At 40.8% G+C, this 66,283-nt stretch overlaps 1 protein-coding gene across 1 annotated transcript; it reads right to left on the bottom strand.

The window, feature by feature from the left end:
* Positions 1-5,613: 5,613 nt before the first annotated feature.
* On the bottom strand, positions 5,614-42,897 carry pag1 (phosphoprotein membrane anchor with glycosphingolipid microdomains 1). Its single transcript, XM_007896785.2, has 6 exons — positions 42,782-42,897; positions 22,202-22,403; positions 19,045-19,096; positions 18,061-18,157; positions 16,213-16,793; positions 5,614-6,177 (listed from the first exon to the last, which is right to left on the bottom strand). Exons 2-6 carry the CDS (start codon positions 22,339-22,341, stop codon positions 5,797-5,799), a joined length of 1,251 nt encoding a protein of 416 aa, XP_007894976.1. The 5' UTR covers positions 22,342-22,403; positions 42,782-42,897; the 3' UTR covers positions 5,614-5,796.
* Between the last annotated feature and the right edge of the window lie 23,386 nt (positions 42,898-66,283).

The following is a 66,283-nucleotide window of genomic DNA, read 5'->3' as shown; positions in this document are numbered from 1 at the left end:
CGTTCCAGGATTCAATTATGGTTCCACAAAAAGAATGAGCATTTACATTAAAGGTTTAATATTTAGGAAATACACGTTCTGACTCAGGTACAGATTATTCAAGCATTCATTTGGATAAATATTTTACAAACAAATTGTGGTGAGGTCAAAAAACTGTCAATTTCCTATCAGAAGTCAAAGTCCTTAAACACTGTTGATAATTTACACATTGAAAATAAAATACATTTGTAAGGAACTTCTGCACTGGTTGATGGATAAATTCATCAACTGGTAGCTGTACAGAACAGGAAGATCACAGATGTATTTCCTAGTCTGTCCTCCTCTCAGCTAGCGATGGTTGTATGAGGCATTGCAACCAACTCCATTGTCGCTTGACTAGGGAGTGGGAGAAAAAGGAATATTTATTGGCCAGATATCCTGCTCCTGAATAATATCGAGGGCCTTTACAAGACAATGCACATCTGTGGTGATCTCATGAAGACAGAATACGAGCTTGGGTGAGATGTTCACATGTTCAAAGCCCTGCCTGTACTCATTATCCAAACCATTGGATGAGCTACAGAGAGTGGCTGGTGTGATTGGATCTGTAAAACACTACAGGTTGGCATCTAACATGTCTACAGTAGAATATTGGAGAACATGAATTACAGGGAAAAGGAAGATCGAGATTTCTGATGCTACTTAGATCTCATTTTAAAATGTCTTCACAGTATAGGACGCTGTTTGGTTGGTTCTGCACATCTTAAAATATATCTACGTTGACCTGTTGTGATCCAAACTATTCTTCTGATGCCAGCTAAAATAGGCTAATGCAAAAATGGGCTATATCCTTCAGCCATGGATGCTATAGACATTTTCAAAAGGTTCAAAACTTCAACCCAGTTGTTTGCAAATAAGGATTTGGCAAAATAATAATAATAATAATAATCCTTGCATTTGATATAGCTCTTTTCACGTCGGGAGGACGTCCCAAAGCGCTTCACAGAATAGACTGTAAAGTGAATTGACTGTATATTTGTGGGCGAACGCGGCAGCCAATTGCGCACAGCAATGTCCCACAAACAGTCGTAGATTGAAAATGACCAATTTATTATTGTTTTGGATTTTGGAGGGATTATTATTAGGCGTGTGGAGTAAGGAAACTTGCCCAAGGTTTCGCCCTGTCTGGAATTGAACTCAGGTCTCTCGCTTGCAAAGCGAGTGCTCTAACCACTGAGCTACAGGACTCCATATGAGTAAGGGGCTTGCAGTAAATAGTCCAGGCTAGATTCATCTCTGCCAACAGTCACCGGCTTATAAGTTGCTTCTTTTTCTTTATTTTGAATGTTACAAATAAGAGTTTTATTAAGCATACTGTACTTCACTATATCTGTGTCCTTTATTATACACATGGTGACAGTTTACAAAACCATAATTAGTGAAAAATAGCAGTTTCAAAAAAAATCAAATAAGATGATAAAAAAACTCAATTGCATACAATGGAAAGAAAATCAATCTTGCACAGTTTACCATCTCAATTTATCAGTGTTGCCAAGGCTCCATGACATTTGCAGACAGTCTATCAATTCCAGCACACAACTGCTTACTTTGATTTAGAGTCCTAGCAAACAGTCTCTTGACAAGAGTTACCTACACCCTGTAGGTCAGACTCATCATAACAGAATTGAACCAAAGCTGTACACATTTGACTAGGTTGCATGTGAGGACACATGTGCATCTATATGAATATATTCTCCAATGAGTTTAATAGGGACTTCTTCACGCAGAGGGTGGTGAGCGTGTGGAACTCACTGCCAGAAGCTGTGGTTGGAGGAGAAAGCATCAATGTAAGAGAACAGCTGATGCATACACAGGGGAGAAGGGAATAGAGGGGTATGGATGTGGGGAATTGGAGGGGTGGGAACTTGTGTGGAGTATAAATACTGTAATAAACTAGTTGGGCTGAACAGCCCATTTCCGGAAATATATATATGTGTGTGTGTCTTTACAGTATATTTGTGTGTATTGGTAGCAGAAGGGATGAGAAAGATGCATAACTGTACAAGAAACATTGCTATCCCTTGCTAAGAAACTGGACAAAGTTGATTGTAAATCTACTGAGGATAGATACAAACTTCCAAAGATGAAGAGCAACTGTCATAAGAATTGCTGAGACTGTGAGCTTCTCAGTGCCTCTTTGGAACAATGGTCGACATTCAAAGGACATTGCCAAACACTGTTGTCTGCAAATGCCTTGTGAGATAGTTTGCAGTACAAGGGTGTGGGTGTACTGCAACTGCTGAATTCCTCAGTCAACCTGAGATATTCAGGACAAACACTGAACTAATGTGGCATTGTCATTACCAAAAAAACAGTTTTGTTGAATTTACAAGCACAGAGTCAGATACTATTAATTGTGTAGAAACACGTCAATACATCACTTCCACTCAACGTCATTTGTAATGAAAATCAGAGTGACCCACATCTCCACACCTCCCTCCCTCCCCCACCAATAGACCATTTGCCAAATCATTTTGTCAAGAAAAACATTCTGCTTTTGGTACACACATCTGGTGAACGTGTTAAAACATTTAAAATTAAATACAATGCAAGAACACAGCTTACTTTTTAGTGGGGGGAATGAATTAATCACAAGTACTATAGAAATTTCTATTATATCGCAAGTATGTACAAATATTAATATCTTATGATTTCAAAAAAACTACAAAAAACTTTTTTAAAGTTTGAATTAAAAATATTAGTCATTGAACTTTATGTATGTAATAAGTACCACATTTCCTTAAGTTGTATTATTAAAATTAACAGCAGTTATACAGATCATGTGGCATAACTGGTTGGCATAGTTGGTAAGTAAGTGGAATGTGGATAGTTGGTACCATTTCAGTACCAAAGCACAGTCTGTCGGAGTCCCCTTCTACAGTCATTCCTAAATACTGACGTGTCAAATGCACATCTTCCAAAGATTTTAGAATAATCACTCTTACTGGTTCCCAACAAATTTCCAAAGTGTTTTCCATTTGCTGCTCTGCAAGAAAATGGAACACCCCTCACCAGTATTGAAAGGATTCCGTTTAAAGCATCGATAAACATAGCCGTTGTCTGGGCACTTCACTAAAAGATCCAGAGGCACATTCAACAGTTAGAATGCTCAGTTAATAACAGGTGAGCCTTTTTGCCTTTTAGAGAGAAAGAGAATTGAAAATTGGCACAGAACATTTTATAATGGGCAAGAGTTTGGGGGTGTTGGCAAAGACAGACACATTAAAGCAGTTTAAAATTGTATTTATGGCACCAACATAGAGACTTGTATTCTTTTTCTGTGGGCCCATTTGTGCATTTTAGCCAGAGTCAAACGATTCATAGCAGGAAGTTTTCTTCGTTTATCTCCTGAATCTGTAAAACTGATGCTATGGAAGCTGGCTGTTGATAGTACTCTCTTTTTGGAAATTATTTGGTTAGGATGTTGGTTCAGACCTCTACTGGAAGATAGAGTTATTTCAGGGTCTTATGCTAGAGGAGCCTTTAAATAAATAGCTGTGCCACAACCTTCAGCTCTTTGTGGCTCGGTGGATTGGTACTGCTGAAGCAATAATCAGTCACTAGCCATCTGGAACTCTTTTCTGAAATCCCTCTGCCTCGACCCCCCTCAATTCTCCACTTTCAAAAACAATATATAGACCCATCTCTCTGACCGCACCTTCAGTCACATTCCCCTAACTCCTTATCCCATTCCTAGCTCAGGCTCCCACTTAATCGTTATGAAACCAAACTGAAAGGTGCTACATAAACATAAATAAATTGTTGTTGTAACCAAACTGGTAGGCCTCTTCCCATTAATCATTCAAGAGGCATTTTCCATGCCCACACCCAACCTATAACATAACGTGTGCTCCCTGTCCACAAGTAAAACATCAATAATGGATTTCTCAATAAGGTATGATCATACAGGAATCCAACAGAGAAGAGTAATGATCTCATCCTCTGGCAAATATTGTATTGACCGTAATGTTGCTACTTTGACATGATGCAAAGTGAGTAGAAACCCACTGCAGGACTCGAATGATTAAAAGGGAAGCCGCTTTAAAAATCAGCATAACCTTCCAGTGTATATTTGTCAAATGTTGACAAATCTACATGATTTTTTTAACCCATTAAAAAAAGATTAAGTGCTGTGATGGGAGGATGGCAGAGTGGGTGTTTTGGAAAGATATTTTTGAGATACTATATATAAATATGTCAAAGGATACATATATATATTATATATATATATTCATCCAAGCTTATCTTTTATAATCTTGTGTTTACTCTCCAGGGGATATAACTAGTATTATATCACAACATTGCAGGTGGGCAATTTAAGATGTAATCCTTAGGTTTAAACACCAATGGGTCAAAGAATACATCTTCTCTGGAAAATAAGACCTAAACGATGTTTACTGAAGGAAGGAATAATGCTCTATTTGGCTAGTTAGGGGTTAGAAAGCTGTTTGAGGCTGCACTGTGAGGTAGCTTCAATTTCAATAGAGTTTTCTGCTTTTTGGCACTTTTACAGAAATGTATTTCTTCCATAGATTCATTAACTATTCTCATTTCTAAGCAATGTATATAGCTATTGTTTCGTCATAAATGAAACAATTGCTTAGGGTTACACGAATGTTGAATATAATAACTGATACTGATGACTGAGACTTTAGCATTAAAAACATGCTCTCCACATCTGAGGAATGCTGTAACAGTCAAAAATTTGTGACACTGCAATGTTTTCGGAGAGATTGAACTTCAAGATCTTAGTCAAGTTTGAGTAGCGTGAGGTAAGGATGGTGCAGAAAGCAAGAGCTGCAGTCACAAACCAGAAGACACCCTGCACACAGAACAGAAAGTATGAAAGAAGGTACCATATTTCTAATAGCAGCAACAGGGAGGCACTGGTACATGCAAGCGGAAGAAAAGGTATATGCAAGAGGAAGAAAAGGAGCTTGTGCTTCTCTTACAGCACAGTAACAGGGGAACATCATACGACTTTCATTAGGCTAAGCAGAGACGTCGGGTTAGATGAGTTCGCTCCAGTATAAAAGATAGCACCCGTTTAGGCTCAATGGGCAGAAAGATGTTCTTCTATGCTGTTGTTTCTATGATTCTACAATTCATACAACCCCTCAAAAACTGCTGCAACAGGATAGAAAATCCCTGCGCAGCAATGTAGATAGGCAGAATTAAAAGCTCTTCTGAAATATGAATCAGCTTGCCTCACTTGGTAGCACTCTAGTCTCTGAGTGTCAGAGACACTCTAGTCTCTGAGTCAGGAGGTTGTGGCTGGAACTTTGAACTTGCAAAGTCTAGGCTGACACTCCAGTGCAGTACTGGGGATGCGTGGCATTGTTGGAAGCGCCATCTTTTGGATGAGACATTAAACCGAGGTCTTGTCTGGCGCTTCAAGTGGATGTTAAAGATCCTATGGCCCCTATCAAAAAGAAAAGAGTTTCTCACTTCCCCAGATAAAATTGATCATTCACTTCACAGCTGTGCACAAATTGGCTGCTGGGTTGTGTGTAAAAAATAGTCACTGCACTTTACAGTATATCCTGTGAAGAGCTTCGAAACATCCCCCCAATGTGAAAGACCAATATCAAACATAAGGACTATTAAGGATTATTCTCATTATTATATGCTTACACTCTGTCCTATTTGCATGATACCAAGTACAAGAACCTTTTCCTCTGAAATGCCAAGTGTGTGATTTACAAAACAAATGCTGACAATTCCTGTCCCGGGATTACTAAACGTTTTACTAAACAATTAATCTTCAGATTTATCTGATTTATCTGCATTTTGTCTTTGTTGCAATTCACTGATACTTTCGTAATCATTCTCTCCCTGTACACGCCCTGTGGATTGCTCTTCAGCAGGTTTGTCCTGCTCTGGCATATCAGCCTTCAGTTTGCCAACTGCTTCATATCCGGGATCAGTCTCCTCCTTCATCACATCTACAGCTTCATTCCGATCTGCAGCACCGGATTCTCTCTCAAAATCAGCCACAGACGCATAGAGGTCACTTGACGTCGACGTAGGTCTTCGAGATCTCATCTCATCAATGCTGGCATAGCCACCTTCTTGATCCCCGTCAGCCTGGTTCCATGACTGCACTGGCTTACTCACCGTGGAGTACATGGCTGCAATCTAAGAGGAATATAAATAATCATGGTAAGACTTCCAGCTGGATTGTATTACTGTCACAAACATACACTGAGAAAATGCTAATGTTAACTGTAACCAATGAATGTATATTGTAGGAGAAAATTAATTATGTCGCTTTACAAAAGTAGAATTATAAATTGGTTTTCCTTCTTCAGTTCAGGTGCCAGGAAGTACATAGATGTTCATCCCGATTTGCTTCTTTCCTAATCATCAGAGGGCAAAAATGTCATATTGATGTCCCTCTCGCTGATCAGGCAAATATAAAAGTTCATCAAAGCTTCAGAATACACATTACCACATGGTATGCATGGAGACATTAAAATATTTGTGTATCATGACAGCACAGAAATATCAGACATCATACTAAAGGTCCATGTAGCCTTAGCCTGTTTTGCCTTAAAATTTGAGATCACACAGAATTATAAAAAATTCTTAAATTGAATTTTAATTGGGAAACGTTTTTTCTGCAGTTCTCCACCTTAAGACTTTCAACTCTCCATCTAAGATGATACTCCACTGCAGTGCGAGGGTGTGTTTCATTGTTGGAGGCGCTGTACTTTGGATGTGATGTTAAACCGAGGCTCCCATCTCCATTTTCAGATGGATGTTAAAGATCCCATGGCACTATTTGAAAAGAGAATGGAGTTTCTCCCAGTATCCTGGCTAACAACCCCTCAAAATAAAGTTGATTATTCCCTTCATGGCTGTCTGTGGGACACTGTTGTACATAAATTGCTGTACATAAATTTTCAGGCGTTCGCCTAAAAAGTAGTCTCTACACTTTACAGTTTACCGTGTAAAACACTGTGATATGTTCTCCAACAAGAAAGGCACAATATCATTGTAAGGATTATAATTATTACTTCCCTAAGTAACATTTTTCCAGAGGGATTCAATTGAATATCTAGAATTTGAAAATCTAGTGTTCATAGAATCAGTACTCGAAAGCTCAAAGGAGTTTGATAATAATAATCCTTGCATTTGATATAGCACCTTTTCATGTCTTCTAGACATCTCAAAGCACTTCACAGAATATACTGTGAAAGTGAATTGACTGTTTATATTTTGTGGGCAAAATGCGGCAGCCTATTGCGCACAGCAGTGTCCCACAAACAATCCTGGATTGAAGTGACCAATTCATTTTTTTTTGAAGGAATTATGCCTAATAAGCTGGAAAGTACAGTTGGTACAGTTATGTCATAAGCAGTTAACTTCTGGCACATCTATCTCTCTGTACAACACTGATGGGGAGAAATCCCACCTGGGTCCAGATTTACTCAATTTATGCAGCATTTCAAATCATCTCGAATTTGGAAAATTGTTGAATTCAGTCTCAACTCTGGAGCTGGTTATCTGCAGTTCTTGAACGAATCTTACAGTGAACCGGCTTCCAAAATTCAGGCTATATTTGAGAAATTGCCAAATTCCTAACGACCTGAAATGTATCACAAATGGAAGAAGCGCAGACCTGGGAGGAATTTCTATCCTTGTGTATATCTACCTTTTCTCCATATATCCAATAACACAAATACAAATACAATTTACACTTATACAATGCCTTTCCTGTCAGCAGGATGTCCCAAAGTGCTTGACAATACTTCCCTTTTAAAATCTCCCACCGAGTCTAGATTGACAACCCTTTGAGGGAGTGAATTCCACAATCCCACAACACTGTTGCAATCTATTATTAATTTTTTGGCTTTATGGAGCACATAGTTTAAGATGTGAGCAGAATGCCGACTTGTACACCACGTGACGCATGATAGAATTCAGGGAGCCAAAAAAAAGTACAAGATCCAGAAATAATCCCAGACAAACAAATATTCAGTCTACAAGTGCAATAGATTTTGAAACGCACCAATGTTTCCAGTATATGTACGCACATTTCCTCCCGCCTTGACGACTGTTGAGATGAAATCAGACACCTGGGTCTTCAGCAGTATTTGCATATACTTTACTCCTCACCTCATCCCCAGTGGGCCTGAAAACTACAGTGAGGTGTTGATTGCAGTCTGCAAGCGTGAACAAAGTGATGACTCTGTATTGGTTTTCTGGGCTTATTCGCACAATACTGCCCCAATTCAGGCTGAGTTAGGCCAGGATGCCCTGAATAAGACTGGAAAGATTGGCTTTCCTGTGCTCGAAAATAATCACCCCTATTCAGAATTCCAACCTAGAGGCAGGCAGGCTCCCATAGCTGATCAGCTGGTTTGGGCACTGTCATTATTCAGATGCCAGGAAGGGAGGCAGGGAGGGAGGGTGGTATTTCAAAGCCACAATCCTTAAATGAGGAATGGATTGTGTTTAGGAATAGTTTTGATCCCTTAGAATGTCACAGCAAAAACAAAAGCCAGTCACCCCAATAAGTTTACGCTGCTGTTTTTCTTCCACACGAATTCCACTCTCTTGCTCAAGATCCATATAATAATAACACTTGCATTTGATATAGCGCTTTTTACGTCGGGAGGATGTCCCAAAGCGCTTCACAGAACACACTGTGAAACGAATTGACTGTATATTTGTGGGCAAACGCGGCAGCCAATTGCGTACAGCAACGTCCCACAAACAGTCATGGATTGAAAATGACCAATTTATTATTGTTTTTGGTTTTTGGAGGGATTATTATTAGGCTCTGTGTGGAGTAAGGAAACTTGCCCAAGGTTTGGGCCCTGCCTGGAATTGAACTCGGGTCTCTCACTTGCAAAGCGAGTGCTCTAACCACTGAGCTACAGGACTCCACAATATCCCTCAATATTCTTTAGTATCTATCTAATTCCCTCTTAAAAGACTTGATGGACTCAACTCAACAAAGGCTCGCTCTGCTTCAATAATAATAATCGTTGCATTTGATATAGAGCCTAATCATGTCTTTGAGACATCTTAAAACGCTTCACAGAATATACTGTAAAGTTGATTGACTGTGTACTTTTGTGGGCGATACTCGGCAGCCAGTTGCGCTCAGCCGTGTCCCACAAACAGTCGTGGATTGAAAACTTAACCTGATCTGAACAGGCTGTACAAGTTAACAACCTATTGTACTGTATATTACATGGAGAATAACTCCATAATCCAATGGAAGTAAAAAGCAAAACCTTCTAACACAACAACAACTTGTATTCATATAGTGCCCCTCACACAGGGTGGCATCCAGAACATCTGACAGCGGTGGAGCATGACGCCGAGCCGGTGGGGGAGGTGACCCGTCAAAGAGTTAGGTCTCGAGGTGAATTTAGGCACAAGGCGGAGGGATAGAGGAAGAGTGTTCCAGAGTTTCGGGGCGTAGTGGCTGAAATCGCAGCCACCGATGGTGGAACAGAGGGCACAAGAGACATGCAGGAGGTTGAAGCCAGTCGAGTGGAGGCAGTGGGTTGGGGAGTAAGCAGATCAGAGAGATAAGGAGGTGCCAGGGCATGAACGGATTTGAAAATGAGTGTGAGGATCTTGAAATTGATCAGTTCGGCGATAGGAAGCAAGTGGAGTCTGGCTAGAATTGGTTTGATGGGGGCATGGAGTTTGTTACAGGATAGCCTTCTGACATTCAGAAAAGCTGTAATCTTCAGCAATATTACAACGAGAAGCAATGTCGTTCTGAGAACCTGCAAATATCTTCTCCTCATGATACATTTTAGCAACACGTTTCAAGTTGCATTAAAATAGTTTATATTATAGGTTAATTACAAGGACAGTCATATAACCCATTCTGAGTTCTCAAGCTTGTCATACAGTTAAAGCATCATTTGCTCCCCTTGTTGAATTGTGGCTTTATAACTCACTTTCAGTTATCTGTTATTCCACAATTCCTGTATAATCTGATTCCTTATGCAGTATTATATTTCATAACCATTTTCAAAAGATAACAAAATCTACACTCACCCCTAAGTGCAGACAAAAAGGTTATTTTGCTGCCATTAAATACATTTAAACAGCAAATCTGTAATTAATTCCCTTTTAAACTCAAGACTCACCGAATCAGTGCGCAACCTAAGCGTCTGGTTCATAACATAACATAACATGTAGGAGCAGGAGTAGGCCATTCGGCCCTTCGAGCCTGCCCCGCCATTCAATCATGGCTGATCTTCTAATCTAACTCCAGCTAATAACCTAACCCTGCCTTATCCTCTATCCCTTAATCCCTTTTGTAATAAGAAATCTATCTATCTCAGTCTTGAATATGTTCAAGGACTGAGCGTCAACAGCCCTTTGGGGTAGTGAGTTCCATACATTCACCACCCTTTGAGTGAAGAAGTTCTTCCTCAACTCAATGCGAAAGGGCTGGCCTCTGATTTTAAGGTTGTGACCCCTGGTTTTAGTTTCTCCAACCAGGGGAATCAATCTCTCACTATCTACTCTGTGGAGTCCTGTAGCTCAGTGGTTAGAGCACTCGCTTTGCAAGTGAGAGACCTGAGTTCAATTCCAGGCAGAGGGCGAAACCTTGGGCAAGTTTCCTTACTCCACACGCCTAATAATAATCCCTCCAAAACCAAAAACAATAATAAATTGGTCATTTTCAATCTACGACTGTTTGTGGGACATTGCTGTGCGCAATTGGCTGCCGCGTTCGCCCACAAATATACAGTCAATTCACTTTACAGTGTGTTCTGTGAAGCGCTTTGGGACGTCCTCCTGACATGAAAAGCGCTATATCAAATGCAAGGTTTATTATTATTATTATTATTATGCCCCAAAACTCTGGAGCACTCTCCCTCAATCCCCTCACATTGCCCCCTCTCTCCCCTCTTCCAAGTTCCACATGAAAACTTTCCTCTTTAACCGTGCTTGCGGCTACCTCCCCACTCCCCCCGGCTTGGAGTCAGGCTCCACCACGGTTAAGCGCTCTGAAACGCTATCTTGTGTGGAGGGCGCTATTTAAGTGCAAGATGTTGTTTTAAAAGAATTGATGACCTTGCGTGTGTATCGTATGCATTGGAGGATTGTGGTTTGATCAAGAAGAAACGGGCTGGTTTGTGTTCTTGTGAGGAATGTACGGGACAAGTTGTGGCTTTGTGTGAGATCACAGAATGTCGCAAGACTAAGGGTAAACCCACCCACATTGAGTTCAATGACTTCTGCAAGGTTTTTGACCTCATGCCTCATGAAGCCCTCATGATGAAACGAGAAGCAGCAAATGCAATGCATAGATGAAGAGAAGACTTGATTGCATTGATTAGAAAATACAAGGGGCATCAACCCTATTGTTGATTCTGAGTATCTGACGGTTGTGGTGGACACAAACGTTTGCTTGGACACTGTCCTGAATACCACGCAGAGAAGGCGCAAGGGGCACTCTGGTCAAGCTTGTCTCAGTTCAAGGACAGCAAGGTCCCTGTGCAGGTCAAGCTTATGGCATACAAGTGTGCAAATAGTTCTTTTTTGGATACGAGCTTCTGGGGATGCAGCAAAGCCCATTTACAAAGTCCAGGATCAAGCAGTGACATTGACCTGCGGCAAACATGGGAAGTGGCTACAGGGAGGGAGGGCTCCAGCCTACTCTGATCTGTTGCTGAGCACCAGGGAGGTAGAATCAGCTTCACAGTGGGTTGTCTATTTGCCAGCTCCTGAGCCTGTGCAACTCATTCCTCTGCAGCCTCATGTGTGAAAAACAGGAAGCTTTTGGATTCCAAACAAACTTAGGTGCTGATGCAAGCGAGTGTGAGTGTGATGACAGATTTGATAACAGATTTTGCTGGATCTACGGGTGTTAGTTGACTCGTTGGTCGCAATGTGAAAATAGTATGAGGCAGCAATAAACAAGGCAAACAGGATGCTGGGCTATATTGCTAAATCAGTTGAGTTTAGATTAACAAATGTCAGCTGTATAGAGCTCTTACATACAGTTCTGGTCACTGTGACATAAGGGAGCTGCTCAGGCCCTTACAGGCAGTGGCAATGTAGAGGAGAATAATGAGGATGAACTCCAGTGTGAGAGGAATGAGCTATAAGCAAAGCTGGGGCTCTTCAGTGTTGAGAGAAGATGACTCAGAGGAGACATCATGTATAATTTGTTTATTGGGATTGAAAGCGTAAATTCAGATGATTACTTTAAGATGCACCAAAACAGTAGAACAAGAGGACAGGGAGTTGCAAAGACCAATTTCAGGACAGACACCAGGAAGTTTTCTTTACTCAGAAGATAATTAATGACTGGAACAGGTTGCCAGGAAAGGTGTTTGAGTTCAGGACACTGGACTCATTTAAAAAATGGATTGATGCTGTGATTGGAGGTGCGTGTTCTGGAAGCATGAAATCAGATGGACTAAAGGGCCTTCTTCATTCAAACTAATATTGTGATCTTGTGAGAACAAAACGCATTCATAGGGAGTTTGTGTGAAGCTGCAAAACTGTATTAAGGTCACGTGGCCAATATTAATAATTCACCTACTTAGAGCTTGAACCAAGGTTTGTGAAAAAGTATCACAACATGTCTCAGGGGAAAAGATGAAACAAAATCTTGGCTGCATCAGGCAAATTATAACAAAAGAAGCGCTCATCACAGGGAACAGCAAGTTTGGAAAAATGGATTTCTATTTTTTTCCGCATAGATTAATCAACTACAATTTAGTCTTCAGACTCAAGCCAGCATTGTGCCCAAAGAGACCCTTATGTGCAAGTCTTCTTTCACGCTATTATGTGCCTTTGCCCCCATTCCTTTGCTTTCTTTTTTTTGGAACGTCCTCCCGATGTGAAAGGTGCTATACAAATGTAATCTTGTTGTTGTTCTTGAAAGTTTCTCCATGGGCCAGTGAAGGGAATAACCTACTTTCTCCTTTGAACAGTAAGCAGGAAAAACCTGAGAATAACTAACACATATTTTAGTCACCATTCAGTTACCAGACAAAGCTCAACCATTCGGATCTGGAGCCCAAGATTTCTCATAATCTTTGGGTTAGAAATTGAAGATGGTGTGAAATTTTCCAGAACAGTCTTAAATAAATTCAGTCTTTATGTGCCAACTGGTTTTTCCGCAGTATTGAAAAAGTACTGACTTCCTTCTTAAACTTAAAATGAATTTAAGATTGCTTCCAGAAATTCCACATAACCTTAAGTTTTAATATGACAGTCTTAAGCCTACAAACATGATAAGTTTCAGCCATTGACTGCCTTCCCTGGGGATAGTTGAAACATCAGAATGATAGGAATATCAGAATGATTGGATTCCTGTGTAATTAAAGAACGCTCCTCTCCTCCTCCATTAATCATTAACGGGCAAGTATTCAGGCACTGATTCAGGAAAGCTTGACAGCATCTCAGTAACTACACCATTAAAATTGTTCAACAGCACTCTCACATTCAGAAATGCATCAATCACAGTGTTTGCAGTGCAAGTGGAAAGCTGGTGCTTTGAATAAGAAAGCGGGCAGGTATTCTCATCAAATTTTAAAAGCTTTCCACTCCATAGCAACCACGATTCCACTCACAGTCAACAACAATTCAGCAAGCCATTCATTGCTCATACCTGCATTGTGTCAACAGGTTGTTCATCAGAACGATCATAAAATCTCATTACTGTGTAAACAACAACAACAAAATTACATTTGTATAGCGCCTTTCACATCGGGAGGACATCCCAAGGCGCTGGACAATCAGTGTTTCAGACCTGAGGTGATGGTTGGGATCGGGGAGGAGGGTAGAGGGCAGGGGGTGAAGGAGGTTGACCGAAGGCACGGTTGAAGAGGAGGGTCTTGAAATGGGCCTTGAAGGAGGTAAGGGAGGGGGCGGGACTGCGGGATGGAGTTCCAGAAGGTGGGGGCAGAGTAGCTGAAGGCCCGCCTGTCAATGGTGGGGCAAGCGAGATGGGGGACATGAAGCAGGGAGCCTGCTGAGTGGAGGGAGCCAGCAATTTGGTAGGGGGTTAGGAGGTCGCAGAAGTAGGGGGGAAGCAAGGCCAAGGAGGGCTTTGAAGGTGAGGTCCAGGATCTTGAACTGGATCCTTTGTGTGATGGGAAGCCAGTGGAATTGGGCGAGGATGGGGGTGATAGGGTCATGGAGCCTGGTGAGGGAGAGCACACGGGCTGCAGAGTTCTGGATGATCTGCAGCTTATGGAAGGAAGAGCCGGTAAGGCCGACAAACAGGGAGTTTGCATAGTCAAGCCTGGATATTATGAATGTGTGTATGAGGGTTTTGGCGGCCTGCAGTGTGAGACAGTGGCGGAGCGGGTGATGTTACGGAGGTGGAGGAAAGCAGGGCGGGTCATGCCACAGATGTGGGGTAGAAAGGATAGTTGAGGGTCAAACAAGACTCCAAGGTTCTGGACTGGCTCAGTGAGGTGGAGTGTGCAACCATGGCTGGTGATGCTGTCAGTGCCTGAAGTGAGGAGGTGCTGACGGGAGCCAATCAGGAGGGCCTCGGACTTGTTGACGTTCAACTGGAGAAAGTTAGCTCTCATCCAGGACTTGATGTCTGACAGACATTCTGTCAGTACAGCAGTGGTCCTAGAGTCGAGGGTGGAGACAGATAGGTAGAGTTGGGTGTCATACACGTGGAAGTTGACCTCATGTCTGTGGATGATGCCATCAAGAGGGAGCATATAGATATTGAAGAGGAGGGGACCAAGGACAGAGCCCTGAGGAACGTCGCACAAGATGGTGCAGGGGCTAGAAGTGAGACCATTTGTGGAGATGACGTGCAGACGGTGTGAGAGGTGAAGGTGTAAAATCAGAATGCTAAATTACATGAGTAATAAAATAAATTAATCCAAATTATTTTGTGCTTTCAGCTGTAAACACAATATTTGACAGGGATATGCATAACTTTCAACACATAGAGAAACCAAGACTCAATCACTAATATGATTATTGCAAAGCAGGACAGGAATCAAAGCACATTTGAACATGCTTCAATCCTTCTTAAGTAGTTAAAATAAACTGAAATAAAGGGTATTGTTGCATTTATTTGTTCATCCATTTTTCCCATTGCAAGAGCAAAGGTGTTTGACTGTTCCTGACATAACAGTAGCAGCCAGTTCTCGCATGGTTATGTGAACAAAGAAACACCATTTTACAACGCATCTGACTGTACTTTCTTTAATGTTCACTGTAATGTCTTATGTTGACCATTGCGGGGCTGCTTTTACTCTTCCTGTTTGGCATAAATATGCATGGAAACACAAATACACGCGCACACACAGATAAGCATGTTCATAGCTCGGTTTGCACCCTGCAAACTTCGCTTGTTTTCTGAACTTGAACAACCATTCAAAGATTGGAGTCCTTTGTTCATTGAACTATTCAAATCGATGGAGAAAAAAGAGGGTGAACATCAGCACCAACGTTAAACAATACCCACATTAATTTCGCTCACACCAAATTGAACTTCATAGAGTCAATGAATCAATGTCTTTTCGAACGTCTTTGTTCTCTCAGTTTTCTATTATGTAGGTATATAGTTGCTAAGACAATGTTTTACATTATTACCTCTCCCCCTGCCCCCAATAATGGCCTCTTTATCCAGGATCTGGCAGCTTGGAACCGGACCCCAGGAAGATTCAAGGTCTTTAGTAAAGAGGAGGAGGGAGAAAACTGGCAAATGTCTTTTTTTGGTATTTGGGTTTAAAGCAATTCAGAATGTAATTAAAGGTTAAGTGATCTAAGCATTCATCAGAATTCTATGCACATCAATACGAAGAGATACAACAAAGAGCAGCCATTTAATATTGACAACCTGAGCTACCCTGATCCCATTCAAACATACAAAATAAACCTCTGAAAACATTCAGGAATAGATAAACAGGTTTAAAAATATATTTTTTTTAAAAAACAAGATAAATTTTCTGTTATTGCAGGAATCTTTGGCAAGAAATGTTAGCATATGATTTGTTAACTCAAGTCACTGATGAGAAAATGAAGAAGGGATTCCTAAGGACCTTGTGGAACTTGAAAACGGCACAAATTACGTGGTACTGTTAAGACGAGTAAGACAAGGAGGACTGTTTGCTACACTCTCCATTACCTCGTGTTGGAAAGTTGGTACATTGAATAAGAGCTTCAAAAATATATAGACCAAAAGGAATTTATAGCTACCTCTGCATCAGCTCTCTCCTGATCATTATTCGTGCAGTCATTCTCACCCAAATCCTTTGTTGGAAGTGGGGGAGGGTCCTCTTCAGCCTGTTGTTGCGAGTTCAACACCCGCTCCGCTGAACTGCTCTGACGATTCTTGTTCTGCTTGTCCACTGTCGCGTATTCCACCGTCTGTGTACCATCAGCAAGTTCAGCGTTTTGATCTTGTGTTAAGACAACTGCACTTGCATTTGCTGACTGACTGTTAATTTCGGGGGCCACGCATGCGGACTCTTCTACAGTGCCGCGTTCCCCTTTTAGCTCCTTGACAGTTTCGTAGAGAGAGTCTTCGATGATGTTGTCTTGCGAGGTACTGTCCTTTAGAACTTCGTAGGTCTCGCACGCGCCCCGAGTCGTCTCACCTTTGGGTGTTTGTGTGGATTCAGTGTTCTGTACTGAACCATTCCCAGGAATCTGAGGCAGCTCTCTGGTCTGAGGGCACTTTGAGGACCGAGAAGATGCATCTTGTTGATTTGCTACATCAGGAGGCAGTTCATCGCCTGAAGGCTGAACATCAGTAGTTGCACTGTCACCTGAAAGAACTACAAATCAAAATGTATTACCAATAGTTTACTTTAAAAATCTATATTTCTATGTGGCTACTTCAGATTCTTTAATAGTAGGACTCCAACTTTGCCCTGATTTAACAAGGACACACCACAAAAAAGCAATAATGGCTTAGGAGGGTCAATGAGGTCAAATCAAAACTACTTAAATACATTTAATGAATAGAAAATGAGCAGAGAATGAAACTATGGCGATGACTGAAGAATCAAAATGGAAGCCAAGCTCCAAAAGTCTATGTGTACCATTGGGCAACCCAGCTGATTCTGTGAAGTGCTTTGGGATGCCATACTGACATGAAAGGTGCTATACAAATGTAAAATTATTGTTGTAGTAACGTGATGCACCTTCATCTCAGCACCTGATGAACTCTCACAAATACATATACACAGATGTATATTTACATATTTTAAAGACAAAATTCTGAATGCACCCATTGTACAAAAACTATTGTTACTGCTGTATTTTAACAATATGAAAAGATTTGATAATATAGATGTTGCTGGTCTCGTTCCACTCATCAGTGAGTCCAAAACCAGAGGCCATAAATATAAGTTGAGTGAGAATGTGGGAATCATCTACCCGAAGCTGTGGTTGAAGCAAATAGCATCACTATATTTAAAGGAAAACAATGCATACATGAGGCCGAAGGGAAAAGAGGTATATGGGAGAGGGGAATAGGATGGGTGAGGAGTATAAACTTCATCACCCACTAGTTGGGGTGAATGGCCCATTTCTGTGCTGAGTAATTCTATGTAAATCTTACGATGACGGTGCCTCTTGTTGGGGTTTGCTTCCATGACCACCCTCTGCTAAATGTCTTTTTTCATTGAGTGTCAGAAGGCTGCAACACCATGATGGATGTCACAGCTCAGTGCACTTTCCACTAGGAATTCCTGGATAGTAATTAACATCTGTCCTCTTTAGCACTTCCTACTGAGGTCAAGGTCTCCGAGAAGCCCCACCTGCGTGAAGGATACTATATAAATGCAAGTTGTTGTTGTTGTTGGGGTCAATTCTCAGTCTGGGCTGCGATCAGCTAACTCAATACAAACCAAAAGTAGAACATTATGAATTTGTTTCATTAAAAAAATGGTTTTACAAATCCAAGCTGTGCCCAATGCCTGAGTATATAATGAGTGTGAAAGGTTGCTTAACAGGTTCTTTTAGAAAAAGAGATAACTTTTGTAGAATTTATCTTTAAAAATTTACCAGATGATTAACCGCTATATATTGCTGGCTTACCATCTCCATTTGTGAGGGTCCCATTTTGACAACTATTTGCCGGTAGATCAGTCCCAAAACTTGTAACTGAATAACTTTGGGTTTCCTTCTCGGAGGGCTGAAAAGTACAATTGTACATCAGTTATGTAGCAGCAAAAAAAGTTAATTTGAAACTTAATAGTCTTTGATTATACACACTCATTAAGAAATCTGTTAAGAAATATTGCAAATTAGACCTCCAATTCTGCTTCAATGTGAAACTGAGCCTTACAGATCCAGAAGCCCAAGGTTTGGATCTGGTCTTTTCACTGTTAAATAAATAATTAAATACTCCTTGAATTTGATACAGCCCCTTTTGTATCAAGGGGATGTCTCAAAGTGCTTCACAGGATTTTATTTGCTACCTATGTAAAACTTTGTATATTGCGTGCTTGCAAAAACTCTTAATGCAGTAACTTGACTGCCTGATTTGCAGAAGGTCAACACTGTCATACTCTTGCAATAATGTTGACCAGCTACCCAGCATTTACTATAGAAATGTTCCATTGAAGTGAAGAATGTCCCGGCTGCACACCTCCACGCTGAAGTATGCCAAACAATGAAAACAACCCAAACTCCATATTTTCTGCACATATTCACAAACAGTGCCATCCACCCTTAGATTTGATCCTCTGTGGATCCTGGGGAGGACTGGTGTGATGGGGATACGGAGTTTAGTGTGAATGAGAATGCGGGCAGCAGAGTTCTGAATCATTTGTAGTTTGTGAGTAGTGGAGCTGGGGAGCCCGGTGAGGAGGGCATTGGACTAGTCGAGGTGTAAAATCACAAAAGCGCAGACGAAGGTTTTGGGTTTATTGGGTGTGAGGTATGGTCGGACCTTGAAAGGGGTTGCAAAGATTACAGAGCGCAATATTTATCTCAGTGGTTAATTTATTGGAACACACCCTTTGATCTTTGGCACATACAGTGGATTGTCATTGAATGTCAAGATTGTAGAACACGTACCACACTCATCAGGTTCTCGTCATCCCCATTCTGTTCTGGAGACTTCATTTGTCTAGCAACAAAATAAATATATAATTGTTAGATAGCTAAATAGCCCCTTTGTGCACACTTGTTGTACATTCAAGCATGACAGTAGGTTTTTGGTAGTACTTCACCTTATAAAGGTAACCCGCAGGAGAAGCATTTTATGTATGGTAATACAACGCTCTAGTGTGTTGTGTTCCATAAATGAAAGACAAATGTCCTAGTTAAATGTCCTGTGGAGTCCTGTAGCTCAGTGGTTAGAGCACTCGCCTTGCAAGCGAGAGACCTGGGAGAAACCTTGGGCAAGTTTCCTTTCGCCACACGCCTAATAATAATCCCTCCAAAAAAAACAATAATAAATTGGTCATTTTCAATCCACGACTGTTTGTGGGACACTGCTGTGCACAATTAGCTGCCGCGTTTCACCCATAAATATACAGTCAATTCACTTTACAGCATATTCTGTGAAGCGCTTTGAGATGTCTAGAAGATGTGAAAAGCGCTATATCAAATGCAAGGATTATTATTATTATATGATTAAACCAACAATCCCCATAATAGGCTCTGAGTAACCACAATACCAGCGCCACCCCCCCCACCTTGGAGTCAGGCTCTGGCACTGTTAAGCGCTCTGAGACACTACTCTGCATGGAGGGAGCTATATAGGTGCAAGTTGTTATTTTCACAATCCTGTGTTGACAATCTGGAAATGAATATGGCCAAACCAAAATGCTACATCAATGGTGGATGTGTCTCGCTGCCCATTTCAAATAAAAAACACAACCCGAGAATGAAGGAAAAATTATTGTAGAATTACTGGAAGCAGACTTCTCCAGGTAAAGCCTGTAATCCAGTAAATACCTTACTCTCAAGAGGAGGAGGCTGCAATATAGGTCATGTAAAACCTACCGTAATGGGCACTTTTAGGGGTTAATTATCATTTAGATTGCCCAGGACTCTTATTTTTTTTTGCTGTACAGAGAGTGCAATAACTGTCAGGAAGTGTTCCATTTTGTTCTATGAATTAATTTTGAGTGCATTACTGAAATATTCCTCGTGTCATTCAAAAAGTTACACTTCAGCGCTAAACAGGCTCTTTTATATCAAATGACAGTCAAAGATTGGAACACAATAGCAAATCAATTTGGTGGGAAAAGGTTAAATTGATAGTCAGCCTAAACTCACTGGATCCAAATTGTAGTTGTTACAAATGAACTGTTGCTAAATGACAACACAAATCCAGCTGTAATGTCTTGACTATCAAGAAACTGTCAAACGTTGAGGGAATTTTTTTGTGCATGAGGGGAGGGAAAAAGCAATTTAATGCCATTGTTGCACTAGTTTAATTCAGGGTGAAAACTCTAGAGTTAACAGCTGAAGACTTGACACCATTTTCCCAGGAAAACCACCCAGGTGGTTTGATGGTGGAGCTACTGGGATCAGTGTAACAGCTGGAATGGGCACAGCAGCCCATATACATTAAAAACGCTCTATCTTCAGATGGTGGATTTGTGCAAGTAACATAGTTTTTTTTGATGAAGTTGGATTCACCCTCTGGAAGCTCCAGTTTCCTCTATAATCTGGAGCACTCAACAACAACTTGCATTTACATAGCGCTCTCACACAGGGTAGCGTCCCAGAGCACTTGACAGTGGCAGAGCACGACTCCAAGTCAGGGGGAAGGGGAGGTCGAACAGGAAGCTCTTGAGGCACGACCTGAAAATGGGGAAGGAAGCGGCAAGGCGGAGGGATAGAGGAAGGGTGTTCTAGATTTTTAGGGCATAGTGGCTGAAAGCATGACTACCAATGGTGGAACGGAGGGCACGAGGGACATGCAGAAGGTCAGAACCAGTCAGAGCGGACGCAGCAGGTTGTGGCACTCAAGAGTGTCAACATCCACACTTGGACAGAGAATAACAAGCAACAGTAGTCAACAATGAAGCAAGCAGATATGGCTCTATAGTTTCAAGTGCAACGTGGATGATACCAGCAAAGCAGCATAGATTAATGCACCTCAGTTTACACCTCCCATAACATGTAACCACAGCGATAAGAAGGGTGTTTTGGCTCTAATATACGATACCCAGATGACAAGTTAACCGAGGTTCCGTCTGCCTATAAGATACACTATATCTTACAGTAAATGCTATGAAGCGCTTCGAGACATCACAACAACAAAATAGGCTGCTATATCAAATGCAGACATTATTATTATATATTATATTTGTAAAACATAGCGTTTACTGAAACTTTGGATTTGCGAATATTGAAGGCTTTTGGAAGACTGGCAAAATGGCTAAACGTCAATTCCCCTAATTCTCCCCCCCACTCCGACGCATCGCCCGTCTCCGCGAATACCTCTTCCCAAAAGCAGCTGAAACCCATGTCCATGCCTTTGTCACTTCTCGGCTGAACTACTCTAATGCTCTCCTCGCCGGTCTCCCATCCACTACCATCCATAAAATCCAAATCATTCAAAACTCTGCCACCCGCATTCTCACCCACACGAAACTCCGCTCCCCGATCACCCCAGTCCTTGCCAGACTGCACTGGTTGCCTATCCCAGAGAGGATCGATTTCAAGATCCTCACCCTTGTATTCAAGTCCCTGCACTCCTCTGCACCCCCTACCTCTCTGACCTCCTCTCTCCTCAAAACTGTACCCGTTGCCTTCGTTCCTCCGGGTCTGGCCTCCTCCTCGTCCCCCGAGTCCTCCGCTCCACCCTCGAAGGCCGTGCCTTCAGCCACTGTGCCCTGAGGCTCTGGAACTGCCTACCTCATTCCCTTCGTCTCACTCCCTCCCTTACCATTTTCAGGTCTCTGCTGAAGATCTTTGAAGACCGAGCCTTTGGTCACCTTCCTCCCCCTCCCCCTGGCTCGGTCCCGGGATCCGTTATCGTAAAGCGCTCTGAGACGCTGTCCAGCGTGGAGGGCGCTATATAAATCAAAGTTGTTGTTGAATCTCAGAAACGTGGAGGATGAAACCTCTCAGCATTTGTGATTAGCTACATTTGCCGAATCTCTGGTGTAAATAGCTTTTGACATCCGCAAGCCAGAAGTTACAATTCTCGGCACAAATCTGGTTTGCCAATATCTCAAATGATACCACACTAATGGAAATGATTCTGCCTTACCTGTCACAGCTGCTGCACAGAAACGTGAGGAGGGACAAAAAGAGAAAGGCAGAGGCAACTGTCAGGACACCCCAGAGAATCATTTGGTGTTGTCCACTATCAAGGATCCCTGTTACAAGTCCATCAGTAATTGGAGCCATTAGGAAAATGATGCCCTCTTGCTAGGTTCAATGGCATCTGTGGTGGGAGAATTCAGTTGTTCCTGTAAAACAAAGCCACAAAATATTCCAAATTAATTCTGTTAGAATTAACGAACAGCTAAGATGGAAACCCTCATTCGGAGGGTTGTTAGGGTGTAGAATTCATTATTGTAATTAGCTATTGAGGCCAGTTAAATTATTCAAAAAGGGAACTGAAGTGAGCACCTGAGCAGTAAAAACATTAATAAGATCAGTTGGGCATTTGACTGAAACCTATTGCTGTGCTTAAGAGCATCTTAACTACTTTGTCCTGTATGGAGTGCACAGCCATTCACCAGAAGGGCATAATCTGCTTACTTAGAGCTGGTACCAGTTGGCAAGAACCAAGGTTTATAGATCCCAGAGTGTGCATTTGCCTAATACTGGATTTGGGAGTCTCTTCCTCATACTTACTATTCCTATTGAATACCAACATCCTCAGCTCTGATGCACTTCCCTTTCTATCGCCATTTTATTATACGAGACACCAAAAGTAATAGAAACACTATGACTCTCCATTCTCTACCATGCACTTCTGTTTACACTTTGCACTCCTACCACACTCTACATTTTGCTCCCAAAATCCCTCCATCCGCACTCTGCTTTTCTGCTTTTAAAACAGTCCCTTTGACTGTACCTTCAGGCACCTCCTTCTTACCCCAACTATTTCCCATTCTGCTCAGCTCCCACTAAGTATCTGAAACTCTTTGGGGCATTCTCCTATGTGAAAGGTCCTGCACAAGTGCAGGTTTTGTTGTTGTGGTGCTACACTGCTCAAACCTTACCTGAGTGTGAACACAAAGCAGTGTTTTATGAGGCGATTATTTGCTCAAGCTAGCCTTCACAAATTGTGGTGAAAAGTTGTTCACAAGAACTCTGTAGTTTAATTAATACATTTATGCAGCCAGCAATGAATTGTTAGTCAATACTTCATAACAACACTAACAGTCTATTGTACCTTATTGTTGTTGCACTTACTCAGAATTTGTTCGTGGTGACCAATAAACTCTGTAAATGTGCTTTGGATGTTTGTTTTGCACTTTGTATTATTCTTCAATGATTCAACCCACAACCGGCTGCCTCCACTTTATTGACTCCAACTTTCTGCATGTCCCTCATGCCCTCCATTTGGCTGCACTTTCAGCCCCTACACCCGGAAACTCTGGAACACTCTTCCTCTATCCCTCCGCCTTGCCCCTTCCTTCCCCATCTTCAGGTCGCACCTGAAGACCTTCCTCTTCGACTGCGCCTACGATCATCTCCCCTCCCCCCAGCTCGGTGTCATGCTCCACCGTTGTCAAGATTTCTGGGACGCTACCTTGCATGAGGGGCGCAATATAAAATACGTTGTTGTTATTCTATCCACTTACATTCAGCAAGCAAAATACTTCAGTTAAAATGGTCCATGTGATATCATGTTACAGTATCCCTTCTAACTTGTGTGCTAAACACAGAAAGCTCCATCCAGCAGTTTATTATTGTTATCGAATAAATAATTTAGACCCATCCCCTCCACACACATCTTGGTATCTTTATTTTAATAGCAAAAAGGAAAAGCAAACTGCCGTTTTTGATGTGCCTAACAAAATTATATTTTCTCCCTTTCTCAACTCTGATTAGGTAACTGCACATAGTACTGTTCTTCTGAGCTACAGTGAGAGCCTGGTGTTATATTCCTTAGGGCATATTAGGTTAAAGGATGATTCGATTTAGGTGTTAAAAGTAGCGAAAGGAGTTGACAGGTTAGATCGTGGATGACTCTTTCCCTTAAGAGAGGGATCCATTGCAAGGGGGGGGGTCATAGCTTTAAAATCAGAGCTAAGACAATGTGAAATGAGGTCAGGAAGCATTTCTTCACACAGGGGGTTAGGAAAATATGGAAAGCTCCACCCCAGAAATCTGTAGAGGTGGAATCAATAGGGATCAACAGGAACATCTATTACTAACAGATAGGAGAGCTTGGGTAGGAGAGGTATTTAGAGGTAAGGTGAGGCATTGAAGTTTTAAAACATCTGCCAAAATCTAACGAAAAGCAGGCTTGAACGATTTAAGTTTCTTTCTGTACCTGTCTTCTTAAATTCCTATGTTTTTCTCTCTTTCAGAATGGTGTGGGTGGAGGGAAGAATATCTGTTTAAAACGGCTGGGGGATGAAACAAGACAGAAAGGTTTCACACACCAGTCTTTGTTCCTGTTGACCTATATCAAGTCAATATTTGCCAACTATGAGAAGGATGCACCAACTGAGCACCACTGAATCTTAATTTTGAGGACTCACAACGTATAATCTCAGTTTAGGAGACAAAACCACACATACAAGAGGTAAAGGCCACTAGATGGAGTCATTGTGCTTTTTACTATACAAATAGGTTTTAAAATCATCATTCGAAAAGTTTAAAATCACTCTCAATGTATTTGCTATTCCCAAATAAAGACTTCTCTGGACTCTGATCATAATTGACAACCTGTTGTTTATTGTCGGATGTTGCTTTTCTTGATCATACACCATGATTTGATCCAACTGCTCTAGATTAAAGTTCAGACACCCTCTGTCCAGATTTTAGTGTATTAAATTATTATTAAAAGAACTATGAAATATTCAGAAAATATTCAATAAAACTAGAACAATAGAACCATCAACATTTATGGCACAGAAGGCATCCATGCAGCCAGTCATGTCTGTACCTATTAACTATTAAAAGTCTTATTAATATATTAAAAGGACTTTACTTGGTTGTATGGTTGAATTGATATTTCACACTGACAAGTGAGATGACCTGTGATTGTGTTTGATTGCTTTTGATCTCCAATGCATCAAGTCTCTTCCCTATCAAGATTATGGATCAATGCCTAGGGAAAGTGATTCTTTATTAAAATGAGTGCAATAGTCTCCAAAGAAATATTAAAAAAAGGTCACCTGCTCCACCCAGAGTCTCAGAACTGTATTTGACAACCTGCTGTATGTCACATGGTGGATTGATACATAATATAATAATATATAATATTTAACTTAGGTGCCCGTAGTGACATTTTAAGTTCTTAGCACTCAGCTCCTGTTAACCCTGCAAGCCAAAGTCCTAACAGGTAGGGCTGTCCTAGCTGGACAAGCAGAGGGAAAGCTTGCCAGATAGTGCTGACAATGCAATGTCAAGCTATGCAGTTTTATCTGGTTAGACTCCAGCAGTTACCCCAACACACACTCTGGGATCCCCAAGCCTTGGCTCTTGCTAACCTGCGCCTAATACTTTCCGGAATTAGGTAAGCAGAATGCGTCCCTCCAGGGAGGCAGTGCACATTGCATTCCAACAAACATCACTGACATTTTTCATGTGTAGGTGGGATGCATGGAATTCTTAATTTGGTTTGGATACTCTTAAACATAGGTGATGGGTTTTTATATGTGTCAGACACCCGGCTGACCCCAAAAAATCCTTGCATTTGATACTGCGCCTTTCATGTTAGAGGATATCTCACAGTACTTCACAGGATTTGCTGTAAAGCTATGTATTTTATAGGCAAGTCGGCTGCCTATTTGCGCAGAGCAATGCCCTACAAACAATCAGGAAGTGAACAACCAAATTTATCGGGGGTTAAGTTCTGTATGAGATTTCAAACACTTCTGTGCATTTATTGTACTCTCTGCCTCAATCACTCTGCCTTGTCCCTCTTCAGTTGAAGGCCTTCCTCTTTGACCTCGAAGCCCACATCCCCTCTCTCCTTGACTCTGCAACAAGCTCCACTATTGTTAAGCGCTCCATGATGCTACCCTGTGTAAAGGGCGCTATATAAATGCAAGTTGTTGCTGTAGTTTTATATTTCAACCAAAAGAATCAGATATACTTTGAGCTCTTTGCATCTTGGATGGCTGCTGAATTTTTACATGTAGATTCATCTGTGCCAATGCGATTGTGTGTAATGAAGAAGTGTATGGGGCAAATAGTGTATAAAGCCAGGTCCATTGAGATAGCACGATTACACTAATACCAAGTTTATGTTTCTTGTTGGAATAATTCTTGATTTATGGCATGAATCTATGCTATTCTGTTATTTCTATGATTATTTTGTTGGCCAACCCAAAAAGTTGGACACCACTAATTTAGACCCAATGACGACTCCACTGTAGCATTCTTTTGTGCATTCCCGGAAAACTTGGTGTGTGTCCAAGGACAAACAGTTCCATACATACTGTAGAATTGACTATACAGAGAGCAGAACTCTGCTTCCATCTCTTACTTTCTATGATCCTTCCTCTCTCGCTGCAACAAGCGTGAACTGCATAACATTTTTAATCAAAGACTGAGCTCTCTTTATTGAGTTGTGACTTTAACATCACACTTGTGTGATAGCCACTCTCCAAGAAAGGAAAAATCTGAGATTTCTACTTGATCATTCCTCCCACCCCAGCAAATAATCAGGCAAAACCTACAAAATACAGTATTAAATGTAACACATATTAATGAACCGTAAATATACATCATTTTAACATATACTGCATTGATTTTGCTACACATTGTGTGGGTAATAAAATATAATTACAGTACAATTTACATTTATATAGCGCCTTGAATGTCGGGAGGATGTCTCAAAGTGCTTTGCACAGCTAGCTGGGCACCCGAGCTGAGGGGGGGTGGGGGAAGGAAAGCAGTCAAAGAGGCAAATCTTAAATAATGTTCAGATTGTGTTTCAATCACTAATATGAAGGCAGTTAATAAAACATACTTTGCCTCACATGCAAAGGTTGCTATGGATACGCCAGTTCAAGCGGTTAAGCAAATTAACTATATAACCCTATGTAACCTAGACTTAGTGTTCATTCCATGCCCTTTATTATTATTATTAGAATTATTATTAGAAATAGCTTTATTAGAAATATAATCCACTAACCTGAGATTACCAGAGGATAAATATACTGGAATGTTACAGCAGCTTTCATTCAGGAGTCTGCATGTAAACTTGATGGGAAAGGCGCTATACAAATGTAATTTTGTTGTTGTTATTACTGCGGGCTGGATTTCTTCAGATTTTCGATGCAGAAGCGAGCAGAGCAGTAATGAATGTGCTGCCCACCAGGTGGAGACAAAGGTCCAAAAAAGCAACTCAGAAGATCAGAGAAAGGTTTGGAGGAAGACTCTTTGGGCCATTTGATCTCATCTTTCCAGAGTATCCAACCGTTCTCCCAACAGCACCAAGCTTTTATTTTTAAAATGAGTCCCAACATCCTGACCTCAACTACCTGGTAACCTGTTCCAATCGTTAATTACCCTTTGGGTAAAGAAAAACTACCTGGTGTCTGTCCTGAAATTGCCCTTTGCAAATACAAACCTGTGCCTCTTGTTCTGCTGTTTCAGTGCATTCAAAAATATGGTTCTGGGTTTTCTTTCCCAATACCATTTAAATCTTATTCTCTGCTATAAGGTGCCCCATGAGACACCTCATTTTGATAATGAAGAACTCCAGCTTGCCCAATTTTACTTATAGGGAATCTCCACAGCCCCCTTAAGTCATACTGACCAGAACTGTATGCTATACTTTAGGTGCAGTCTGATCAGAACACTATATAGCCCAAGTATGACACCTGGGAATCTAAACTAAACTGCCTTGGAATGTCCTCCCGACATTAAAGGCATTATATAAATGTAAGTTGATATGGTATTATAAACTGAACTGATTTGCAGTATGGCCCAGATTCCTGTTTGCCTTTTTTTTNGCTGTGATGCACTGTTTAGGACATAGTGAGCGATGAGTCAACTCACACCTCTAGATTCTTTCAGTTTCCTCCTTGGCAAATTCTAACTGACTTACAGAGTACATGTGTTTCCTATTCTTACTTCCTATATGTGATACCTCGCAAAGCATGCTCGCCTCGAGACAGAAGATTGTGGTTTCAAGCCCTATATCAGATAGTCTAAGATGACACTCCAATGCGGTACTGAGGGGGGAGGGGTTTCATTGTTCGAGGTGCTGTCTATCAGATGAGACATTAAACTGTGGTCCTGTCTGCCTGTTCGGGTAATTTACTCCATTGCAGTTTGCGGGACATTGCTAGTGGAGTCCTGTAGCTCAGTGGTTAGAGCACTTGCTTTGCAAGCGAGAGACCTGAGTTCAATTCCAGGCAGGGCCAAACCTTGGGCAAGTTTCCTTACTCCACACAGAGCCTAATAATAATCCCTCCAAAACCAAAAACAATAATAAATTGGTCATTTTCAATCTACGACTGTTTGTGGGACATTGCTGTGCGCAATTGGCTGCCGCATTCGCCCACAAATATACAGTCAATTCACTTTACAGTGTGTTCTGTGAAGCGCTTTGGGACGTCCTCCCGATGTGAAAAGCGCTATAACAAATGCAAGTATTATTATCATTATGTCACTGCACGTTCGCCCACAAATAAACAGTCACACGACTTCACAGTAAATCCTGTGAAGGGCTTTGGGATGACCCCCCGACGTGAAAGGTGCTATACTAAATGCAAGGCTTGTTGTTATTTATCCGTACTGAATTTCATTTGTCTGTCATCATCCCCTCTCACGCTATCAAGCTCTCTTTGTAAGAGCTTTGCTGTCTCCTCCAATTCCAGTTCTCATCCACCCCCATTCCCCCATATGGTAACAATAATTGTTTGCTTCCAGTCTGTTGGAACGTCACCAGTGGTGACTGACTCATAAACTGTCAATGTCACACAAATCACCTTTATTGTCTCTCTAAATACCCTGGGAGAATAAATCATCCATCCTGGGATATTTGTTAATTTTCAGCCCACTGAGCCCATATAAAACCTCTGCCTCACTTATGTCAGAGTCCTGGTGCTCAAAAAATGTATGTTGGTTGTTGAGGGATGGCTGATATATTTTTAATGTCTTCCCTGGTAAAAAAAACCTCCAAAAAGCAGCAATATCCAGAAGGTCACTTCTCCAGAGCCTGGTACATAGTAAAGAACGTGATTTCTCATTTGTAGTGACAGTGTGGTTGATAGGATATGTCGTTTGTGAAATTTTATTGGTCGGAACGAGTGGAGAGTCAAATATTTTGAGACCTAACTCGGTATCAGTCGAGCATTGCCTTATTCAAACCTGTGTGTCCAGCACTGATCAAATCCTCTCCTCTTTGCTCTCCACAGCCCCACACCCAACAGCATAAGAATGATTTTTATTAACCTCCAGTGTCACACATGTGGGGCTTGGATTAATACAACAACTCTAGATATTTTTGTGGTCATAATGTCATCTGATACTGTAATTGTCGGTTATAAAGGGCGACTGGTTAAGTACATTACCTAACTGCAATGTACAGAGCTGTAAGCAAGAAACCAGACAAGCGACCAGACAGGAAATGTCATTTCCCATTTAAATGATAGGAAATTAATGAGTTCATGCACTGACTGACATAAAAAACACATTGGTGCAGTTTAGGATGGTGCAATCAAAAAATGTCTGATCTACCACTGCTGCTTTTGAAGCGACTTTTCAGCCACGTTGCCCCGAATCTTTGAAATTCTCAGCCTCAATCCCTGTGCCTCACCTCTGCTTTATCCATCTTTAAATCACACCTAAAAACCTACTTCTTTGATTGGTCACCCCTTCCTGCTTGCTCGGCATCCAGCCCCGCCAAAGTACACCCCTCTGATGTATATGCAGGTTGTTGTTTTGGAGTGGGGAGTCCCTATATCAGCCATAACATACTGCACGCTATAGTCAGGATTCCTTGTTAGAAACATCTCCAATTAGTATTTGTAAATGAATCTCTGCATTTTTTAAAAATACATTTTGATCCTTAAGCCTCTTATCGGTCAGTGAGAGGTTGAGATCTGGAATACAGTAACTCAATCTGATTGGATTTGGGTTGGAGCAATCAGTCATGTGAGGCATGCAAGACAGAGTAATTGAGAGAACATGAAACAGTAGGGAACACCTTCATTCAACATTAAACACTCCAAGAAATGTTACTAGCTTCAAAGAGTGGAAGAAACCTGGGTGAAAGCGTGATCAATCAATGTAGAAGGTAAAATGCATCAGTCCTGGAGAATGGAACTACAACGACAACAATTTGCACTTATATAGCGCCCTCCACCCAGGGTAGTGTTTCAGAGCTCTAGCATCGCAGAGCCTGACTCTGAGCTGGGGGGAAGTGGCCGTAAGCATGGTTGAAGAGGAAAGTTTTCAGGCAGTACTTAAAAAAGGGGATGGAGAGGACAAGGCAGAGGGATTGATAGAGTGTTCCATAGTTTAGGGGCGCAGTGGCTGAAAGCACAGCCTCCGATGGTGGGGCGGAGGGTGCGAGGGGCAAGCAGGAGGCCGGTGCCAGTCGAGGGGAAGCGCCTGGTTGGGATTGGGGAGTGAGGAGGTCGGAAAGGTAGGGGCTCCCAGAGAGTGATTGGATTTGAACTAGCGCCAGAATCCAGCATCTGCAGGTCAGATGAAAGATGGAACTCAGCCCTTACTGTGACCTGATAATGTGCTTTTACTCCAGTCTCAGGGAGCATCACTGTGATTGCTGCACTTATCACACCAGCGGTGCTTTTAGAGGCCACCAATTAGCACCCAATTAGGGGAAGCACCATTGGGGATTGAGAATGCAAAACCGTTCTATTATGCTGTTTTTACAGTGCACTCAAAGTGTGCTACGGGCACCCTCTCTTTAATTATAAAGATACTCACATTGCTAGGGAGGGGAGATGAGCCCCCTGAATACGTATAAGGGGATTTACCAGCCTTCAGCAGTGACTGCTGAATTTCTTACCGACTTAAAAAGAAGTTATCACTTTTTGACTACAGACAATTAAACGGCAGCACAAGATCACAAGGTTGCCCAGGTTGAAAAAGACCCTTCAATCCACCTAGTCTCATCCCTCCACAACTCTCATCCTATTGTCCCATCACTTCAAGATTGGAAATGCTTTTAAAATAAGTTTAATGTTCTGGCCTCAACCATCTTTCACAGCAAACTGTTCCAGTTGTTGATTACCCTCTCCGTAAAAAAAACTACCTGGTATCTGTCCTGAAATTGTTCTTTACAACTCTGAACCTATTTCCTCTTGCTCTACTTTCTTGATACATCCCGATGTTATTGAGCACCTGAGGTTGGGTAAATTTTAATTTTTGAGAAAAATATTGTAAGTTAAATAAAAAAGCTGTAAGTAATGTGAAAAAAAATGGGAAGACAAACTGCCAGAGGCAGCTTAGTTTAGATACTTTCAATCCTGGGCATTTGATCAAGAATATCACAGCGTAGCACCAAAAGTGCAGCATAATAACTGTAGTTGCCAGAAGAAGCTTACAGGAGAGAGAGACAGAGAGAGAGAGAGGCAGAAAGAGGGTAAAAGAAAAAGGAGAAGATATTGGGAGGAAAAGACTGAAGTGGAAATGCAGAGAGAGATTTGTACAATACCTAACAATTTATATTTACACAGTGCCTGTCACACTGGGAGGATAACTTAATGCGCTTATGAAAGCTGGCTGGCATCTGAGCTGGGGGTAGGTGCTGAAGGAAAAGATGACCCTCTACATAAGGAAAAGCTATCTGGTATCTGTCCTAAAATTGCTCTTAATGTTACGATCAAAAAGGTACGTTTTGAGATGTGCTTTTCCCATCAGCTTTGGAGTTGTCACTCAAAATCAAGCCCTGAAAGGACAGTTTTCTAACCCATTGCACTTTCCTTAAATGTAATCCTGTATCCACGTTTCATTAGAAAGCATTTCTTCCCCCCTTCCTGTTCCGCTCAGTAATTATAATTTCATTCCCAAGGCATTACCCAAACCTTGCCTAATGTCTTCAGCATCCATTTACCATCTGCACCGCTAAATACTGTAACAATTCATCACAGCAAACATGCAAGTCTTCAGTCACTCTTCACCACTTGGAACTGAAGTGAGAATGTAGAACTGTTGTATTACTCTGTTGTTACTGTGCACTCATGGCATCCATTCTTCAGTTATAAAGATGTTCACATTGCTATGGAGGGGAAGATGAGTTCTGTGAATACATACAAGGGGATTAACCAGCTTTCAGCACTGACTGTTGAACACCTCAGACTGCGCTGCCAGAATTACAAACAGGTTCAGAAATACAAATAAAATTTGCTGTTGTGATTTGGGGAATTTTTATTCATTTGCTATTGGACTGAACCCAAATACCATCAGTATCCTGAGAACAGATCGCTTAAATAAAAAGAGTGGAGAATATCACTGCCAAGAAATGGAAAGAGAAATTCGACAGCTTTGTCATATCCGACAGCTCTGTGTTTGTCCAACTGTAAAACCAGACAGGCACTGCATTTAATTTGTGCAGAATTCCAGCTGAATGAAGCGTACTCTTACCGATTCTTTGCAACCATCTTATTATCTTATTCTCCAGAAGTGAGCAGGAGTGCTATTAAATTAGTTCTTTGGAGAGAGAACAGCAGAGTCAGAAATTATTTAAGGACTCAAACCTTCTTTGGTTGGTAAAGTCAGACATCCATGGGGAATCGCCAGCAATGCGACACTTTTCCATTTTTTTTAATAAGCCTCCCTGAAAAAAGAGGCAGCATCTGGGGGGGCAAGAATCTGCCCGATCTAATAAAAGTTTAGTAAGGATGCTTTATGTAACCAGCACTCATAATATTAGCCGGACATTAGTAGTGCAGTTCTGCAAAGCAGTGGCAATGCATGGAATGGAAATGTTTCCATTATTATTGGCAGAGGGCAAGATTGGTAAGGAGAACTTATCTATGGTTGTTACCCTGAGAGGAGCTGATTTTTTGGAGTGGGGGTGAAGAGGAAAAGGATGACCTGACAAAGGGAGAAGGTGCATCGGGCAAAAGATAACAGACTGAGTAAACAGACAACATACCACTTGAAGGACCATCCAACACATCAACAAAAAATGTAATGACTGGAATTGAAGTGCCACGACAACACACTGTGGTTCACCTAATTTCTTTGTTGCTATTTTTCTCGAATAGATGTGCTTGTGTCTGTTTTTTTTGTGCATTTGTCTAATTTGTCTGCCCTTTTATCTTGTTTGGCTGTGTTTTCTTGGCTTGCACACTGAAGGGGGCACCGGTCTGATTCTTGGGAGTAATTCTCAATTGTCTGTTCTGAATCGCTTCTCCGACAACCCCTGCTTAATTCCCGAGTTGACTGCAGCACACTTGGGGAAGCGAGCTTTGTCACGTTTCAGTGCTTGGCCTCAGAATATATGAAGCAATAAACGTGTTCCACTGCAACATGTTCAACGCCTGAGTGCTTGGCAAATTAAATGCAGCATTCCATTCTTGAATATATTCCCAGAATACCAATAGATTAAGTACCTAGAAGCTGCTGTGCCTTTTGTGCAAAGGACAAACTACGCACAACAGTTGTGCCTGGAAAAGGCTCCATCCCCTCCCCCCCCACCCCCATTCCCACCCTGAATATTGTTACACATTGAACAGGACTGAACAATATGTTCTAGATAGGCTGCAGGCTGGATCTTGTGCTGAGTTATAACTGATCCGAATCACAGCAACAGTGAGACCTTACAACTGCGGAGGTGGGGGGGTGGGGGGAAGAGAAGAGACAATCAGCCCGGTTTAGTTGACTTCAGCTGGGAAATTAATAATCGTAATCTCTGCATTTGATATAGCACCTTATCAAAAGCGCTTCACAGAATATACTGTAAAGTGAATTGACTGTATATTTTGGGGGATGCTAAAGAAGCCACAGTTGATCTCACTTGGGATGGTAAAGACATTACATTTGACATCAGTATCCCTAAGCTAGGCACACTGACATCAAATGACTTTCAAGCGCTCTGAGACCCTACCCTGCGTGGAGGGCGCGGTGCAAGTGTAAGTCGTTGTTGTAGGCACTGGCTCCTTATTGTGATCAGAAGCCTTGTAGAAGGGAAAGTGTGTGCAAGTAGACATGGATCACGGCAGTGTCAAACTCAGCTGCGATGCTCCCCCACCCCCCACTCCACCCCAAACCACACAGCTCAAGAGCCTCTGCCACTGTCAAGATTCAGTTTAAGAACGGTTTCGTTAGAAACTGGCTTTCCAGGATTCTTTCACAGAAAGACCTGGCTTCCAAATTGAAACCAGTTTTAAGAATTTTCCACACTTGCGAACGATGGTAAATTTTAAGATTTAAAGTGGTCTTGCAGGTTAAGACAAGGTGAAATTTTGGACCTCTGAATTACCGGTCTCAGCATTGTCTGTGTAAACTGTATTGAGCTACTATTTAAGATGTAAGATGCAGCTCAGGTTTTGGAAAACAGATGGTTAAAGTGTCGATTTTTTGAAAAGCAAATTAGATTTAGAAAATAACATCTCGGGATACACTTTTTAGCATGGGACATGATATGCGCATGTGATTGCCAGGATGGTGGAAGATGAACTGGATGGACCTTGGTCTTTTTTCGTCTAGCAATTCTTATGTTCTTAAAAGTTCACTATAATGACTAAAACGCAAAAGAAAGCCAGTCTCACAAAGGCACAATGTGTGCACGAAATGCAGTATTCCAACTCGATGAGACCTTCTATAGACCAACAACGAGAAGGTTGCAATTTCAGAAACAACATTTGATGTTTTCTCGATGAGCTTATAAGCTAGTTTGCAAAACTATTTTGACATACTGTTGGTGAAGCTTCCAATCCCGCCTTCCCACAAATGCACCTGTTAACCCTGCAAAGTTTTCTCATGGAACCACAAAATCTGTAGCAGCACGTTCCCAGAATGATTAGCAAACAGCATTTTTCAATCAAAAACAGCCCACTCTGGAGCTCTGACCTTTGGATGAAAGCCTCTGATATAATATCTGCGCACTAATTGATTCCAGACCAGCTGCTGTCCAACTAACCGCTGGTGTCTTTCAAAAGTCAACCTGCTATAATGAGTATTATTGCCCCATCCATAGGGAAGGGTTATAATGTATTCAATACCCACTAAACTCAATTTGTTTCCTGTTTTTGTTTTTTTTACATAGAAACAGGCCATTCGACCCAATTAGTCCGTGCCAATGTTTACACTCCACAGTAGTCTCCACCCACGATATGGAATAAGATCAAGGGGAATGATTCTCATTGACCAATATGAAGACAGGAAACACAATTACTGTATGTGACTGTACCTTTCAATATAGTAGCAATGTTATCTTCCCTTTGTCTCAGAGCCCCATCACTGATATTTGGAGATAACTCTGGACCAGTCAACAGTATCGTGCTATACTAGAAGGACTGAAATGTCAGTTCTTAACTCCTCTTGGACTAGTGACAAACTGTATTGGCTTCAATGTTAAAAAAAAATTGAACGATAGTAGAACAATACAGAACAATACCTTCAAAACATCAAGCCAAGAGGATACAGGTTCATGTTGGTAAAGGGTAAATTTCAGACTGACACAAGGAACTATTTCTTTACAAAGAGGGAAAATAATCAATGGAATAGATTACCAAGAAGTAGCATTCCATTTTTTTCCCCAAATGTAAGGATTATTATTATATAAACTTTGTATAATAATAATTCATTCATTTTTTCTTGAATTAATCCATTCTGGATGAAGCCAGAATCCTGGATTCATTCAAGAAAAAAGCTTGATGCTGTGATGGGAGAATAGCAAGGATGGTACTCTGAAAAATGAGTTGTAGGGTCTTCTTGATCCAATCCTCTCTTGTGAACTTGTGGGAACTGGGGAAAGCTTGACAAATACTTTCAAAATACTACCATTCCACACAATGCTCACACAGATCTTTGGGAAGAATGCATTGAAATTCTTTGGGGCCAACCACAGTTAGACGGTGAATTAGACAGATTGGATTCAGTATCGTACAAAGCATTTTCAAAATAGTATGGAATCTTTCCAGAAGGGTTAATCCTTTCCAGTTCACTACTTTGAGAATAATGATCTTAATGTTATACATTCTTCCCCACCCCCTCCCTTTCAGGATGTTGTTGAAATCTTACAAGCTTTGTATCTTGGCACACTGGTACAGTCCTGTAATTAGGTAAACATCGACATTTATAGAGATCCTGAAGTTTTCTTTTAAAAAACAAACACTCGTAAACAAGACCTTTTTTTTCTTTTGACAAACTTGTATTTCAACAGGTTTATATAATAATCCTTACATTTGGTATAGCGCCTTTCACGTCGGGAGTACATCTCAAAGCATTTCACAAGAAACACTGTAAAGTATGTGTTTTCTGGGCAAACACAGATGCTAATATATCATGGCTCCTGCATTTATTAAAAATTAAAATTAATCAAATACCTTCCTGTGACATTTAAAATAAAAACCTGTACTGAGAAACCATGGCAAAAGGGAGAAGCTTACAGAATAGGCAAGGGATCTAGGTAGATCAATAATATGTCAAAATATGCTCTAGAATTAAAATATACGGTTTCATTTGGAGATAATTATTCTTAAAGTAGTTTTGTGCACATTTGAGTTCTCAGTCCAGGCATTGGAAGCTCCTAGTCTAGGCTGACACTTCAGTTCAGTGCTGGGATGAGTGCTGCATTGTTGGAAATGCAAACTTCAGATGAGATATTAAACCAATGTCCCATCTCTCTGTTCCGGTCGACATTAAGGAATCTACAATGCTATTCAAAAGAGGAGAGAGTTTCTCCGGCTATCCTGGATAACAATCCCACAAAACGTTGATATTCTTCTGAATTTAGGGTACTAAAATTGGACCAATGTTCCAATATGGTCTGAACAGTGAGCTGTGAGAGGCTACAATAAGTCATTGTGACGTACATTCCCTCAATCAAGATACAACCTACTGTTTGATTAACTTTGTTAATAGCAGATTCACGTTGATAGGAACCTTTCAAAACATGTTTCTTTGGAGCCAAGAAAGTTGGGGGTGGTGGGGTCAGGGGCTGATGGAGCGCTCTAAGATTATGTGGTGTTATGATGGAGTAAATGGTAATAGATTATTATTAAGACATTCATATAAAAAATTAAATGGGACGAAGGCTGGCTGCAATATGGAATTCTCTACCCCCAAACCATTGTTGAAGCAAAGTGCCGTAAATTATTTAAAAAAGGAATTAAATTGTTGCTTAAAAAGAGGAGAGTTAGACTACATTATAAAAATTCCCCTGGGGATTTGATGGTTCGAAAGGCATGTTTTTGTACTGTAACGTTCTATAACTCTATGAATCAAGATCACACCCAAATCCAATTCCTTCCCCATCTTTTCTCAAGATGGATGAAGGCACTTCAGCCAATTTGTTCTCATCCACTACACCGTGGCTTTACTTGTAGTCCATTACATTAACTGGTGCAATTATGGGAAACATCATTTTACTTGCAATGTCCTGAATAATTGCACAAGGAACAGTTTTCTTATATAAAGGACTGGACACAGTAAATTGCACACCTTGCCTGGGATTTAGAATCAATAGTTTTGGCAACTCATTCACTTGCATTTTCTGTTCTAATGCTGCAAAGACAAATTTTGACTCGAGGGCAACTGGATCTGTTGGTCGTTCCACCCAACTTCCCCTCTGTACCCCAAATAGTACATTTTAATGAGAAGTTAAAAGATTGAATAAATGTAAGAGACTTGAAAGAAGCCCTGGTAAACAGAGGCCAGTACATTTACCATGAGACCAGCCCTGTGTGTGTGCTTGTCTGTGGAGCACATTGAAATAATAATATAGTCACTCAATCCACTACTGTTTGTGAGACACTGCTGCGCTCATTTAGCTGCTGAGTTTCGCCCACAAAATATGCAGTCACTCCACTTTACAGTGTATCCTGTGAAGCGCTTTGAGACATATCCAAGTCATGATAAGGCGCTATGTCAAATGCAAGGATTATTATTATTGTTGAATGCATCTGGACAACAATGTTCATGATCCATGGTGCATAGCAATTGCTTTCAGTCTCAGACTCTTCGATCATGTCTGCAGTACTTCAGTCATGATAGTCCTAGTCTTTTCCATAATTCATATATGTTTTCTAAAATTTAAACTCATCTTTGAAGCTATTTCAATAGTTTCAAAACTGTTTCGAAGCTATTTTCGCACATATTTTATATTTCAGATCCTGGGCTTTTCCCTGCATTCCCTGTCTGAAATGATTAATACTTCACTGAAAAATCTCTACCACAACGTATTGATATAAAACGCAAATGTTAGCAGACAACTATTTCGGCAAAATCACAACTCATAATGGCTTCAAATTCTCCCTTAATTGTTCAAGAGCAAATATAATCCACATCTCCACATCCACATGTGGAGTCCTGTAGCTCAGTGGTTAGAGCACTCGCTTTGCAAGTGAGAGACCTGAGTTCAATTCCAGGCACAGGGCGAAACCTTGGGCAAGTTTCCTTACTCCACACGCCTAATAATAATCCCTCCAAAACCAAAAACAATAATAAATTGGTCATTTTCAATTTGTGGGACATTGCTGTGCGCAATTGGCTGCCGCGTTCGCCCACAAATATGCAGTCAATTCACTTTAGTGTCTTCTGTGAAGCGCTTTGGGACGTCCTCCCGACGTGAAAAGCGCTATATCAAATGCAAGGATTATTATTATATCTTCTTTTTAAACATATAGCTGTAATTGATTGTGGTGGGGTAGGGTGGCAAGGCCAAAGACGTTTAATGGGATTGAAAGGTCAATGAACTGAATTGTGAACAGTTCCACGAATAGTACCTTCATGTCAACGTAACTGATATTGTAGTATTAACACTCTTGTTTCAGGTTTTCAACCACACTACAAATAACCTATGCAGAACAGCGAATATCTTTCAGTGACACTAGCCAAATAAAACTTTAGTTTTTTTTGTTCGCCTACAAAACACACGGTTACTATAAATACATTCCCGACATGGGGCAGCCCAATTGTGCACAGCAAGGTCTCACAAACAGCCATGAAACGAATGACCAGTTTTATTTTGGGGGATTGTTGGCCAGGACACTGAGAGAAACTCCCTTCTCTTTTCGAATAGCACTATGGGATCTTTGACATCTCAGTTTAACATCTCATCCGAAGGACGACACTTCTGAAATGCAATGTACCCCCAGCACTTCATTAGAGTGTCAGCTTCGACCATGTTCTGCCATGGGCCTTGGGCATCCTCCCAAAATGAAAGGCGTTATATAAATGCAATTTGTTGTTATTGAACCCATTACCTTCTGACTCAGTGGCAAGATTGTGATGAACTGAGCCAAGCTGACAAACAAGATATCCTATTCAGAATATTATGTGGGAATGTTTCATTCAATTGAACATATCAATTGTTCAAGTTTCACTCTTTATCAGAAGCCCTTGGTTGGATTGCAGTCATGTAAAACTTTCCCAGTCATTGACTAATCTCTATGTAGCAGATAAGGACCATTTTTTGCTACTGAAACGCTTGGTTTTCTGGCTTTCTGGCAAGAAGAATTATTTTAATGAGAAGTTAAAAGATCGAATAAATGTAAGAGACTTGAAAGAAGCCCTGGTAAACAGAGGCCAGTACATTTACCATGAGACCAGCCCTGTGTGTGTCACACATTCCCTCAATGTCACAGAGAAATTATCATCATGCAAAACCGAGTTTAATTCAACATGCACCAAGCAGGTCAGCCAGCTCTTTTCGGGCATACATTATTCCAACAATTCATTACAATTACCTCCCCATCTAGCTGCTGGTAATTTGGGACCTGATTGTGATTAATTGATATGAAAGCCATAAGATATGCACTGAGAATTAATATAATGCCCTCGATGATCTGGCCGCCTGCAAGTTCCTTTCCGTAATGCTAAACAAATAGGATTACAGATTGTAATGGACTGGAACTAATTTGATATTCAATACCTTCATAGTCATTCAAGTAGTCAAACCCGTTCCCTATCCTTTTCTCTGGAAGTGTTGAAGCATTTAACTGAATGAGGCACACAGCAACAATTTTCACTGTTGCAGTACCAGGAAAGTATTCTGCTGCAATGGAGCATGTTTGTATAATTACTACGAATTGTATCCACTTCATTTCCGACACTTACAACCATCATCTTCTACATAATTCTTCACGTGTGGAGGTTTCAAAATAAAACCAAAACAACACCCTCAGTATTATTATTGACAGATCTCCAGGATACAATTTGGGCTATTAAAAAAAATACTTAAATGACTGCTCAGCTCTAGGAACAATATTCTTGCATTTAGTATTTGGTCCCCAGTGATGATCATATACTATACCTGTCTAACCAAAAAAAAACAATTGGTACAGTGTAGGATTGGCAACTGGCTGACCCCAAAATAATATGCTTAGTCAATGATAGAAGACAGGACACTGACAATTCTATGTAAACCAGAGTTTAAATTGATCAGACCAATCTGTTTAAGCACTCAAGATGCTATCCAGTGTGAAGGACAGAGAGTAATTTCACAACTGCATAAACACTTGAGAGCCTGGGCAACCCCCTTATGTCAGGACATCCTGAATTATACGCAGTACTCCAGATGTGGCCTCACCAGAACTGTACGCAGTACCACAATTGTACTTATATAGTGCCCTTTATCCGGGGTAGCATCTTGGAGTGCTTCAACATACTCCATATACGGCCATATGTTTCACCCACAAAATATATGGTCAATTCAATTTACAATATATTCTTTGAAGCTCTTTGATGTAATAAGGTGCTACAGTTCAGGATCAAAATGTGTAACATCAGAATCAGCATCAATGCCTCTTTGACTTTTTCAGCTCTTCAAGACACAACCCCATGTAAAGTGCACAATATAAATTCAATTGTTCAACAATATAAATTGTTGGCTATTGTTATCTGCAATTAAACAAATCTGGAGTTTGCATGTGCAACTAATGGCAACTGCGTGTGATTACACTGCATCGATATGTGCTCGATGGAAACAACATGGCACATGGAGGACGGAGAATTATTTCACAACTGCATAACCCCTCAAGAGCCTGGGCAACCCGCTTATGCCACAATGTCCTGAATTGTACGCAGTACTCCAGATGTGGCCTCACCAGAACTGTACGCAGTACAACTTACATTTACATAGTGCCTTTCACACGGGGTAGCTCCTGGAACGCTTCACTGTACTTCATGTACGGCCTTTACATTTCAAATTAGTCAGGCAACAAGACTAGCTGAGATCTATACGAGTCTCATAGACAGAGCAGGGGTGGTGGGCGAGCTAAGGATCAGTTCTAAATGGATTCTTGTAAGTGCTAAATTGTTGTGTCATGGTGCCGCTGATAACCTGAAAGCACCATTAACAAGTCTTGTGTCATTTCATGCAGAAAAATAAACTGCGGAGATTATTGGAGATTTGTGGGCGAGATTAATAACGCCAGGCCACTGAAGAGCGCTGTATAAATGCAAGTTGATGTTGTTTCTACAGTTTGACTCAAAGCCACGGGAACCTCAAAGAAATACACACAAAATAAGTACCTAATGCAGGCGAAAGTACTTAAGGCAATAACAATGAAGCTCTTCATAGGAAGAATAACGGCCGATACTCAAGCTTTGACATGGCCTTGTGCAGTACGCTAGCTATAGACACGACAACTCGTAACAAAATGCAGTTTAAAACGGCTTTGCTCCGAAACCTTTTTCTGTCACCCAGGAGAAATGTTCATCGTTTACGTGTTTCTACGTTACAACAATTTATAATTATATGGAGCCTTTCAAGTGAAAAGTGTTGGAATACTTTATGTTTGGCAGCAATAAGAAATGCTACAGACCAGTTGCTATTTAATGAGTAACCGATCACTCATTTGAATTGGATGGGGTCTATTTGTTTGAGGGATTGATATATAAGCCAAGACTAACTGGCAGAAAGCTCCCCCTCTCTTTTCTTGTAACAATAGCAGGGATCTCTTATGCACAGTTTAACAAACTCAGTTTCACAAACTATTCGAAAGTATGTTGATCATCTGAAAAATATTAACGAATAATACTTGCATTTCTCTTATCAAGTTATAGTGGAGTCCTGTAGCTCAGTGGCTAGAGCACTCGCTTTGCAAGCGAGATACCTGGTTCGATTCCCGGCAGGGTGAAACCTCAGGTAAATTTCCTTACTCCACACGCCTGATAATTATCCCTCAAAAAAAACAATAATAAATTGGTAATTTCAATCTACGACTGTTAGTGGAACCCTGCTGTGCGCAATTGGCTTCTGCATTTCTCCTACAAATATACAAATATAAAATGTCTCGTATGTCTGGAGGGATTTATACAAAAGCTGTGACTCTGAAGTAAATGATATGTAGGCAAACATGGCAACTGGTCAGTTTCATCAACATCTCACAAACAAGTGAATAACCAAAGATAATTTTTTTGGGGGGCCAGGGGGTGTAGAGGGAGGAGGGAAAGAATTTGGCTAAAGGATTAATATTGACCCTGACACATTTATGCTTGCGATAACATTAAAATTTACCCAGGTAGAAAAAGAAATATTAAAAAAATGAAAGTCACGTACCCAAATCAGCCAACTCAGTCACTGCTTGAAACCTCCTATACACTGGACTTCTCAATGCACAGTTATATTGGTGAAAAATGACCGGGTGGAACAAGTGCCAGAGATAATGTCACATCCTGAGGGAGTAGAAACAAAGGGCATCGATGAATAAAGTGATAGAACAGAAAAATAAGCAACAAGGAGGTTGGGGGTGGGACTAAAATTTAAGGAAACAATCAGTTACAGTTACCAGTGTGTTTACTAATCTGTTAATTATTATTTTCCACAACCTGGTAGTGAAATAATTTAATAATTTGCAGATGAAGGATTATAGTAGTTAAGAGAAACATCGAAGCAAGCAAATATATTATGTGTCTAAACATGTTGCCGTGCAAGATTCTGGCATGCGATTATGTCAGACATACAAGACAACTGGAACACTGGTTATTAGAGTCAAAACATTGTTTCAGGGAGAAAACTGGGGAAAAGTGCATCATATGACTGACAGAAGAGCCAACATCTGTTTAAATGCCACTTAGCTGGAAGGGAATTGGCAGTGCAAGAAGATACTGAATCAGCACCAACTTCACATCGGGTTGTATTAAAGCAGAAGGTTGGGAGTCAGATAGCGAAGGAAGGATTTGGAGATTGGTATCTGTCTTGATTTGTATATAGTCAATGGTCTTGTGTGCTTGTTTCCGCAGCACCGTGTTTGCATACCGTATTTTGTTTGAATATTAAAATAAACAGAACAAATACATTTGTTTATGGTATGGAGTTTTCGGTGCATAGTAACACCTATGAAACGACTTTTTAGTGAGGACGCTATACCATTTTGTCCTCCGGTACGCTCATAAGAACATAAAAATTTGCTAGGTGAAAAAAGACCAAGTTCTAGTTCACCTTCCACCATCCTGGCAATCGATTGACATTTCATGTCCCAAATTATATTCTGTTTTTTAACTACATACGCTCTACAGCAACCATTCACCGTACGTTTATGTACTGCCTTTTACTAATCAGGAGGATGTCTCAAAGTGCTTCCCTGGGAAGAGAGGTAGTTGAAGGTTCAAAAATCAGACACAAAAGAGATAAATATTAAATAGTAGTAGGGGTCTTGATCATTCATTGTATTTCTACACCTGGTCACATTCTAATGTCAAATGGTAGAACAATCCCTCAGAAATGTGTTTATCCACCAGCACTGAACTTTGTATCATTCAAGTATTTAAACTATTTGTTGGCTTATATTTGAACTTTCTGTCTGAACTCAATTGGTAATATTCTTATCTACCACTCAGGGGGCTGTGGATTCAAACACCACAGTGGAATTCAGCAGAGTCCAGTGTGAGAGCAGTACTGGGGTGGGTGGGGGATGCAACACTGTTAGATTCCTTATTCAAAGGACATTGTATGAGATTTTTGAACAAGTGCACCTCCGACGATGCAGCACACCAAGCACTGTATTGGAGTGGCAGCCTGGAACTGTGAGCACAAAGTCCCAACATGTGTCTTGAACCCACAATCTTCTGTCTCGGAGGCAAGAGTGCTACCAATTGTATCAGGCTGACACCTGAAAGCTAGTTTGTAGCTTTCCACTTCATATTCCTCTCTTGTACAGAAACGTTAAGCCTTTGCCCCAGAATAGTATATTTTTTTATACAACAGATAGCAACAATAACAACAAAATTACATTTGTATAGCGCCTGTCATGTCGGGAGGACGTCCAAAGGCGCTGGACCATCAGTGTTTCAGATCCGAGCTGGGGGTTGGGATTGTGGAGGGTGGAGTTGAAGAGGAGGGTCTTGAGATGGGTCTTGAAGGAGGGGGTGAGGTGTAGAGATTCCAGGATGGAATTTGAGAGGGTGGGGGTAGAGTGGCAGAAGACCCGCCCGCCAATGGTGGGGTGGGTGAGGCGGGGGGTGTGAAGCATACTGGAGTGTGCTGAGCGAAGGGAGCAGGCAGGATGGTAAGGGTTTAGGAGGTCACAGAGGTAGGGGGAACTAGGGTCACAGAGCCTGGTGCGGGAAAGGACACGGAATGCAGAGTTCTGGATGACCTACAGCCTATGGAGGGAGGAGTTGGGGAGGCCACATAGTCAAGTCTCGATGTAATGAAAGCATGTGTGTGGGTCTTGGTGGCCTGCGATGTGAGATAGTGGCGAAGCCGGGCTACGTTGCGGAGATGGGGGAAGGCAGAGCGGGTCATGGCACGGATGGGGTAGAAAGGATAGTTGAGGGTCAAACAAGATGCCAAGGTTCTGGACTGGCTTAGTAAGGTGGAGTGTGCAACCATGGATGGTGATGCTGTCAGCGCCTGAGTTGTGGAGGTGCTGACAGGAGCCAATCAGGAGGCCCTCGGTCTTTTTGACATTCAACAGAAAAAAGTTAGCTCTCATCCAGGACTTGATGTCTGACCGACATTCTATCAGTACAGCAGTAGGCCTTGAGTACAGGGTGGAGGCAGAGAGATATAGTTGGGTGTCATCCGCCAAACATGTGGAATTTGACCCCATGTCTGCAAATGATGTCACCGAGAGGGAGCATGGAGACGCTGATGAGAAGCAAAAATGTTGTTCGGGGTTAAGTGAATTATTAGACTCACCTTAACATTTACAGCCATTTCTCTAATCTACTTCTGCATATTTAGACTGAACTTCAGTAACTTCTTGATCTTTCCTTAAATTACAACATAAACCCAGTAGTTCTGAACATTCAGTCTGGAATGAACACTAAAACGGTAGGACCATGGCAGGCTGAAGTGAGTAACCCTGGCTACAAATGGAGAAGTAATTTCAGTGCTGACGCTCAGAATTTATTCTACTCTGTATTTGCACCAAGTTATTAGATTCGTGCGCAGACTTGGTCAACGGACCTTAAAATGTTACAATCACTCCACCGACAGCATTCAGAATCTTTTGGTGCAGAAAATGAACCAGGAAACTTGATAGAATTAAAATAATCAAAAAATTAGAGTTCGCACAATGTAGAGTAATTGTGTTATACAGAAATTAGAATCATCCATTCCACTACAACAAAATTAATTAGGGGCTGAGTGAAGCCATTCATCTATTGTGGGTTTTTACATCAGTTCTTAGACAATTTGATTCTTTCTTCAGGTCTCATCATCTAATACTGGCTTCATTAAATGCATTGCCCAGTCACTTAACCAGTTAGTTCATAGACTCGGAGGTCAAATCTATATTGTGGCATTACAACAGAGGTCAAAGATCACAAGTCAATGGTCTTCTGCACTGCTCTTTCTGGGGGCCACTTCCTGAAACATGATCAGGCAATTGCAGCAAAACATCAATCCTGAGAAAGAGGGTGGGTTTATCACACCAAGGGTCTAATAGTGGAGCCTGTCACATCTGGAGCCAAGTCAATGTCCCTGTTGTACTTTCAACAACACTGTCAGTTTTACTGACTTAAAGCACACTTTTGCAAGTTGTCAGTTTTGTTTTTATCGTCTGCTTTCATTTTCCTTGCGCAGGCCTTGCAGAATTCAGGTTGGCTTTTCATAGATTAGAAAGGCAGCTTCAGTTTCCTAAACATCTATCTAACATGATGAAAGGTGCTGGAGTTACAAATACAGCAGCATGTGTTAGAGCCTGGGAGCAATCAACCAGGAGATTAAAAACGTATTTGATGCAAATATATTGAACTCCAGGAGATCTCAGCAAAAACCTTTCCATTTCATCTAAAGAGTAAAAAATAAAAATGCACACAGATTAGAGTATCTGAACTTCCAAAATTCTTGTTTTAGGATTTCATTAAAATAGATCAATCCTCCCAAACGAGCAATTAGCAGAGACTGTTTAATGGCATTCTTATGTATGGTATGTTTACTAGATACCATTAGTCCTCTATCTCTCCCCCCTCACCTACCTCAATGACTGCTGTTTTTTTTACACATGGATAAGGATTAAAGGTTTTTCTAAACTTCTAGACAAAAGAAAACTGTCTAAACATTTGTTAAATATAGTCAAGATTTCAGGGAAATAAAATAAAATTGGTCACTCACTCCATGGGTATTTATGGGACACTGCTGTGTGCAAATTGGCTGCTGCATTTGCCCACTTTTACAATTACTCCACTTTACTATAACGCTCAATGTCAAATGTAAGTATTATTACAATCTAATTTAAATTTGTTTCACAATGTAAACCTTTTCTCTCGTGCAAATAGCTTGTTTACGAGCAGCCCGTTTAATAGAAGTTTCAGTATTACTTTGTGGAGCCAAATTATTCTTACATTTGAAGATATTTAAAGAATGGAAACACTCAGAGACTCCAAATTGCTCATGGGTCCTAGCCTTAAGACCATTACCTAAAAATTTAACAACGTGCACAATTTGGGAAAAACTAAATTCAGTCTCAATTTGAAAGCTGATTTTTCACAGCTATTTAAAGGAAGTCCGGGAAACTGGTAGCAAATCTGAGGCTAAATTTAAGAACTTACCACAATTCTGCACAATCTTGAATGCAAGGTCAATGGTCTTAAGGCTGGGACAATGAGCAATTGTATGCCTCAGGTTCCCAATTTCTCTGTACGAAATTGGAAGCAAGGTCATTATCGTTTGCTAAGCTGATTGCTTTACTGCTTCATGGCATCAACAGCCCAAAAGTCTGGAACGTGCAGCTCAGCTGCAGCAAAAGGGAGATGTTATTTGTGATTGTGTCTTCTCTCAATTTTGTCTAGTCTGATGTTTGTCCCCAAATAAATAATTGGAAATCAACCAACTTTCAGAATGTTTTACAATTCTCTGGTTCCGCACTTCTCTTAAAGAGTGACAGGTCCAAACAAATCCAAGCCTTTCTTCATAACACAGAAAGCTGTTCAAACAGACCAGTCCGCCTCTCATTCTGAAACAAAGGGACCTCACCCAGGAATGTAACCTTGACATCCATCAGCTAATTATCAAGAAGGAAGATAAAATTATGATGTAATGGATGAAAGGGATGGGAAACGTTAAGGATGAAGGCTTCCTTTTGTTAGTGCAAAACTACCCGGCCTGGGGAAACAACAATCTCGGCTTTGGAGCAGGACTGGCTGGCAAAGTGCCCCCAACATTGAATTTATCTCTTTTTCCTGAAATAAAATAATATCCACTGATAAAACACTGAAACTATTTTTTTAAAAGATTATGCTAACGTGCTAAAATGTGAAGCTCTTTGAGATGTCCTCTCAACGTGAAAGGCGCAAATGTAAGGTGCATTAGTATGTAAATTAATTTATGAAGACAAATATCTGTGCAGAGGTTGTTCTGGGGATAGGAGAGGCTGAGATTAACAAATGCTCCAAGGAACAAATAGTTTGTTTTCTAATAATAATACTTGCATTTGATATAGCGCTTTTCACGTCTTCTGGACATCTCAAGGCACTTCACAGGATATACTGTAAAGTGAATTGACTGTATATTTGTGGTCAAAACGTGGCAGCCAATTGCACACAGCAGTGTCCCACAAACAGTCGTGGATTGAAGTGACCAAATTATTTTTTTTTTTTCTTGAGGGATTATTATTAGGCATGTGGAGTAAGGAAACTTGCCCAAAGGAATCGAACCCAGGTTCTCACTTGCAAGACGAGCGCTCTAACCACTGAGCTACAGGACTCCGACCAGAATGTTACTTGTAAAGCGAAACAATACCTTTGGACATTAGAGGATATCCATACTTCAAGGAATGAGTAGGTGGGTGGAATACATAAAACACCACACATAATCACTGCACTTTACGGTATATCCTGTGAAGCTCTTTGGGACATCTTTCTGAATTATATCAAATGGGGCTATACCTATATATATGTGTATATATTATATATATATATATATGTGGAGTCCTGTAGATTAGTAGTTAGAGCACTCGCCTCGCAAGCAAGAGACCTGGGTTCGATTCCCAGCAGGGCGAAACATTGGGCAAGTTTCCTTACTCCACACACCTCTGTTTACCGAGCAGTAAGTAGAAACCCGGTTGTTAGTCGATTGGCAGATCGCTTTTCCAGGGATAATAATTCCTTCAAACAAAAAAGGCAAAAAATTTGGTCACTTAATCCACGACTGTTTGTGGGATGCTGCTGTGCGCAATTAGCTGCTGCGTTTCACCCACAAAATACACAGTCAATTCATTTTACAGTATATCCTGTGAAGCGCTTTGGTTGGAGTGCCCTGGATGCACTGAACAAGTGATGTCGGGAAAGGTGCCATAGCAAATGCAAGAATTATTATTATTATAAACAGAAACATGTGTGGGACTAGGTCACCGCTCTCACTGAAAATAGTTCAAATAATTGAAGACACTGAAACCTACTCAACACAAATTAGGTTTGCTTACATTGCAAAATAAATTAATCTGCCCCCTCCTTCCTCTTATCTCTATTTTAGTACGTACATTTCTCCTTTCTTTGGGTCTTCCATACTGCAAACTGTGCCCCATCAAGATGGTTGGAGACTGAGACAAAGTTCCCCTCCCCGTGCAAAGCATCCTGTACACATATGTTTCAGATGAGATTTGCAGTTTCGATTAGAAAAATTGAATGTAAATCTCACTTCCTGATTTTCTGAAACAAAATAAAGTCACTCTTTTATGAAATGATTGGGGAAGTTAAATTTCCCTTAGCAATAACTTTGGCAAGGGGCCAATTATGTGTTAGGGCTCAGGGAGGCTACCCCTGTGAAGAACGCTATATAAGTGCAAGTTGTTGTTGTATGTTTGATAGTTACCACATCGAACAAGCCAAACTGGACTTCCATCTGCTCCATTGCAACATCCGTGAAGCTGATGAGATAAGACTTTCAGTTCCTGGGTTGCTGATTACTGCGATATCAGCTGTTCAGTTTCATTTTTGTTGAGTAAATGGCTAGTACTATGTTAACTGTCAGTTGAATGCCACAATCAAGAAGTAATGGTCATGGACCTGGCTTCACAGATGTCGCAATTGAGAACAATATGGGACGGAATGGGTTGCTCTTTCAAAAAGCCAATACATATGTGATGGGCTGGATAGCCTTCTGATGTGCTGTAAATTTCTATAGTTCTTATTGAGGATAGGGAAGATAGGTGGACATTTGATGTGATCAATACCACTGTGTGGTTATAAAGGTAAAATCTGATTATATTTTCATTCGACCCCAAACTTTACAATATATCTATCTTGTGAAGAGATTTGACATGCCCTCCTATCATGAAAGGTGCTTTACAATTATAAAGATTATTATATGCACACTGTCAATGTCACTAGACTAATAACTAAGAAGAATTCCTCACCCCATTTCCCATGTAAAAGACTATTTTTTTNAACATTCAAGACTCTTTTCAAATAAATATAAATGAAGACAGGGCTACCAGGGATGTTTAAGAATATTAAAATGAGATGAGCACTTTCAATGATACAGATCCTAGTAATGAAAGAATCTCTGCACGTTTCTACTGTAAGCAGGAAATACCATTGTTGGGGAATGTACAATATTTATGTACAGGCAATGGAGAATGAGAAGATCCTTGGGGAATTTCTACTCCTTGGAGCTCAGTTATTGCTGTTTATGGTTATTACTGTGCATTAGAATTATGTACAAATTAGCATTAAGAGTTCCTGCAAGGACACATTTTGTGTTACATGCTTAGGCTGCATCAGCACAGGACAGCTTTTCCCTTTCTGTCTCTCCCCCACTCCTCTCCCCACCCCCACACACAGTAGACAGAATGTTTTTTATTACAAAAACACACATAGTGGAGCTTCTGTCCAAACACAGTGAGATTAAAACTTTCTCCCACAGCAACCGAGGAAAGAATGCCCTGTGTAAATATACACTTGAGAGGGGAAACAAAACTGATGAATGTGGAGGACCCAAGGGATAAACAAAATGTTGAGCAAATGAGGCATCACTAAGAGATAGAAGAAGAAAGAGGGAGGTTGAATTTACAGCTAACAGTACTAGGTTAAGAGAACCTTGTGGTGAGCCTCATTTGTGCTTATTTGTCATTGATTTGGTTTTAGGTATAACATTCTGTGCTGAGGGCAATCAACCTTTCTCTTTGGGATAGTTTACCTTTTTCGCCTACAGTAAAATCCTGTCACATTTTTTGAGAAGTCGCTATAGCATATAAGCGCTGTAGCAAATGCAACAATTATTATTTGTCGGAAAATACTATCAGACAGTGTAATGGATCATTCACTCATACCCATCCCCCATTCTAAGCCACTTTAACTTTGAATATCAAATATAAGGATTGTTTAAGCAAGCAAAGGTATACTTTCAAAAACCTCTTCAAAATCAAAGGGTCTCCGATCTGGCCTTAGATTGTGAGCTTCCTAGAACCTTACTGTGCACAGAAATATTCTTCCAGTTGCACTAATTTTTATAAGTGAAGCTCATTTTGCACCAAATAAATGAAGCTTGCGAATGTCCTGCAATAATACATTTCAGCACTTTTGTAAAAAAAAAGCAGACCACCTTGAAATTGCCTGTGTGATATGTATAAAGATTGGAAGCAATCCTGCCTGGTACTTAAACCAGCATGATACAGCTGCTTCACAAAGTGTCTCTCCGGTTCCTGCACGCCAGGTCTACAAATTATGTTGTTCCATAAATGTGCCCACCAACATTGGATTCTAATATATCTTACATCATGTCTTCCTCAATGAACCAGGAAAACGAGTTGCATTAGCTATACTGTTGTGCTGGCAGAACCTCTCAAATTCTATTCAATTCTATTTGAAGGAATAGAATTGTCAAACAGATGTATTGAACAGTAATGAACAAAGTGTTTGGACAAACTATATTTCATCTAACAACAGAATTCATTTGAAAGGTCTGCGAAACAAATCAGGCCAACGGTTAGGTCAATTAACAAACATTGGCAGTCTCGTCATTTAATGATCATTCGTGTCTTCAAGATTGATTTATGGATGTTGAATCACCACTTTCACATGGTCTTCTGGAATGTAACAAAGGGATAATGGCTAATAGTAAAGTAGTAGGGATTTCGTATTGAAGTTTAGATGGAATTTATCAACATGTCCAATGTCCACAAGGGACAAATAGGAGCATGTTGTAAACTGGATAAGAAATGTTCTGAATAATAAGAAACTAAGTGAAGTGATCAATAATAATAATAATGATAATCCTTGCATTATATATCATGCCTTATCATGTCTTTAAGAAGCCTCAAAGCGCCACTCTCTCTTAAAAGTTATCGAATCGGCTATTCACTTTACTGTACATTCAGTGAAACAATTTGAGATGTCTCACGATGTGATAAGGCGCTATGTCAAATGCCAGGATTATTATCTTTTCCTGTGTGTTGTGTAATGTGTTTTAACAGGGCTCCACTGTAGTTCTAATTAGACGAGCAGAGTAGCAGAAAGTGGTGCGAGTCCTGCTTTTACTTATCTCTATCTTTATAAAAAATCTTGAAAATGCAAAAGTGTGTGCAGGTTGCATTAGGTTGTGTAGAAAGATTGATTTTCAGAGGAGGGAAGTAAAATTGGAGCATCATCATATATCAGATCCAATATCTTCTTAGGTGTTCTCTGCCACCTTAAGTACAAGTGATTCCAGTCATTACACAACTTTAAAGAACATTTAGTAAAACTTCCTCCACCTCTGATGTTTAAAGCTTTTTGGGGGTGGCAAGGCTGCTGGAAGGCCATTTCCTCTGCAGTTTACATTAGTAGTTTACCGTTGACAGCACAGATGTTACCAGTAGCAAAACAGCAATGTAATTGCAGCATTAATGAAATCATAATCTGTGTGTTTGATATAGCTGCTTTCACATCAGGAGGAAGTCTCAAAGCACTTCACAAGATTTACTGTATGTATAAGTCGGCGTATGCAGCAGCAAATTTGCACACAGCAATGCCCCACAAACAGGCATTACCAATAAATAAATAAATTGGTCATTTTCAATCCACGGCTGTTTGTGGGACATTGCAGTGCGCAATTGGCTGCCGCATTCGCCCACAAATATACAGTCAATTCACTTTACAATATATTCTGTGAGGCGCTTTGGGACGTCTAGAAGACGTGAAAAGCGCTATATCAAATGCAAGGATTATTATTATTATTATTACCATTTTTATCTAAGTAATTCTTGACCAGGACATTGGGATAAACTTCTCTCTTTGAATAGTTCCATGAGATCTTAAACATCCACCTGAACAGGCAGATAGGACCACAGTTTGATGTCTCATTGAAGGGCAGCAACTTTGACAATGTAGCACCCCCCAGCACTGCACTGGACTGTTAGCTTAGACTCTACGAAATTCAAAATACCAAAGTGGGCATTGAACTCACTGCTTTCTGACCCAGAAGTGAGAGTAATACCAACTAAGCCAGGCTGACAGCTAAGATTTAAAAAAATAGATTTTTAAATCTAAAACCCACTCAGTTTGTTGGAAAAATCACAATTATTCGCTTTGATGACTTCCACAGAGGATTCCTCTAACAAATCACGAAAGGCGCCAGACAGAAAATGGTTCACTGGACAGTCCTATTTTACCTGTTGCTTTGCTAAAGCTGTGCCACCAATCAGGAGAGGGAGATTGAAACACATATTTCTAGTGGAGGAACCATAGCCAGCAAAGATTTGATGGCCCTAATGATCCCCTCTGTGCTGTAAACATTCCATTATTCTATAACTCATTTTCACATCTTGCTTTATCTCATTTCTAACCTCCCACTTGTTCAATACATCTTCAAAAAATAAACAGTTTTGCCTCATAATTCAACAAGACCACTGCCTATCAGAGCCATCTTACCACTTAATAGGCTTTGCGCATTCTTGTTAGCTAAAGTAGCATGTTCTCATTAGCTTCTTGCACAGTTTGTGAACTCAAGCAAGATATATGAATTATAATTTATTTTTTTACATATGGTCACAGGATAACGTAATTGAAAAACATTACAATAGGTTATTACAAATATTTTAAGTGGATTTAAAGAAAAGAATTACTGACTGGAGACAGCCACATTGATCAGGACTGTTCAAGTTTCCTTGTGAAGTTTATAAAATAGATAACAATTATCCATAACCATGTTAGAACTTCATTGGCTTCAAGGTGGCATGATTGGCAACAGAATGTCGGAATCAAATCCACCCTCTGTGGCGGTCTCCGTAGTCTGGTTCCTGAGCCCGGGGGATCTACAGGACTCCAGGGTACCGCTGATGAAAGCCCAGCCAAGTCCTGGCTCTTCGGTAGGACTAGGAAGGGCAGACTAGTCACTGGGGACAGGGATTCTTCCCACTCAGCGCCTGTTAACCCTGCACGCCAAAGTTCTAACAAGCAGACTGGTTGCAGCTGGCAAGCTGCGGGAAAGCTTGCCAGACAGTGGCAAGCTCTGCGGTTTTAGCTGGTTAGATTCCAGCAGTTACCCCAACACGCATTTAGGGGTCCCCAAACCTGACTCTTGCTAACACTCTGGAATTAGGTAAAGAAGAGTGTGTTGCTCCAGGGAGAGAATGTGCATTCTATTCCAATACATGGGAATTTCCACATGTAGCCAGAAAAAAACAAACTCAAAAAGTTTGGTTTGGTTACTTTTAAGCATGGTGATAGGTTTCCACATGTCAGATCAAAAACCACTAAGTTCAGCTTATCTGCAGTTTAAGATTGTCCCGTCTATAGCTAGATTTCTATAACTATTGTCTAGTGGGTTTTTCATGTGTTAGTACAGAGGCTATAAGAATGGCAAAATCCTTCACCATAATTAGCTTCCATAACCTGCCCTGAAGCAATGCAACAACTTACACAATAGTATAAACTGCTGCACCAGCTTTAGACATTCTATATTACACAGAGGAGCATTGTATAAATCTCAAATCTCTCCGTCTTAGCTCTTCGTCGCTGCTCGAGCTTTGTGGGCATGAAGGGAAGGATGTTTGTTGAATGAATTTGTTTGCTTCCTGGGTTTGGATTGCAAAAAACTGCAATACTTTAACCATTACAGTACAGTACTACTAGTAACGCAGTACTGCAGAGCACTGCCACCACTTCAAAGCAGCTTGGAGTACGTGGCTGAATTCACAAGATGTAAAACTGGTTTGCAGCTGTGCGACTGTGTGAAGCAAAACCACAGCAACCATTAAATCAACATTTGCTCACAGCTCATGCAACATGAATGTCAACAGTTAAATGGAGGAAAAGCACCTGTACATTTGGGAGTTAAGTACAGGAAGGGTATTCATTGGCATGAGAACCCATCTCCGTGGGATTGTGTGAATTACTTGGGCTTTTTTTTAATAGGATAATATGAAAAAATGGCATTTTCATGAAATGATGACTGTCATTTTTGGAGGGTGGGGCGGGATGTGCAATTTCTTCACACCCCTTTCAACTCGAATGTCTTTACAAGATTTATTGAGTGCAACTAACGCTTATATTGAATACATTGCTTTCTGTCCAGGTCTGATTTATTTGCTGCTACGATTGGAAAAAATAGTCGCTACCGATAGTCCCACTTACTCTTGCCGTGCTAACAGCAAAATAGATCCTGTCACTGACCCTTTGCCTTTATGATTTATAAGAATCATTTAAAATAAACATTTCGTCAAATCAAATCAGAAAATACTTTGAAAGCATTTGTCAAAATGCTTGTCCATAATTATATAATAATCTATTTTGTGAATGCATCCAAAACTATCCACTCATCAATTGGAAGTAATTACATTTTTCCACCCAGATTTGCTATTCTCAACGGAGATGGCAAAAATAGTAATATTGTCTTTTTAATCCGGAAATAACCACTTGTTATTCCTTTTTAAAGCAGAAGGCTCTGACAAAACTACAAGACCCTGTTGACAAAGTAAATAGGATATATTTCCACTGGTAACTGGGGAACATATTTATAAAATAGTCATGAGAAGTTTAACCAGCTAAAACTGCATAGCTTTGGCTTGCAGGGAGCTGAGTGAGACGAATCCTATGATATCAACGGCATGATAAGGTGCTAAATCTAATACAAGCAATTAATATTAGGATATTATCCGCAATGTCTTTGTTAAAGCGTTTCCAGACATTATCCTACACTATATTTAGGACATTATATATACAAGAACTAGATAATGTTGCTGTTTCAGAGATGGAGCTGCTACGGCAGCTCTTTTTCATTCAGTTTGGTGATGGCCACAATGTCACTTCTACAAGACAGTAAATAAAATACCTCACCCCAGTCCAAGCTGGCAAGTTCCTCCCACCTACAAATTCCCCTCAACATTCTCTTCTGTACTCCCCAGGCAAAAGATTTTGTTGAAAAATAAGCAACCATCAACAAAACAAACATAGTTAATCAGTAAAGAAACCACCACAAACGAGAAATAAAAAATAATCTAAAACCAGACAACTTACAGCGTTCGGAGTAGATAAAATTGCCTTAGTCTTTGATGAAGAAATCGCGGCGAGATTGCATGCAAAATATTCAATAATTTTAGTAAAACCATCTTTAAAAAATCTGTAGTTATTATACCAGAGTCTATCATGTTACAGTATTGTTATCCTAGACAACATTTTGTAAATACATATTAAAGTAATGAGCTTAACACAATGCAGACCCAAATCTACATGGAGAGATATTACCACCATGATTTATTACAGCCTCCCTGCGACTAGTTGCTAGGCAGCAAAGTGTGGTTTGGCAGCCTTGTGGAATTCTAAACCCATAACAATAATATTCAGAGATGAACTACCTGAAGGTTGCTGTTAACGTCACTGCACAGTTTGGCAATCAAGCTGTACACATGCCCACTGAATACTCAGAGTGACTGGGTATCAGCTTTGCTCAGTCGGTAGGACTCTCGCCTCGGTGTCAGCAGATTGTGGGCTCAAGCTCCACGATGGGACGTGAACTGACACTGCAGTGCAGTATAATGAGAGAATTCTATCATCAGACATGTCATTCTTTGGATGAAACGTTAAACTGAGGTCCTGCCTGTTCAGGTGGGCGTTAAAGATCTCATGAGACCACTTGAAAAGAGAAGGCAATTTCTCTCAGTGTCCTGGCCAACAATCTTCCAGATAACATTGAGCATTCATTTTTTGGCTGTTTGTGGGTTACTGCTGGCACAAATTGGCTGCTGTGTTCAGCTACAAAATACACAGTCTCTTAACCTTACAGTACACCCTGTGAAGCGCTTTGAGAGCCTTGACAATTTGATGAGGTGCTATATCATATGCAAGGATTATTATACGATTATTGCTGTGAAATCACACTGACCAGCGGCTGAGTGTAGCTGTGTTTGCATAATTAAGATCACACAGAGAGCTCTGCTAACAAACGTCTAATGCTGGTTAGCTTTTTCTATGTAATGGAATAGCTGGTGTTACGAGAGTCTCTTTAACAACTTTAGAAAGCAGAGGGTTTTACTTTTAGTATTAATTCCATTCAAAGGAGTTAAATTACACTTAATGTGCCTTACAGGACAAACCAGTTATTATATCTCCTGTTTTGGTTCATCTTCTCTTATAACATGGGTGTCCTGCGGATCAGGCTAATTGGAAGTCTGATGCACCCGGGTTCCTGTCCTGACTAATCGGCTTCAAGCACTAAAAAAAACTTTCAAGTTGTCAGGTCGCTGCTGATGTTACTTCCTGAGATTTGTGTACATATTCGCTGGTAGTATCAGTTCTTGGGTGCCATGCACAAAGGAAGTGACTTCAGCAGCAAGTCTTACACACAGTGCACGGCACAGGAAGGAATATTATCAGCACTTCCCACCTACAACAACAAGAAGCTTACTTTTGTATAGCGCCTTTCATGTCGGGAGGACGTCCCAAGGCGCTGATGAACATACAGGAAATTAAATCAACAGGAAGCTGACAACCCAGAAATCAGACACTTTAATCGTATTTCGCTTATAACGCGTCCTCTGAGATCTTTGACCCAGATGATGGCATTACAACAACAACTTGCATTTATATAGCATCCTTCACGCGGGGTAGTGACCCAGAGAGTTTGACAGTATGGAGTCTGACACCGAGTCAGGGGGAGAGGGAGGGAACGTAAGCACAATGAAAAAGGAAGGTCTTTAGGTGGGATTTGAAGATGGGGAAGGAGAGAGGAGGCAAGGTTTACGGATTGAAGGAGAGCGTTCCAGAGTTTCGGGGCATAGTGGTTGAAGGCACGGCGACTGATGGTGGAGAGGAGGGGATGAGGGACAAACAGGAGGCTGGAGCTGGCCAAGTGGAGGCAGTAGGTAGTGGAGTGGGGGGGAGGGGAGGTAAGCAGGTTAGAAAGGTAGGGAGTTGCAAGGGACTGACGGAAAACGAGTGAGAGGATCATGAAATTGATCCATTCAGTAATTGGGAGCCAGTGGCAAGGACTGGTGTCATGGGGGTAGGGAGTTTTGTGCGGTCAAGTATCCGAGCGGCAGAGTTTTGGATTAATTGAATTTTGTGTATGGTGGAGCTGGGGAGACCAGCGAGGAAGGCATTGGAATAGACCCGTCAGAAAATGACAAAGGCATGTACGCCTCAGTGTAAAAACGCCACTTGAACAACTAATTGCCTCCTCTTCCACAAGAATCGATTCAATAACAATTCTACATTTGTACTTCTTGATCAGCGATCACTACAACCACTGTGGTCGCTGAGACAGTGCTCGAGGATTGCGCCATTTGATGTGTGGTTCTGGCATCTAATATTGCTTTTCCCAATTTCCAGGTAAGCCAGCCTTAATGGTAACAGAAACTCAAATATATTTCTACAGGTCTGCGTGGAGGGCAGTTCTTATTGCTGAGACTGGGTTGCAAAGCAGTTGCAATTGTCATCCTGTATGATGGATTTCTTTGATTTAATGCATCAGACTGATTAAATTTTCAAGAGCTCATACACACACACTCACACACACACACACACACGTCATGCACATTCACACCCCAATTATCTAAGGCTTAATGGTATGCAGCAAATCCACATTACTTTCATGTGGAAATACAAGTTTTTTTAAAACATAAAGTGAACGTTCACAACTCATTGTTTCCAATTCCTGCCCAGGTTCTACTCAATCCCCCCAAAAATCGTAGGTTTTGCAATAAAACAGCCTGGTGCGCTTGAAACAATGAGGCTGTAATACAATCACTATACAATTTATATGTATATAGCACCTTACCACGTCGGGAGGATGTCTCAAAGCGCTTAATGTACTTAAAGAAGATATCTCCTTCAGACATACAATAGTTCTAATGAACTGAAAATCAATTTGAAGGAAAGCACAGCACAAAAGCACCACAATATGAGAGCTCAGTAATGCTTGGTGAGCAAGGAAGCAGAATACACAACACTCGGGCATGTCATTATTCCTACAACTGCCACAATATTACGACCAGATCAATGCTCATAATTATAAGGGTACCTGAGAACAGGACTTGTATTGTGATTGTTAATACATGAAAATACCATTTCAATAACAATTGGCAATTAAACAAAATCCAATGTAATTTTATTACAAGATAATTCTGCAGCGTGGAGCTTGCCAACTGACTGGTGTGAAAACAAAGGTGCTTTACATTATTAGATAGAAGGAACCTGTATTGTTAGAGTTTTTCTTTAAAACCTCAAAGAACTGTACAGTAGGGACTATTTTTATTGTCATTTTGCACACAGAGCAGGCAAGTTGTAATATTATTTTATTTGCCCGTGTCCGATTAAAGTAAATGCTAACTGCAAAAAAATGGAGGGGGAGGGGTGGGGAAGGTTTGAGTTGAAGTTTGAGTTTGAGTTTCATCCAGTGAGACCACATTGTGCATTCATTGTGCAGTAGTTACAATGTTTCCTGGAAACCGTTTAACAATATTCTGTTGTGTACAGATTATCGTATACAGTATACAAGTTAATGCCACTTACAGTGTATTGTGCTTAGACACTGTGAAAAAGGCAACTTGGCAAAGATTATTACAACAGTACAATTTACATTTGTATAGTGCCTTTCACGTTGGGCAGGACATCTCAAAGCACTCCACAGTGCTGAATGGGCATCTAAATTGGGAGTGTCATTTCTGTCATTCACATTATCCGCTTCAAAAGTACAAAGCTATGCAAAAAAAAAAGCCAAAACTATATTCTCGATGCTGTGGCCTCTGTGATAAGCATGACATTAGCAACATAGGAAGACTTTTTTTGTTAGAAGAGATGGATTTCAATAGCTAGCTGGTTTTGGCAAGTGACATTATCATGAATAGCTTCACGCTTTATGTAGATCAGCAACTCAGATGAAAGATATGTGGAATAAATTGATATTGGAATGGAAACTATCAGTTACTACCACATGTCTGAAGCCATCTCAGTGTAATATATTGAGCAACAGCAGCAATTGGATTTCAGCACGCACAGCGATGTGCCACTGAAGTTTCAAAGTTATTTTTGTATTGATAAAACACAAATCCGTCGAGAATCAATGTTTACAATCACACCAGGAATGGGAAATCTATCTCTGCTCCTTTTTAAAAGGTGCCAGCAGTGAATGTAGCACATACAAAAATAATCTTATTTTTTCTTGCAACCTGTCCCAATCATAAGCATGAGTAACAATATTACATTAGAGGGAAATAGAATTGAGTGGGAAATTGAAGCAGCTTCTGAAGAATCATGTTTGAATCATTACGGTGTTTGATTGGGGACAGAGAGGCAGACAAGTTTTTAAAGTGATAGTTGGCTGGATTAAAATAACATAAAGGAGGCGTGGTGCAAGTTGCCTTTGACAATAAGCAACACAAATCTGAACATTTTCTGATCATGATCAATATTGATCGGCAGTGCCTGTAGTGGTCATAATAATAATCCTTGCATTTGCTATAGCGCCTCATCAAGTCTTTGAGACGTCTCAAAGCGCTTCACAGAATACACTATATTGTGAGCGACACACAGCAGCCATTTGTGCACAGCAGTGTCCCACAAACAGTCATGGATTGAGTGACCACACTACTATTGTTATTATTGTTATCTTTGGATGGATTATTACCATAGAAAAGCAATCTGCCAATTGACTAACAACTGAGTTTCTACTTAGTGCTATGTAAACAGAGGCGTGTGGAGTAAGAAACTTCCCTAAGGTTTCGCCCTGCCAACAATTGAATCCAGGTCTTCTTGCTTGAGAGGCGAGTGCTCTGACCACTAAGATACAGGATTCCATGGTTAATCAAATCAATCATCACTGAGCACCAAATAATAAATAATCCATACTACTACTAAAGCAATCCCTATTCTTCCATTATAAAACTAATAGTAAACCTAAGTTAGCCAGTAAAATACTGTGTAATTGACAGCCATACTATTTGAATTTATATTTCCCTTTTGCAATCAGCTGATGAACATGCCCCGTAATATTAAGCATCAATTATGATTACTAGTGACTATTATCCTGGTGGGGGGCTGGGGATAGGGTGATAAAAGGTGTCTCCTTGGAGTCAGTTCATGATATTTCAAAAGGAAAGTAAATTATGTCCTGATGCCCTGGCCAATAATCCTCTAAACAGCTTATTAGCTCATGGCTGTGTGCAGAACTTTGCTGTGCGCAAAATCAATAATAATAAATAATCCTTACATTTGATGTAGCGCCTTAGTTTCCCATGGAAAGGGTGTCTCTGAATGATTTATGGGAATTACTGTAAAGGGCAGCAACTGTGTATTTTCTAGGCAAATGAGGCAGCCACACACATAAAAAAACACACCTGGCTTGATAATTTCTGGAAAATGCTTTGAGATTTTGCCATGATTAGTAGGGCTCTATGAAAATGATTGTCCTCTCTTTTCACAGCATTGCACAATTGACCCCTCACTAGCATCACCTCACCCTCGACCTCCTGGGATAAAAATATTAAAGACTTGAATGCCAAAAGAAATTCTCGTGCAAGGCAATCTCAGGATGGAGAAGAATTTTTGCAGGTCGAATTGACATTCACAAGATTTTCTTGCAGTAGATGCACTTTATGTCCTGAAGTGCTTTGTGTGGTGTTTGTACCATTCATGCTGCGTTTTCGAATTCAAGAATTTCTACCCTACCCATTAGGCTTGCAGGGTTAACAGGAGCTGAACGGGAAGAATCCCTTTTCCAAGTGACTGATCTGACCCTTCAAGTCCTACCAATAAGCCAGGCTGCTCTATCATCAGCAGTGCCCTGGAATACTGTGGACATGCCTAACTCGAGAAGCGGACAACCAAGATCGTCACAGAGGATTGTTCGATTCTGATATTCCATTAGCAAGCACGTCACCTTGAAGCCAGCTCAGCTCAAAGCAGAATAGTCACTATTTGGTCATCTGACATGCAACAAGCAGAGGTTTGAGCCCTTCACTAGATGGATGGCAAGTAAGAGGAACTGAGCAGTACAGCTCAGCATGAAATGCATGAGAGCATTGACACTATCTTCCTGCCCAAAGGAAGGGCACACTGATTTGCTCTCCAACAAACCAACACGCCCTAAACCTTCACCAAGACAATCACTTGACAAGGGTGAAATTGTTTGCATACCTGAAAAACATCAGTTCTTAATTTTCTAAATATGTGGTGTCAATAGTTTGTAAGAAACATGTATGGTATCTCAGCATTCCCCTTGTAACATCTATTTGGGAGTGCAACTAATCTTGTGAACATTAGGGTGCATCTCCTGAGATTAATGCTGGAGGCTAATTAAAACAAATCACCACTGAGTGGGGGAGAGTTAAATCCTTGCCGACAGAAGAATACCAAATTCAATACTCTTACTTCCTCCCCCCCATCCCCTCCCAGAGCGGAATGATTGGTGGCCATTTGAGACTAGATGAAAAGACTTTCACAGGGACTAGATCCTTGAGGTTATTCTTTAACGAGACCCCAAGAGTCCATCAATACAATTAATCCTCTCAATACACATTCTTCACAGCAATCTCGAACACTGCAGGCAACGTACAGGTGCTCTGAGGAATAGGAGAGTCCTGCAGCTGTACTGGACCCTGGACTCACTACCACCAACCCCACCCCCCACCCCCTTCTCACCACAAATATCTGAAGAGCGTCGAACCTGAAAAAAAAGCAAACACTGGGTTGCTTCAATTTCCAAATTTACTGATCACGGTTCACTGTTTAGCAAGAACACAAAATGTGCTTTGAACGGATCTGTATTTTTCCTCCAAATGACCAAAACCCCAAGTTACTGTACTCTCAAAGAGGATATACACGTTGATCTGAAATATTACTTCCAGATGAACTAGAACCCACAGCTTTCTGCTTGAGCTGAGAATGCTACCAACTGAGCCAGGCTGACACACAATTGTTCCTTAGTGGTGCAGCACTCTCAGTTGCACTTGTCAACAAGTCAGCCAATACTAGGTTGGTACAGTACAGCCCATTCTGTAATAGTTTTAATTATTGTAGACTGTAGTTATTTTCAGGTAAATGGTTTTCCAGCTGGATTTGCAAGTTATGAAAACAAAGAGGAAAAGAGAACTTAGTTCTCTTTGAGGTTATTCTTGAACAGAACTTAGTTCTTTTTGAGGTTATTCTTTAACAAGACCTTTAACCCCTTTAACACAAGGATTAAGATCTGAGTGAATGAACTGATGTTTGGGGTGAAGTTCAGATGTTACTCTGCAAGACACCTGGACTATGTGTGTCAACCTAGCTCTGTTGGTAGCACTCTAACCTCTGAGTCAGAGGTTGTGTGTTCATACCCCACTTGGTGACTTTGAACTCACACAGCCTAGGCTGACATTCACCACAGTATTAGGGGTGGGATGTATTGCCAGAGCTGCTGTCCTTTGATGAAACATTAAACTAAGGCCCCATCAGGATGTTAAAGATTCCATGGCACTACTCAAAGAGGGAAGGAAGATTCCCCTCCCGCTGTGTCTTGGCCAACAATCCCTCAGATAAACTTGACAGTAAATCCTGTGATGCACTTTGAGTCATGTTCCTGACCATTTTACAGTTTCACAGTTTCCTGTTGAAATGCAAAAAAAGCAATTTTTGTCCTTTTTTCAGAACATTTGCAGAAAGCCAAAAAATTTGTTAAACCCACATTCCACGCCTTTTTTTTTACACACACACAGTTCACAGAAAAACCATAGTAACCAACATAGCTGTGATTCTTAAAAACTTTCAATCCTTAAATTGCTCTTTGCAATGCCTGAGCCTGTTCCCTTTTGGTGAATCTGAAAGTATCGTGCTTCTGTTTTGTAAATAATAATAAAAATAATCTTTGCATTTGGTACAGCACCTAATCATGTCGACGAGATGTCTTAAAGTGCTTCACAGAATAAACTGTACAACAAATTAACAATTAACTGTTTAACTTGTGGGTGAAACGTGTCAGCCAATCATGCACAGGAGTGTCCTACAAACAGTTGTGGATTGAGTGATCAATTTTTTTTAAAAAAAGTATTATTACCCAGGAAAAGCATTCTGCCAATTGACTAACAACCGGGATCCTACTTACTGCCAGGTAAACAGAGGCGTGTGGAGCAATGAAACTTGGTTAATGTTTTGCCCCGCCCGGGAATCAAATCCATGTCCTCTCGTTTGCAAGGCAATTGCTCTAACCAATACGCTACAGGTTCTACTGTATGTATCTCTATTGAAGATTCATTGCTTGAATCTGAAAGTCAGCAGGGACACACTCAGTGCATATTAGAAAGCTGCTTCACGTGGTATTCAGTTTGATCTCCAATGCTGACTACGAGAGGTCAGGAGACTTCAATATCAACTGATTTTCCAGCTCTCCAGGCACCCTGGGGGGAGGGATGGGGGGGGAGGAATCAAACTGAACTCTAAACTTCAATTGTTCACATGCTGATTATGCCAACTGTGACCCAACTTACAGGTTTCAGCGTCAAGCAGGATCTGAAAGAGAAATCAAACTAACATTTTGGGTGTGACCACACAATTAAAGGACACACCCAAAACGTATATTTTTCTCTCAGATCCAGGTTGATCTGTAAAATGTACCTTTCCCAATCTCCAGCTCGGGTCCAATTCCCTGACTGTCCAGCGCCTTGGGATGTCCTCCCGACGTGAAAGGCACCATACAAATGTAACTTTGCATTGTAATTGCTATAAAATGAGTCCAGTTCCTTCTCAATCCATTACACTGCTGCAAAATATAAGTTAGGTATGTATCGAAGTGAAGTATTTCTACCAGTGAAAAAGTGGTGAAATAAAATTGGAGGTTGTGTCATTCTAGGACATTTTGGCACACCTTGCAAATATTTTTTTTGCCAGCTTTAGTTGTAGCTTTGTAGCACGTTACTTGCAAAAAAATAAAGATGTTCACCAACTTTCATTTTACAACACAAAATTGTTTTTTGTGAATACTGGCAACATGGCAGAAATACCTTACTGAAGGAGTCACTGAGCCTGATAAGAAAGTTAAATTAACTCATGCATTTAAAATAAGATTCCTGAAAAAACTGGCTGTTATCTACGAATGCAAATTAGTCTCCCTCTTATAGTTAAAGAAATCCCCTCAACAATGCCATCAGTTTCTCACTGTTATTAACAAGTGCAATACAAATTTACATGTGTATAGCGCCGTTCACATTGGGATACGTCCCAAGGCGCTTAACAAGCCTGGCTTGGCATACGAACTTGGGAAACAAAATGAAAAACAGTAGTGATTGCGATAATTTTTTAAAAGACATTTTGCTCGTTTTAACTGGCATGTTGATGTGGTGAATAACTGCAAACCGTGCTGCACACAAAACTGCTGTATTAAACTCTATATCGTATATTCCCAGCTGCACTTTAACCACAGGAACTCAAAGTGGTTAGGCTACTGCTCAAATTGGAAACGTGCAGATTTCCAGTTATAGCAACATTGAGTTGCTCACAAACAAAAGCAGCTGAGTATGGACCGACTAGCAGTCAGGCAAAAACATAAAGAGAACAATACAGAACCAGTTCCTCTCACCTTCCTGACCTACCCCATGACAATTTCATGTTCCCTCATGCTGTCTCAGCAGCTAAATATAATAATTCTTGCATTTCATATAGTACCTTATCTCAGCGATGAGATGTCTCAAACAGCCTCAGAGGATTTTACTATTAAGTGTGCTGGCTGTGTACATTGTGGCTGTCAAATATGCACCTAGCAATGTCCTACAACAGCCATGAAATGAATGATGAATTTTGTTGTTGGCCAGGACATCTCTTTATGAGCAGTGCTGTGGGATTAAAACACACACCTGAACAGATGGAACCTCAGTTTAACATCTAAACCAAAGAACGGCACCTCTAACAATGCAGCAATCCTCCTAGCACTGCACTGGAGTGCCAGTATAATGTCCCGACAACCTTCTGACTCAAAGATGAGAGCACTACCAACTGAGCCAAGCTGACATGAGTTAATATACAATGGCAGGATACCCGAGGAGGATGCAAAGCCACTATTAGCTGGGACAGCAAGTTGGGGCAAGTAGTTGGCTGAGCAGAAGATAAAGTAACTGCCAGCCAGCCAAAAGCATAGTCACTTATTAATATTTCTTTTCAGCTCACTTGTGATTGGTAGGCCTGGAACAAGTGGGAGGGGGAATCCATGCAGGGAATCAAGTGAGAATTCTTGGCA

The sequence above is a fragment of the Callorhinchus milii genome, unplaced genomic scaffold, assembly GCF_018977255.1.
Source record: "Callorhinchus milii isolate IMCB2004 unplaced genomic scaffold, IMCB_Cmil_1.0 Scaffold2, whole genome shotgun sequence".
Classification (NCBI taxonomy): Eukaryota; Metazoa; Chordata; class Chondrichthyes; order Chimaeriformes; family Callorhinchidae; genus Callorhinchus; species Callorhinchus milii.
The sequence above is the reverse complement of the archived record's forward strand: the minus strand, read 5'-3'. Positions and strand labels throughout refer to the sequence as shown.

Coding starts and splice junctions, on each gene's coding strand:
- pag1 (XM_007896785.2), bottom strand. CDS start 22,341: ATGGCTCCAATTACTGATGGACTTGTAACAGGGATCCTTGATAGTGGA. Junction 18,158..19,044: donor ACGAGAACCTGATGAGTGTG/GTACGTGTTCTA, acceptor TGTACTTTTCAG/CCCTCCGAGAAGGAAACCCA. Junction 6,178..16,212: donor AGGAGAGAGCTGATGCAGAG/GTAGCTATAAAT, acceptor TATTCCTCTTAG/ATTGCAGCCATGTACTCCAC.